General features: G+C 38.4%; 3 protein-coding genes and 1 long non-coding RNA gene across 4 annotated transcripts in view; 3 read left to right on the top strand and 1 right to left on the bottom strand.

The window, feature by feature from the left end:
* Positions 1–19607: 19607 nt before the first annotated feature.
* On the top strand, positions 19608–21214 carry LOC119079218. The gene is made up of 2 exons (XM_037187008.1): positions 19608–20370; positions 20435–21214. Exons 1-2 carry the CDS (start codon positions 19710–19712, stop codon positions 21133–21135), a joined length of 1362 nt encoding a protein of 453 aa, XP_037042903.1. The 5' UTR covers positions 19608–19709; the 3' UTR covers positions 21136–21214.
* Positions 21215–25059: 3845 nt separating this feature from the next.
* Positions 25060–26666, top strand: LOC119079220. The gene is made up of 2 exons (XM_037187009.1): positions 25060–25822; positions 25887–26666. The coding sequence occupies exons 1-2, from the start codon at positions 25162–25164 to the stop codon at positions 26585–26587; spliced, it is 1362 nt and encodes a 453-aa protein (XP_037042904.1). The 5' UTR covers positions 25060–25161; the 3' UTR covers positions 26588–26666.
* A 15503-nt stretch (positions 26667–42169) lies between these two features.
* On the top strand, positions 42170–51143 carry LOC119079240. The gene is made up of 4 exons (XR_005088139.1): positions 42170–42180; positions 42881–42890; positions 49199–49642; positions 51134–51143. It is a non-coding gene; the product is annotated as an uncharacterized LOC119079240 (long non-coding RNA).
* Positions 51144–65374: 14231 nt separating this feature from the next.
* LOC119079216 (pancreatic lipase-related protein 2-like) overlaps positions 65375–72089 on the bottom strand; it is a 6778-nt gene continuing 63 nt past the window's right edge. The window contains exons 1-4 of the mRNA XM_037187004.1: positions 71826–72089; positions 69959–70339; positions 69593–69833; positions 65375–66222 (exon numbers count right to left, since the gene is read on the bottom strand). The exon at positions 71826–72089 is cut by the window's right edge and continues 63 nt beyond it. Coding sequence (XP_037042899.1) covers positions 65517–66222; positions 69593–69833; positions 69959–70339; positions 71826–72054 — 1557 coding nt within the window. The 5' untranslated portion in view covers positions 72055–72089 and the 3' untranslated portion in view covers positions 65375–65516. The remainder of the gene's footprint in view (positions 66223–69592; positions 69834–69958; positions 70340–71825) is intronic.

The raw sequence follows: 72089 nt of genomic DNA, 5'->3' as shown, positions 1-72089 counted from the left end.
CGTACGAAGTACTGGGGGCTTATAAGATTAATATGCCGTTTGTAACACGTCGAATTGGAAGCAGACAGTAAGGGCAAAGCATTTGGTTATGTTCATAGATGACGAATCCGCAATAAAAAAAATGTCCGTCCGTCCGTCCGTCCGTCCGTCCGTGACCCCTCTAGCTTGAGCAAATCACAACCTTTTTTCAAAATTCTTTTTTTCCCCGATTGGTATCGACAAAAGTAAGGTCAAGTTCGAAAATGGGCATGGTAGGGTCGGCCCCTCCAGAGCTAGGGCCCTATAGGTGTTTTTCAGTCTTTCGACGATATCTACCGAAATACGCACGCAATAGCTGCTTGTGATATATCAAATGAAAGGTATTGACGAGTAGAACAAAGTTGCTGAACATTGTTTTTGGGTAAGATGTAACGTGGGCTTGTTGGGAGGGCTCAAAGGTCGTTACTCGGCCCTAAGTGTTTTTTGCACATAAATCGAGTAAATCTCATCCGATTTTGCTAGATTTAGTTTTTTATGGAAGGTAATTGAATACCGAAAAGAACGTGACGAAAAAATTTTTAAATTAGGGCCCTTGGACTAAGGCCGCTACTCGGCCCTAAGTGTTTTTTGCACATAAATCGAGTAAATCTCATCCGATTTTGCTAGATTTAGTTTTTTATGGAAGGTAGTTGAATACCGAAAAGAACGTGGCGAAAAAAGTTTCAAATTTGGGCCCTTGGACTAAGGCCGCCACTCGCCACTCGCGAGCTTGTTGGGAGGGCTCAAAGGTCGTTACTCGGCCCTAAGTGTTTTTTCCACATAAATCGAGTAAATCTCATCCGATTTTGACAGATTTAGTTTTTTATGGAAGATAATTGAATACCGAAAAGAACGTGTCGAAAAAAGTTTCAAATTTGGGCCCTTGGACTAAGGCCGGTACTCGGCCCTAAGTGTTTTTTGCACATAAATCGAGTAAATCTCATCCGATTTTGCTAGATTTTGTTTCATTTGAGAGATAGTTGAATGCCGAATAGAATGATGGCAAAAAAAGTTTCAAATTTGGGCCCTTGGACTAAGGCCGCTACTGGGCCCTAAGTGTTTTTTGCACATAAATCGAGTAAATCTCATCCGATTTTGCTAGATTTAGTTTTTTATGGAAGGTAGTTGAATACCGAAAAGAACGTGGCGAAAAAAGTTTCAAATTTGGGCCCTTGGACTAAGGCCGCCACTCGCCACTCGCGAGCTTGTTGGGAGGGCTCAAAGGTCGTTACTCGGCCCTAAGTGTTTTTTCCACATAAATCGAGTAAATCTCATCCGATTTTGACAGATTTAGTTTTTTATGGAAGATAATTGAATACCGAAAAGAACGTGTCGAAAAAAGTTTCAAATTTGGGCCCTTGGACTAAGGCCGGTACTCGGCCCTAAGTGTTTTTTGCACATAAATCGAGTAAATCTCATCCGATTTTGCTAGATTTTGTTTCATTTGAGAGATAATTGAATGCCGAATAGAATGATGGCAAAAAAAGTTTTAAATTTGGGCCCTTGGACTAAGGCCGCTACTTGGCCCTAAGTGTTTTTTGCACATAAATCGAGTAAATCTCATCCGATTTTGCTAGATTTAGTTTTTTATGGAAGGTAATTGAATACCGAAAAGAACGTGGCGAAAAAAGTTACAAATTTGGGTCCTTGGACTAAGGCCGCTACTCGGCCCTAAGTGTTTTTTGCACAAAAATCGAGTAAATCTCATCCGATTTTGCTAGATTTTGTTTCATTTGAGAGATAATTGAATGCCGAATAGAATGATGGCAAAAAAAGTTTCAAATTTGGGCCCTTGGACTAAGGCCGCTACTTGGCCCTAAGTGTTTTTTGCACATAAATCGAGTAAATCTCATCCGAGTTTGCTAATTTTTGTTTTATTTGAGAGGTAATTGAATACCCAATGGAAAGTTGGCAAAAAATTTTGGGTTTCTAAAATAATGTCGTAAATTGTTGGTTTTATTTGAGAGGTACTTCGTACGGGCTTTCGTAATTGCGCTATGCGCAATTTTAAAAATGAACACTTTCAGTAAATTTGACCATGCCCAACTTGACTTGCATTTTGGTAACAGACGCATTAGAGGGTTGTAGACGTATTAGGGTTCCGGGCGTATTACGGCTACGGACGTATTATGGTTACGGACGAAATAGGATTACGGATAGTACGGGGCTAAGTCGCAGCAAACGCTCCGACTGTTCTGATGCCTTGTTTTTTGAAAGAGTTCACTTCGGATTTTCGCAACAAATTTCGCTAAAATTTACGCACGGAGATTCATAGAACGTTTTATGCAATAGAGGAATCAAAAAATCAAACATTCTGATGTCGAGTTGCATAATGGCTGTTTATGACATCGATAATTATGACATGAGGCCGTAGAAACAAGAATCGTATGGATGTACAAGACATCGTGTGCGATAAAATACCAGCATATGACGCTTGTTACATAAATAACTATTATGCAACAGAGTCATGTAAAGTTAGCAATTTTCGAACATTACGATGCTCAGTTGCATAAATAACTATTGCCGTCGTTATCGATATCAGATGAATTCGCCCACGCTTAAACGAAACGATTTTTAATTAGCTTTTATCCCTTGACCATCAACGCTACTTGAACGGATATCAATTTTCCCGTTATAATGAAGTGCCGCTGATAAAATCTCAAACTTTTTCATTTTCTTCCGAAGGGTTGGATGGCATTTTTCACGGCTATTAGCAAGGTTTTGGTAATTATCTTCTCCAGGATTTATTTCTTTTCCATAAAAAATTTTACATCGCAAGAGGTGGGACAACATAGCTTTATGATTGTCGTCTATTATATTTCACTGTAGGAGTGTACATTGTATTCGAAAGAATGATGCATTATCGATGTAAATGTAACAAATTTCGCGATGGGTCTTTTTTTCCAGCTCTGAAACCATCGAATAGTATTCATCGCATAATTAGGATTCACCAGCATGTCCGACTTACAAATCGATTGATCTATGAGAATGATAAAGGGACCTCAACCACTTTTTTCGTATATTTATCCTCATTCATATAGCATTAGCCAGCGTGTACGAAGAATTTTATTTTCGTGTCCCGTAGATATATCCCAACAAATCATCTACTTAATATTTAAAGTTGTTGGAGTCAAAATAATAAATTTTATATCCGTTACGTGTCATCACCGTCCGCAAGTATCATATACGAATTTAATTTGACGGATTACGGTTGAATAAACATCAGCAATCACATCATTAAGGGGTTTTTTCTTCTCTAAATAAACGCAAGAGGAATGGGTATGTGTATATGCTAGCAAGTCCTACATATGTTGGTGCACTTTTTTGCGATCCAAATATACCAGTAGTTGTTTATGTTCAGATTGTGTGTGACATCAAGTGGAAATTGATTCTGGGAGTGTGTAACACCTCGTGTGCTTTTACAAATTTTTTGATTAAATAATTTTTTTTTGTCGTCGAATAAATTCGGATCAAACATCCAAATGTTTATTTATATGAGCAATATGATTAATCCGATAACAATAATATCTCCATGATGCATACACGCTCTGTTGTTGTGTGGTATATCTTTTGAATATATTTTGAAATTAGCCTTCGACCGTTTTTTATGCAGGTGTCCTCCCGGAGTATTTTTTGAATATTAATTTCAAATCGAAAGAAACGAATCATTCAAAAATAGATTACGTTCGGTTATGTGATTCTTCCGACGGTACAATCGCTTCCATAGAACAAACGTTTTTGAGTGAAACAATAATTTGATAATCCTCTGCAGCTCCTCCGAGAACGCGAGAACTTAAGGTTCTGAGGCTACCGAGATAACGAATTTTTTTCTGGAAACTTTCTTTATGACAATCGAAGAGCTGTCTGCAATTGAACGAAAAATCGAATTTCCGTTTTGCAACTATATGAGTGGCACATGGTGGATTCGATTGTTCAGACCATTCAAGTCAAAAATTCACTGGAACCCTCCTACGTTGTGCGTTGGCTCGGATACGAGGACGAGTATGTGAATATGTTTAGTTTTGTATTCAATTTGAATTCGTGAATTTTATGGTAAAGCACACTGCAGTGCACAAAAAGTTTACGAATCCCGCACTCCAAAACGAGGTACATACACTTACATACATTGTAAGATTATACAGTTTGAAAAAATACATTTTATTTAACTGTTCAATTAACTGGTCCTTCTTAAATTGGATTTCGACACTAGACACTTGTGGGAACAGGAACTGAAACCGAAGATTAGACCAACACTTAAGCATGGGAATGGTGAACGAAAAGGGACTTTGCAAAAAATGTTTAAGGCAACACACATCCGAATGCAATCAACAGGAAGGCTGTCGAGTATGTAATGACGACCACCACACATTACTTCACATCAATTGATATAAAATTCACCAGTCATGGACAGAATCTGAATTAATACACCGAAAATACATAGCTTTGCCGCAGAAAAATAATTGATACAAAAAAGAAGAAAATTTCAAAATCACATCACTCGAGATGAATTTGTTTAGATCAGAATTCTCAATGTCATTCAATATCGAATCAGCTGATGGTAGTCGATTCGTATCATCGATAATTTTTTTGGCGGTTTCGGCGGCACCGTATCGATCCCAGTAAACAAAATTTATAATCGAGTCATTTCAAATAATTTGTTTGAAATATGGAAATATTTCAAGGGTGGCAGTGTATAATATTGCCGGGGTTATTTGAATCGTCATTCATATTCAGTACGAACTAATGTTTAATACGAGCCATCTATCGTAAATTATATGTATTAATTGTATGTACCTTTGAACTGTAACCGAAATTAGATTCATTCTCTGTAAAACAACTAAAGAAACAACAACCAACCAACCAACCTATCTTAACCATCCAACCAACCAATTGTTAAACCGATCAAATCGTTAATAAAGAAATTAAATCAAATATTAAAATTCTAGGATTTTAAACAACTTTCATAAGTTTTAGCACGTGTATATGTACAATACTCGGTATGTCCAGCTTTGTGGTGTCTAACCACACACACTGGCTACGAGTGGTTTGGTTGAGTTTAGGAACAAATTGAAATTTATTAGTATAGTGCTCGATAGAGCACTGTATCGAGTATCACTGTCGCCATGGCCTGATGAGAAATTGTATTTTTGAACTGCATATTAATGCAAAACGTCGAAAGACGTATTTAATTTTCTCACAGATCGAAACGGTGGTCGAAAGGTCTTACCTCTTCAAGATGTTTTTCTCAGTCCACCACATTATCAACGTTAACAAACTGTTCTGAAGTGCCAGGATATAAAAGCCATAATTTGTGAAAGTCTTTCGTGCTGTTCATTGATTCATGTTTACGTCAGTGTTGATCGTATCGTGTGCAATTTCTTTTCACAGCCCCTAAGTAACGCCGAAAGGAAGAAGAAGTACATAGATTAAGGAAAACTGGAAAATTTGAAGAATTCAAGAAAAAAAGATGATGATGCGAAGAAGAGGCGTGATCGCGTCAAAGTTGGTTGGGACAGCCTTCATAAACGCGAAAGAGAAAGAACTAAAAGGCTGAATCGGGAGTACAGACGCAAAAAGACGTCAGAATATTGTCGCCGAAAGAAGGAAGAGAATTCTTGTCGAGACCACCAATCAGCTACCAACGGTAAAACACTCTGCGCGATCGGATCAACCAAATGACGGATACAGAAAGTGCTGTCAATAAAACTGCATCGAAAATAAAACGGTCAGTTCCATCGAACTCGACAAAGAAGAAACAAGCGGTCGCCACAGTTTCGAAATCATTCGATCCCAAAGTCATTCAGGAAATGATTGCGAGCGACACACAAGATAAACCAAAACGAACGAAAGCCATCAGTCAATCAGATGCCGACGTAGTGCGAGCTTTTTACGAACGGGACGACATCAGTCGGATATCGGCGAATGTCAAAGATCATCGAAAATTTGAGGACCCCACTACAGGTGAAAAAGAATATAAACAGCTCCGGTTTCTCATGTACAAATTATCCGATGTGTATGCAATGTTCGAAAAACATGTGAGAAACGGTAAGATTCGTTCAATTAATAATCGCAGCCCAATTATTTTTGTCTCACGGGGTTTGGGTGTGTCGAGTGTTAAGAAAATCAATCAATTTTCGCGCATCATCAATTGGAATCTATTCGATTTTTCAGGTGACGATGCGAAGCGTCTTCAAGTTCGATTCTTAAAGTTCTGTGAACTCCATCCGTGCCATGTGAAACTTGTCGGTGACATACCACTTGATCAATGTCGTTGTTACTACCACGAAAATTTTATTGCGTGCTGTTTTGCAATCAATCACACAATATCCGAGTTCCCCCAATACGGTGAAAAATTGGAACAAATTATTTTGTGCAAAACTCCAATGAAATACTGTTGGATGCGGAAATGCGTGATATGTCCAAACGTTCAGAAGACATTGGCAAACATTATGAAGCGTTCAGGTACAAGCAACAAGGATATGGTCAGTTGCGCGCATTGGGTCAAGAGTGATGAAACACAACGGTTTCAAAAGTCGATTTAAAGAGGACCCTAAAAGATTTGCTTGATCATTTCTGCAAAATTCTTCCTGGTTTTCTAAAACACTCTTATATAAAACGAAGTGACTAATGGCACGCGCGTGCGATTAGTGTATAATAGACTATTCACACGCGCGTGCGATTAGTGTTTAATAGACTATTCCCACGCGCGTGCGATTAGTGTATAATGGACTAATTGCACGCGCTCACAAAACAAATCGAAGTCAAATAGTGATTCCTTTTACAAAATGACCAAGATATAACTACTGATCCCTTTTACAAAATAAAACGAAGTCATCTAGTGACTCCTTTTACAAAATGACCGAGACACAGCCACTGATTCCTCCTACAAAAGAGAACGAAGTCACCTAGTGATTCCCTTTACAAAATAAACCGAAGTCAAAAGTAACACCTTTCACAATATGACTGAGACACAATTACTGATCCGTTTTACATAATAAAGCTAAGTCATCTAGTGACTCCTTTTACAAAATGACCGTGATACAACTACTGATTCCTTCTAAAAAAAAACAAAGTCACCTAGTAACTACTTTTACAAAAACATAAGCTACGTCGACCCGTATGAAACACCTATCAGTGTCAAAGCTTCAATCATATTACAATATGACACTGTAAAACTACATCTCTAAATAATTAATGAAAATCGCTTGAAAATGACTCAAAGAAGTGGGCAAAAGCACTAAAATCCAATATGGCGGCAGCTATTTTATTAGTGCTCTAAAAACAATACCTTTGCTTTACAGTCATACATACCTTTTAAGGCCCGTCATTGGGAAATGACAGGACAGTTTCCCGAAAATGTATGGAAAATTTTATCACAAAAATTCACCGAAAAGATTCAAAGAAACTCACCCATGATGCTTTCCATTGTATTCGTGCACCGTCTCTTTATGTCCCCAAGGCATATTTAAACACTAAAACACTTTTTACTCGATGCAAAAACAAAATTTTGTTTTTTGTTTTGTCGCGATAAAACACAGAAAATATTTCGACACAACTGTGACACTCCGCTATTATAAGTACTAGAATGAATGTTTGCTGTGTTCACTTCGGCGGTAAAATATTTTCATTCAAAAAAGTGTCCAACACTTCAACGATGGTAGACATTTATTAAAATTGTAACCTCTCCCACTTCTTTAGTAAGCTAACAAGACTTCGCTGAGTCTAATTATGCCACCTCTTCGAACAAAAATATCGGCTGAGGTCGAATAATTCTCCGCTGAGCTTTGACAAACCTCTAGTGAGTTCTAATAATTCTCCGCTAGGCTTCAGTAAGAGTCCGTCAGACCTTAGCACGTTGTAGTAAGGCAATGAAGCTAAGCGAACACTCAATAAGCATCAGCGGATACCTAATAATTGTTGCTATGATTTAATAAGACTCCACTTAGCTTTGGCAGATCTCCGCTGAGTGTCCGATTCGCTCCATTAAGCCTTCCTGCAACTTGCTTAGGCCTAACGGACACTTCCTGAAGCCTAGCGGAGATTTATTAGAGCTCAGCGGAGGTTTGTTAAAGCTCAGCGAAGAATTATTAGAGCTCAGCGGAGAATTATTAGAACTCAGCCGATATTTTTATTCAAAGAGGTGGCATAATTAGACCAAGGCTGTATACTTTGGGGAGGTCACGCAGATACAGATACGCGGGTTACACACCACAGTTGATGATAAAATGGCCGATTTCATACAAAAATTCACCTACTCTGATGATTCTCGTCGTCTTGATGATGTGGTGAATTTTTTTACATGTAAAATCATCAGAAGTGGTGTGTTCCCGCGTATCTAATAAAATGGCGGTCTGCGTGACCTCCTCAAAGTATACAGCCTTGTAATTAGACTTCGCGAAGTCTTCCTAGCTTACTAAAGAGAAACGAACATTTATTTACGCTCAGCGCAGTCTTACGAGAGGCTTAATTTTTAATAAATGCTCTCCCATCGTTAAGAGAATGTCAGCTGAACTCTCGTAAAGCTTTAAAAAATGGTCGATGAGTATTATTAAATGTATATACGCTACCCTTTGTCAACCGTTTTGATGATTGTTTTTAAATGTCCGACACTTTTTTGAATGAAAATATTTTACCGCCGAAGTGAACACAGCAAACATTGATTCTAGTACTTATAGTAGAGGAGTGTCACAGTTGTGTCGAAATATTTTTAGACCCGTACGAAGTACTGGGGTCTCATAGGTTTACGCATACGTTTGTAACACGTCGAATTGGACTCCCTAAGTAAGGGGAAACCTATTGTGGTTGTCCAGAGATGCCAAATCAGCGAAAAAAATGTCCGTCCGTCTGTCTGTCTGTCTGTCTGTCCGTTCTCTAACTTGAGTAAAACACATCCGATTTCTAAAATTCTTTTTTTCCTCGTTTGGTTATGTCAAAAGACAGGCTAAGTTCGAAGATGAGTGATTTTGGATCGACCCCTCCCGAGCTGTGGCCCAATAAGTGCCTCAGTGTTTTTCGAAGATATCTCCGGACATTTAAACGTTACACTTGTCAGTGATACGTCAAATAAAAGGTATTTACAATACCGATCGACAAAAAAAAGTTTATGGAAATCGGATGACCGACTCGTGAGTTAGACCCCTTGGTGTGAAACAGGCACAGGGCGGCAAGCAGTTTTTGCTTGTAGGTCGGCCACATTTGAACATATTTCGTCTGTTTTAGCGTTATTAGATAGGTATTGACCGTACCAATCTGGAAAAAAAAGTTTTTGAAATTATGTTCTCCGGAGCGTGAGCTAGGTCTCTTGCAGTGAGCTCTTATCTGGCTACTCGGCCGTACAGTGAACGTGGAGTATTTTGTCAATATCTCGAGTAAATTTTGACCGAATTTCATGTTTTTTGTTTTGTTTGAAAGGTATTAACGAATGTAAAGCGTCGGTACTATTTCCGGTCTCCTAATAAAATGGCTGCCGGCGGCCATATTGGATTTTAGTAAAAGTGAAATATCTTGGGAAAATGGTACTAAGAAAGTTTTTGTTAACAGAGAGGTAATTGGTTATGTGTGTGGGGTTTCAGGTATCACATATGTGGACATCTATATATAACTATATTCAGCTATATTGAGCTATATACAGGTATATAGAGCTATACAATAGCATATTACTCTGTGAAATGTGTATTCAGTTATGAACGTGTGATATGAATCGCTCAACTTATTTTCAAAACATTACTTTATCTGTTATCGTTGCAGGTGATTCAGTTTCAACTTCAACACGCAAAATAATGATAAATTTCCACTTTTCAATATTGTGCTACAAATCAACTAAACAATTTAAAAATTCATCAACTTTTCCCTAGGTACTAATTGCCAGAAGGAAACTTAGGTTAATGAAATATTCGAAGCCGATACTCCATTTGTGAAATTAATGTGCAATCAACGCCAGTGCAACGTTATAGACTGAAATTACATATACATTATTGAGTATGAGTAGAAATACCCTCACTTACTTATGCAGTATTGGAGAGTACTACTGCCCCATACTGCCAGTCTATTTATTTACAAAGTCTTTGTGTTTAATCAGTCACAGCATTTATTATAATCTCCATGTCGTAGGCGCACTAATTCATTCATTACCACTCAACGTTGCAGTGAACAACATTTCAGTTTTTTTTTAAACTTCAATAGAATGCAATGCGCAATATTTCAAGTCATAATAAACTTACTCGTGGCAATGGTACGCTGCCAGCAAGAGCAGTGCCATGAAGTACTGACACTTATCGGCCATCTGAATATTTTCTTCGACTTTGATCATAACATTTTTTTGCTGGACTCATCAGTTGATGCTAGTGGATGCATTCCAGCCAAAAGAAATCAAGATGGCAAATTCACACCACAAACAGTTTACAGTTTTGATCTCAACGAAGCCGATACCGAAATGGAAGTAGTGAAGTCATTAAACACCAGCAAAAATATTTTTCTGATTGTCGTCGCAGATAGCTTGAAATTTGATGGATCTACGCAGCTGGTGACTCAAGTAATGGAAAATCGTCAAGTTATTCGTAACATAAAAATTGGGGTGTTTTTTGTTAACAACGTCACTCCAATGAATATGATAAATGATTTGTTTCTGTGGTGTTCAACTGAAAGAATTGATTTCATTTTTGGTGCGATCTATTCATATATTGAATCGAATCCTACTTCAAAGCCTTCGTTAAGTGCTTTTCGATACGAATTGATTCCTTCATATCATCCATACAATTTTCGTTTAATAAATGTCACCGGCGGTGAGTCGATTCAAAACTATTTTCCACACAAAATGCGAGATTATCGGTCAATTCCGATTGTGTTTGAGGCAAAGGAAGACTTGTATCAGGACAATTTTGCAATGCCTTTTTACTCGGCTATTGATCAAGTTCTTAATGCATCGTTCATGATCATTCAGTATAGCGAAAGCTCAATGGAGCTTCCAGAATCAGAGACACTGGCAGAATCTTTCGCTGAACTAAACATAACTCATTCACCTGAAACTACCTTTACCATAAACGATGAAGCCTCGAAAAATCTTCAAATCTATCCGTATCGGATGGCAAAACTAGTATTGTTGGTTCCTCATGCGCGACCTTATTCGGGGTTTGTGGAGTACTTAAAAAATACAAAGTGGAAGCTTCTTTTGGCTTACTCATTTATTGTAATTACTGCAGCGTCTCTCCTTCTAACTGTCTCTGGCTATTTACAAACGAAGAAAATTTTATGCTTTCAATGTGTTGCTGACGTCATCAATCTATTAATGAATGACAACGATACCATTAGATATGGACGACTTCATCGCGCGGACATTTGCGTTATTGTTCCACTCACTTTCACGGGATTAATTGTGGTGAACGGCATTTTGTCGGCATTCCAAAGCTATCTAACTTTGCCAATCTACGAACGGCAAATCAAGACAATTGAAGACTTATACCAAACACCAACTCCTATTTTGGCTCAATGGTACTACTGGACACGTCAAACAACGGCAACATTAGAGTGCCTTTCTCAGCATGGTGGATGGAAAGACAAAGTACATTCAAAACTTTCTCGAGAAATGATTGACGATCTCGATAAATTTAACAATTCAATTGCATTTTCAATATTACATGATAAGGCGGTGTGGTATTTGGAGGCACAAAAGCGATTAAACTTGAAAGCATATAAGTTAATAACCGAAACGACTCTGGATACAATTTTTGTAACATTTCATATTAGAAAAGATTATCATCTCATCGGTCCAATTAACAACATAATTCACCGTTTGCAGAGTGGTGGATTAATGCAAAAGTTTTTTCAAGACAGAGACCAAATGCGGATCGAATACATATGGAAAAACAGCCTTGATCTTCAAGTTGAAATGAACGATGAATCGAAAAATGGTGAATTCACAGTGCCCACTATTGTTTGGTGTGGTTGGATTGGTAGTGGAGTTGTATTTATTTGCGAAATAATTTGGCAAAAATTCGAACTACGAGTCGTGAAATTGAAAAAGAAACTTTGTGCGAAACTTTCCGTCGCGGTCATTTGCCGCAAGCAAAAATAAAAGAGAATGCGGCAAACATTACGATCATCGCAATACTAATCTGACAAAAACCTCATAAAAGCGGAAAGAGTGACGCAAGTTACTTGCGTAGCGGCTGCTTACTAACGTGGCATCATGATTTTAAAATTTAGTATGGTTTGCATAACGAACAAACAAATCAATCTGAACAGATTACGACAAAACTTGACTGTAGAGCTGCTTAAGTGGGTTTGCTTAAGGTTCCGAAAGAACAATCTAAGTCACCTGTTGAATTTAGGAATTCATATTTCAATGTTGTTCATATACATGTCGATCTAGCCTAGTCATTGCATGTAGGTAGGCATAAGAACAGCTGTCAATAAACGTTCTTCTTGTTTGTGACCATCGTCAAGAGCACACGTCTTTTTATTCCGCTGTGCAGAATTAGCAAATCTTAGCAGGTTATGGAGCCCAGATTACGCGAATAAAAGTCGAAAAGTGAAACAAGGAAGCCGCAGAATGAAATAAAATTGTTTTCGAATGCCGATGGTGCGAAAGTTATAAGATATTCAACGATGTTTTGTTGATAAGGTTGTTGGCCAGACGAACACTGCAATTTACGAATGGAGAAGTGTCTGCAGCGGAGAGTACGGGGAATCTCGCACACGGGCCATTTTTGGAGTGTGCGAGATTCCCCCTTGTAGGTGAATTTCGCACAGTGCGAGATTCTCTCTGTGAGGCAATCTCGCACGAATTATATTGTGTGTGCGAGTTTATAGAACTCGTGTGCGACTTTATATAACTCGTGTGCGAGTTGAACAGGAAGGTTGCACAATAGTCTAGGTGTATTTGGCATCGAACAGGAAGGTTGCACAAACGTCTAGGTGTACTGTGCGTCCAACACGAAGGTTTTACAATGTTATAAGTGTTATAGGTAACACAATATATTGTGCATCCAACAGGAAAGTTGCACAATCGTCTAGGTGTATTGTGCATCCAACACGAAGGTTGCACAATCGTCTATATGTATTGTGTATCCAATAGGAATGTTGGACAATCGTCTAAACGATTGTACAACCTTCTAGTTGATTACACAATGCAGCTAGACGATTATGCAAATTCCAGTTGGATGCACAATCGATTCTCATCGTCCATAGCACTTGCTTCCGACGATTGACCTGAAAATTGTTTGAAATTCATGACTAATTGTGTAATTTTGTCCCTTTTGTGTTGTCGGATGCATTGCACAATCATCGAATTCGATTGTGCATCAATCTAAAGCATAGCACAATCGTTAGATGGAGTTGAAAGACGAGTCAAATGCATTGCAAGATCATCGAAGTCGATTGTGCACTTCGACTACGTATTCATCCAACAGGAAAGTTGCACAATCGTCTATGTGTAATGTGCATTCAACAGGAAAGTTGCACAATCGTCTAGGTGTATTGTCCATTCAACACGAAGGTTGCACAATCGTCTATATGTATTGTGCATTCAACACGAAGGCTGCACAATCGTCTAGGTGTATTGTGCATTCAACAGGAAAGTTGCACAATCGTCCAGATGCATACGCCGCAACGGATTAGTGGATGGTATCAACGAATTTCGAAACACTTAAATCTTTCGGCTGGAGAACAGTAAAACATCGTCGATCGGTGAAAATATTGTCCGCAAAATTGTGGTTACACCCAAAAAAAAGTTCTACGTTTTTATCGCCCAAAAACACGATAAGACCAATGGTTTACTCATCCGTAAATTGTACATCCAAAACGTACTTTCTACGGGTTACTCGTAGAAATTGGGCGATTTTAATGTACATCCAAAATTTATAAACTTCCAAAATTTAATTTTTTTGGGTGTATGTTTGGTCCGGAACATCCATCGTAAGAACATTGAATTGAACTGTACTGTACGTGACAATGCGATGGAGAAAACGTTTTAAGGCTGAAAGAGGTCACCATAATATTCGTGGATGGTAGCGTGCCGTGCGAGAAGGATTTGAATGACGAAAAGTTTTTATCAAATCTAAACAATCGATGGCTAACGATTCCAACAAAGAGAATGACCAAATGATAACTAACGGTTACTTGGTTTTGGCCGATAGCTTGGATATGTAAATGCCACAAACCAACACTCCTACTCATTTACATAATCCAGAACACCTTTCACTCCTCCTGCAACTTGCATTTGCGAAAGAAACGCGAGAAGAAACGAATATTTCCTTTTGCACGGTTGATCTTCCTGTCTACTGCTGACATTTGCTTTCCTTCGATTATTCCTTTCTTTGTTTCCTCAGGTTGCCTCATAACATAGATTCCATCGTTAGTTACACCCGCAACTCCAATTTCAGAGTTTTTGTACATCAATTTTCCAGTAAACTGATCAAATTCAACTCTGTAGTTCAGGCTCGTAAGAGTTGAGACGGATAATACGCTTCCAATTAATTTCGGAACATACAAAACGTTATTTACGGTCACATTTCGTCATTTTCTCCAGTCAACCAGAGAGATGCTAAGATAACGGCTGGGACGCCGTTTCGACGTCGAGGAACGTATGACACAATTGAATTAGTTGGATTTTTTTTTTCAAATTTTATAAGATCCTGAGCGAAATTTTCCGAAGCGTAAGGTGGCAGTAACTCACGCCCTGACTTAAAATTGTCTCATACGTCAGAAAAATTAAAATAGACGCGAAAAAATGTGGAATTCTAGAGAATTTTTGTGTTAGTACACTTCAATCAAAATTGAAGCTCAACGAAAGTCGTGCCGCGGTAGGTTCATGGTGTCATGGATAGTAGAGATCACTACCTACGCAACGATACCCATATCTTCCAAGTCTATCATTGTAGTTTTTTTTTAAACACTCTCCAAAAGTTGGAATTTTTTCCCCCTAAAATAGCTACTGCACCACATACACGAAACAATTTCGAAATTTTTTAAAGGTCAACATATGCGTCCTCAACACCTCTGCCAACCACCATAATTTCAGATAAATGCGTTACAAGTTGTTGGTGATATACAACAAAAACTATTTTAATCACCCTCACTCAGTACAATTTTTCATGATTTCTGGAGGATTTCGAGGATTTTTTTTTGTTGCAAACGACTCAGGAGGGTCCCCTGATTCAATTACTGTATACCCTCCAAAAATCGCCGATGGCTTGTTTTTAAGTTGTTCGAAGTTTTGGCAAATTGACTCTTAAAAACGATACATCCATGACGGCTAAAATTCGATGAATCGCTGTACTTAACATTTTCAATTCACTCAACTCATATGGAGAATGTTGAGAGCTTACCCGCCTCTCCTTCTTTCTTATTTTATACCTGAAATTCCTAACAAATTTAAAATAAAATCAAATAAGGCTTGCCATAGATAATTAAGGCTTGCCATAGATAAAGCTCGCCAGAAAAGCAAGTCTCTCAACAGAGTTAAAAACTCTTCCCTTACCCAGTCTATCATCACGTTGCGTTGTGTGAACTTTGATAGCATGGCAATCGGACAGAGACCTTTATCGATGGCAAGCCTTATTTGATTTTATTTTAAATTTGTTAGGCATTTCAGGTATAAAATAAGAAAGAAGGAGACTCGGGTAAACCCTCAACATTCTTCATATGAGAATGTTGAGTGAATTGAAAATGTTTAGTATTCGTTGAAAATTCATCAATTTTATTGATGATTTTGTTGACAATTTTGAATTGAAGGAAGTACAATGAAAAGTCCTAGTTTGGTGGGCGCCCACGTTTTATGAAAGTTCTCATTCCCTGCCCACCACCCGCAAGTTTTGAAGCCCATAACGCTTATGCCCATGGGCATGAGGCATGGGCTGCGGGCAGCCCGCTTTTGCGGGCGCCCCACTCATCTCTAAAGGGGCTCTGATAAATAATACAAAATCCAGTCAAAGCTAGTAGTAACAATCAATCCGGATTTTTTTCGTCCGGATTTTTCTCTACGGATTTTTTTTGACCGGATTTTTTTTATCCGGTTTCGATCCCCGGTGCTAACATTGCTAGGAATTTTTCTCTAAGAAATGACATCCCTAAGTTCACCCAAGCTTCATAAATTGGGTAGTTTCGGTATTCGATGCCCGTAACGAAGCGTATCAGGAAAAATATGTTAATATGTGACGTCACAAGCAATTAACATTCCTGCATACACAAGTATGCAAAAATGCATACCTGTCAACGGTGACTTGACAATTTGTCAAGCAATCAAATCGATGGGAGAAAACGTTGGCATATCCCCACTAGTCAACCATAGATGTCGCTGTACTGGACATGCAACACATTCGAAATATGGCGGGCAAAGAACATGGTGTGAACGATGATGGCCATTTAATGGATCGCACAAAATGCACATCATCATCACTGTGGCTTGTCGGACCTGTCACTATGTGACCTCCCGATGAATTCATCGTAAATATCAGCAGAACAAAATTGAGATACATTACTTAGACATAGGCGACTGTGATAGAAAATTATTAAATGTTAGATATTAGGTGATAAGTACTTCAAGTACTCAATTGCCTTGGAGTAGTTCTCCGCGGTCGGTGGGAAGCTGACAACCAAATAATGAGCCGGTGATTTTGGGACCGTGTTTGGATGAGATATTGAAATTGGTGTTCCGTAGACATTGTCGCGTGCTCATGAATTCCTTTAAACTGACTCCACCACCCCGACCAATCTTTCGAGTCCCCGTTGAATTTTCGAAGTTCCACTGTTGGCAATTTGTACTTTGAACGCATAATGACAGTGTGACCGGAAAGTTCGTCTGCGGACTCATGTTGTGAACTACAATGATGCTACCTAGCCTCTTTATTGAAAAGGCTGTCAATTAACGAATTAAAATAACAAACGTCTTTATTCCAACAAAGAGAATGAACAGAAAAACCGAATGATAACTAACGGTTACTTGGTTTTGGCCGATAGCTTGGATATGTAAATGCCACAAATCAACATTCTGCGTCTGTACGCAAAAGTTTTATCAACAAAAAATTTACCCAAAATATTGATTTGGTTGAAAATGATAATATCTTATGTAACGGGATAGGTTTGACATATAAAAAAATTGTTTTACCTGGTCGTAGAGGCTTAGGCTGTAGACCATGTCAATCCTTTCCAACGTTCACATTTTCGACACAATTTTATCGACGTTTTAAGTGTTCTGTCGGTGATAGAAAGCGGTTTTTGTATGAAGGAATTACGTGTTTGGCAATTTAATTACTATAGCGAATTAAGCAGACCAAGTGACTATTTCAAGTGAACTTTCCTGCAAATATAAATATTTGATCAAAATATTAACGAAATCGGTAAGCTTCTTTAATAAAAACTGCATTCTATCACCGAGTGACGGTAATGTATTGTCGGTAAAAATGTGAACGATGGAAATAGATTGATACGGTCTATTGGCAACGATGACGAAAGACGAAAAAAAGCTATGAGCAGTTGTCGAAGTTGTCTTTTAGAAATAACCAACTTGTAATAAGACAAAATAACCAAGCGGAAATTTTAAATTCTAATGACGAAGTGGACTAGGTTCTGTCATTAGTTTCGCCAACTGAAGTGTACTATAAGTAAGGGGCCATTCACATATTACGTACGCGAAACCTTACAATTGTAATTTCACCAAACTTGCATCCTGAGATACTTTTTAGCTGTTCTAACATGCTCTACCCCACCCAAAATACCCCCTAAATGGGGGGATAGAGCATATAAAAACTTGCTTTTAGGACTTGCAAATAGTAGTTTCCCTATTTTTACGAAATTCATGTTGTAAGGTTTCGCGTACGTAATATCTGTATGACCCCAAAAAATAATAAATCGAGGAAAATGTACAACGTTCGATAACTTTAGTAAGCAGAAGTTTCAGATTTCATAAATTACATTGAATTCAAACCGATTATTATCCTTTTTTCGGTTTGGTTTTTTTCACCTGTTTCATATTTTCGCAATAAGAAAATACATGGTCTGACGACGAAACACACGAAACGAACGAAAAGTTACGAGTGTAAAAAAAATGGCTGATATTTTTCGCCAGATTTCAGATCAGCTATTGAGACGCCTGTACTTTTGGCGCTAACTTTCAAAATTACAAATATGACGTTTCACTGATTTCAATGTTTAGACCCGTACGAAGTACTGGGGTCTTATAGGTTTACGCATCCGTTTGTAACACGTCGAATTGGACTCCCTGAGTAAGGGGAAACCTATTGTGGTTGTCCATAGATGCCAAATCAGCGGAAAAAAAATGTCCGTCCGTCTGTCTGTCCGTCTGTCTGTCCGTCTGTCCGTCTGTCTGTCTGCACGATAACTTGAGTAAAACACAGGTAAGAGATGGACGATTTTGGGTCGACCCCTCTTGAGCTGGGGCCCAATAAGTGCTTCAGGGTTTTCCGAAGATATCTCCGGACATTTAAAAGCTACAAGTGTAACGTTTAAATGTCCGAAGATATCTTCGAAAAACCGTAAAGCACTTATTGGGCCCCAGCTCGGGAGGGGTCGATCCAAAATCACTCATCTTCGAACTTGGCCACTCACAAATTACGCACTTACCTAAGGGGGGAGGGATGGTCAGAAATCAGACATTTTTATATGAAAAACGCGTGCGAAACGGGGGGGGGGTCAAAAAATAACCGTCCACCGCGTGCGTAATTTGTGAATGGCCCCTTACCAAACGGGAAAAAAAAGAATTTTCAAAATCGGACTCAAGTTATCGTGCAGACAGACGGACATTTTTTTTTCGCTGATTTGGCATCTCTGGACAATCACAATAGGTTTCCCCTTACTTAGGGAGTCCAATTCGACGTGTTACAAACGTATGCGTAAACCTATAAGACTTCGTACGGGTCTAAAAATCTAGTAAATAAGATAATGCTCACAGAAAAGTCTTATAGATTTTAAGCTATTTTGAAACGAGATTTCGTTAGTTATGGTCTCGTCATATGGTCCTTTTTTGCGATAAGTTAATTTCGTTACGGATCATCCCTCTGGCAATAGGAGGATGTCGTTTGCCAAACTGATGACAGTTGCTACTGGTATCATCGGTATATTAGGTATTAGTAAACAAAAAATTGCAGCTGTCATTTGAAAAATAAATTTTTTGATTTGTGTTTCGTGTTGTTTTGTGAAGTTTTAATCTAAAATGATTTTAAAAATAAAAAGAATGATGTTCCAGGGTATCCACAGTTGAAAAAATAATAAATTTCAAATCAGCTGTTGGCATTTGTTTACTAATACATAATATACCAACTGCTGTATCGGTATCAGAAAACGCTCTCTGTCAGCAAGAGCAGCCTCCTATAGATCTTTTAAGTTGATAAAAAGACTAGATGGTCTGAAGGGATAAATTGACAGCTGACAGCTGCAATCGGTTCGCTTTTCATTGATTGTGTTCACTTTCGTTGAATAAAAGTTAAAAGTGAACGATAGTGACCAAAAGCGAACCGATCACAGCTGTCAACTGTCAATTCATCCCTCCAGGCCATCTAGTCTTTTTTTCAACTTAAAAGGTCTATAACATCTATAACATGAAGTTTGACATCTGTCACTTGCTCTTTCGCCATATTGTTATCAGTTTATGTAAAGTAGCGTCTTTGTGATAATCGTTTTGTCAGTTTTCGTAGAGCAGCGTCTTTGTGATAATCGTTTTTTTTACCACAAAATCCACCATGGGATCATCTTACTCTTACTTGGAAGCAGAAAAATTCACTTGGAACTACCACTGCATGTTGTTCGATGAAGATATACGTATCACCAATTTGAATCTAATCGATATGTATTTTCCTGATGAATCAGACATTTACATGGGTAAACTTGATGTAAACGTTGGCGGGCTACGCTACCAAGATTTTTTTATCACCGACACCAACAGAGCTCATTTTATAGAATTGTCAGGCAAGTCGTCAAACATACCGACTGCCTATTGTACAAAACGTGTGCAATTTAATACATTGCCGTACGAGGAATACAACATTTTTAAAACGACAAAAATGACGCCAATGATAAAAGAACGAATGACCCAAATTATGGGAATGTGCAACTATTCGTTATGTCTGAGGAATAGTGAACACGTGGCAAACTACATCTTCTCCGGAACGTGGGCTAGTTTTCAAATGGAAGAAGGCGGAGTTTTGTCACCTTTTTTTAAAGATAAGATGACTAAAGAACAGCAGAAGCATATCAACATTTTCCCGTCGTCTATATCACCAAAAACAGTATCAGGTAGTAACTGTCGAAGACTTTACTCAATGATTGACAAACAATATACGCCGACTGGGTTTCACTACTTTTCCAAAGCAAATGGTGGCAGCTATAACATTTTGGTCGTAGGTAAGACGCAACACGAAAATTTTTATTATATTTCCGCATCATAAAGAAAATGGCTTTGTTTTAGGACCAACGGGCGCTGGAAAATCTAGATTGATCAACGTTCTATTCAATAGTCAAATTTGTGACTCATTGGTGAGCCATCAAAGTGTGACGAGAGACGTTTGCTTTATTGAAGGTAATGCAGAAATCGTCGATTTACAAACGTTGAAAAAGGACGAAAAGAAAATCGTCGTCGCGGATACAGTGGGACTTTGTGACACCGAATGGAGCGACGATAAAATCTTTGAATTGTTGAAGGGACGAGTGAGTCGTTACTTTAATTCGATCAATGCTGTTTTTATTGTATTTCGAGCCGATCGGCTACTAAAGGAGCACGTTAAGAACATTACCATGGTGATGGACTGGTTGCAGTACGAGCGTTATCATCTCAATTTTATGTTCGTCGGAACGTTCGCCGAAAATTTGAATGATGAAGAGAAGGAAAAGTTGAAGGTGCAAGCGCGAAGTATTTTAAAGCTGAAAGACACGAAAATACCTGAAAGTAGTTATGAGTCGCTAGTTTACGTTGGATTTCCTCCAGAAGAACATTTAAACGAAGCCGGTAAAAATCAAGTAAAAGCAAGCTGGGAACTGTTACAACCTCTGATGCGTCTCAATGAAAATGGTCATCAATTGATCAACTACAAGGCTCATGTAAAAAAAGCAAACGCTTGGGGATCTTACATAAAATTGCCCAAACTTTCGTCCTCCTGTACAATTTTGTAAGACTGTATCTTGCTGTAAAAGAACTTATTGCGTCCATTTTGTATTCTTAGAGTGGAAAAGTTTTAAATATACGAAATGTAACACAAATCTGTGAAATTTACTTATAAATCCCAACCCCTTCCCGACAACAGAACTTGGATAGCTCAGCACCGAAATCACGTTATTTGGTAACACTTAAACGCTTCAAATATGTAATTCTGCTTTCACTGTGCATTGGACATTAAAAAGATGCGTAAAGCTCGGTTTAGATACTGATCAATTCTGAATCGGCTCCGTTTTAAGCGACGTATTATTCGCTTTAAAAGTTATTTATTGCAGAATGCATCTTAGAGTGATCCTTTTTCTCTCTGCAAAATGTATGTAACGGGCAAGACAGAACAAACATATCGTGGACGTATATTCAAAAACCGACAATTCCATTTTTCAAGAGTAGTAAAATTTAAAAAAAAGTATCGAGTAAGCCTTTGTGGAATGTGTCATCATCAAGAAAATCATTGACGAGCGTCAAAGCCTGTTAATTTTCGAAGTTCATTAAAAAAAATATGTTGCCAGATAAATCTAAACGAATAAAAAAGCTCACAACTCCTTATCAACGAAACGTAAAGTAAACGCAATTAAAAGACGAGCTGGCCTACAATATGTTGGATTTTCAGTTAAGGGCGATAAAATGAAACAGGATACTATTAGAATGCCGAGGAAATGGGACGCTCATGCACGTCACCGTTCTGTGCTAAGTCTGGACTTAGACACTGCGAAAAATTCCGCCATGAGGTGGATAATATTTACATCATTCTGGCAAGATATAAAATCTTGGGAAGCAAAGCAGATGTTTGTTCAGAATTTAGTCAAGGAAGTTAACGGCTCGGGAAGAAAATCGTACAGATTCTTTCTCAGTTTAAATGGTGACAACGTTCAGGTTTGCCGACAGTTTTTTCTCTCTACACTCGGCTTGAAACAGGACATGGTGTATGGATGGATTGAGAATACGCCTAGGTTGATGATTCAGTCTACACCTCCAAAGCCACGTAAGAACAGAAAGCGTAACGTTTATCAAGTGGCGAGAAAAATGCAATTGGAGTTATTCCTACCTAGATAAAATCGAAAGTCACTACTGTAGACTGCAGTCCAAAAAAGTGTACATTACAGCAACTTTCCGGTCGAAAGTTGATCTTTACAATGAGTATAAAAAATATTGTCTGGAAAATGGTTAGGGGCTATTCACATATGACGTCACGCTATAAGGGGGGAGGGGGTGTCTTGCAAAACGTGACGAGACAAGACAGGTGGAGGGGGGAGGGTCACACGAAGCGTGACGTCACGTTTAAAAGAATTAAGAATCGACTGATATTAATTTTATTTAGTCATTTCTCTGCAGAAATTACAACAGAAAATGTTTATAGATCCGTCAGCGACGGTCGTACACTAACTTAGGCATGTAGTCCGTTGAAAAATTTGGTATGATTGTAGTTTAAAGCGATTCACATTTTATATGCAACTTCAATTATTTATAAGGGGGGGGAGTACTCGAAACGTGACGTAATTCTTAGGGTGATAGCGTGAATATGACACAGCGTGACAAGGGGAGAGGGGGGTGTCGAAAATTCGATAAAATAGCGTGACGTCATATGTGAGCAGCCCCTTACGGTCAACCAGCGTCATATTTTCTCTTCTCTGAAGTCTTCGATAAAATGAATTTGGCATTGTTCAGACCTAGGAAAGATCAATGTGACACATGTGTCGGGTTCAAAGCGAAACAAGTGTCTGAAGCTAAATATGTCTTGCATGTGGAACGACAAAAGAGAGCAAAGGACGAGAAAAAATTTGACAACACAAGGTGATCTCTCATCGTCATCGTTCGTTTCGTGTATTATTGCTCATTTCGAAAAACATTGCTTATCCGACACATTCCCGATAACGCTCTACTCCGATGGCTGCGGTTATCAAAACCGAAACCAGTTTCTTTCGAACGCTCTGTCAAATTTTGCTGTGAAATACAATAAAATCGTGGAACAAAAGTTCTAACATGCTCTACCCCACCCAAAATACCCCCTAAATGGGGGGATAGAGCATATAAAAACTTGCTTTTAGGACTTGCAAATAGTAGTTTCCCTATTTTTACGAAATTCATGTTGTAAGGTTTCGCGTACGTAATATCTGTATGACCCCAAAAAATAATAAATCGAGGAAAATGTACAACGTTCGATAACTTTAGTAAGCAGAAGTTTCAGATTTCATAAATTACATTGAATTCAAACCGATTATTATCCTTTTTTCGGTTTGGTTTTTTTCACCTGTTTCATATTTTCGCAATAAGAAAATACATGGTCTGACGACGAAACACACGAAACGAACGAAAAGTTACGAGTGTAAAAAAAATGGCTGATATTTTTCGCCAGATTTCAGATCAGCTATTGAGACGCCTGTACTTTTGGCGCTAACTTTCAAAATTACAAATATGACGTTTCACTGATTTCAATGTTTAGACCCGTACGAAGTACTGGGGTCTTATAGGTTTACGCATCCGTTTGTAACACGTCGAATTGGACTCCCTGAGTAAGGGGAAACCTATTGTGGTTGTCCATAGATGCCAAATCAGCGGAAAAAAAATGTCCGTCCGTCTGTCTGTCCGTCTGTCTGTCCGTCTGTCCGTCTGTCTGTCTGCACGATAACTTGAGTAAAACACAGGTAAGAGATGGACGATTTTGGGTCGACCCCTCTTGAGCTGGGGCCCAATAAGTGCTTCAGGGTTTTCCGAAGATATCTCCGGACATTTAAAAGCTACAAGTGTAACGTTTAAATGTCCGAAGATATCTTCGAAAAACCGTAAAGCACTTATTGGGCCCCAGCTCGGGAGGGGTCGATCCAAAATCACTCATCTTCGAACTTGGCCACTCACAAATTACGCACTTACCTAAGGGGGGAGGGATGGTCAGAAATCAGACATTTTTATATGAAAAACGCGTGCGAAACGGGGGGGGGGTCAAAAATTAACCGTCCACCGCGTGCGTAATTTGTGAATGGCCCCTTACCAAACGGGAAAAAAAAGAATTTTCAAAATCGGACTCAAGTTATCGTGCAGACAGACGGACATTTTTTTTTCGCTGATTTGGCATCTCTGGACAATCACAATAGGTTTCCCCTTACTTAGGGAGTCCAATTCGACGTGTTACAAACGTATGCGTAAACCTATAAGACTTCGTACGGGTCTAAAAATCTAGTAAATAAGATAATGCTCACAGAAAAGTCTTATAGATTTTAAGCTATTTTGAAACGAGATTTCGTTAGTTATGGTCTCGTCATATGGTCCTTTTTTGCGATAAGTTAATTTCGTTACGGATCATCCCTCTGGCAATAGGAGGATGTCGTTTGCCAAACTGATGACAGTTGCTACTGGTATCATCGGTATATTAGGTATTAGTAAACAAAAAATTGCAGCTGTCATTTGAAAAATAAATTTTTTGATTTGTGTTTCGTGTTGTTTTGTGAAGTTTTAATCTAAAATGATTTTAAAAATAAAAAGAATGATGTTCCAGGGTATCCACAGTTGAAAAAATAATAAATTTCAAATCAGCTGTTGGCATTTGTTTACTAATACATAATATACCAACTGCTGTATCGGTATCAGAAAACGCTCTCTGTCAGCAAGAGCAGCCTCCTATAGATCTTTTAAGTTGATAAAAAGACTAGATGGTCTGAAGGGATAAATTGACAGCTGACAGCTGCAATCGGTTCGCTTTTCATTGATTGTGTTCACTTTCGTTGAATAAAAGTTAAAAGTGAACGATAGTGACCAAAAGCGAACCGATCACAGCTGTCAACTGTCAATTCATCCCTCCAGGCCATCTAGTCTTTTTTTCAACTTAAAAGGTCTATAACATCTATAACATGAAGTTTGACATCTGTCACTTGCTCTTTCGCCATATTGTTATCAGTTTATGTAAAGTAGCGTCTTTGTGATAATCGTTTTGTCAGTTTTCGTAGAGCAGCGTCTTTGTGATAATCGTTTTTTTTACCACAAAATCCACCATGGGATCATCTTACTCTTACTTGGAAGCAGAAAAATTCACTTGGAACTACCACTGCATGTTGTTCGATGAAGATATACGTATCACCAATTTGAATCTAATCGATATGTATTTTCCTGATGAATCAGACATTTACATGGGTAAACTTGATGTAAACGTTGGCGGGCTACGCTACCAAGATTTTTTTATCACCGACACCAACAGAGCTCATTTTATAGAATTGTCAGGCAAGTCGTCAAACATACCGACTGCCTATTGTACAAAACGTGTGCAATTTAATACATTGCCGTACGAGGAATACAACATTTTTAAAACGACAAAAATGACGCCAATGATAAAAGAACGAATGACCCAAATTATGGGAATGTGCAACTATTCGTTATGTCTGAGGAATAGTGAACACGTGGCAAACTACATCTTCTCCGGAACGTGGGCTAGTTTTCAAATGGAAGAAGGCGGAGTTTTGTCACCTTTTTTTAAAGATAAGATGACTAAAGAACAGCAGAAGCATATCAACATTTTCCCGTCGTCTATATCACCAAAAACAGTATCAGGTAGTAACTGTCGAAGACTTTACTCAATGATTGACAAACAATATACGCCGACTGGGTTTCACTACTTTTCCAAAGCAAATGGTGGCAGCTATAACATTTTGGTCGTAGGTAAGACGCAACACGAAAATTTTTATTATATTTCCGCATCATAAAGAAAATGGCTTTGTTTTAGGACCAACGGGCGCTGGAAAATCTAGATTGATCAACGTTCTATTCAATAGTCAAATTTGTGACTCATTGGTGAGCCATCAAAGTGTGACGAGAGACGTTTGCTTTATTGAAGGTAATGCAGAAATCGTCGATTTACAAACGTTGAAAAAGGACGAAAAGAAAATCGTCGTCGCGGATACAGTGGGACTTTGTGACACCGAATGGAGCGACGATAAAATCTTTGAATTGTTGAAGGGACGAGTGAGTCGTTACTTTAATTCGATCAATGCTGTTTTTATTGTATTTCGAGCCGATCGGCTACTAAAGGAGCACGTTAAGAACATTACCATGGTGATGGACTGGTTGCAGTACGAGCGTTATCATCTCAATTTTATGTTCGTCGGAACGTTCGCCGAAAATTTGAATGATGAAGAGAAGGAAAAGTTGAAGGTGCAAGCGCGAAGTATTTTAAAGCTGAAAGACACGAAAATACCTGAAAGTAGTTATGAGTCGCTAGTTTACGTTGGATTTCCTCCAGAAGAACATTTAAACGAAGCCGGTAAAAATCAAGTAAAAGCAAGCTGGGAACTGTTACAACCTCTGATGCGTCTCAATGAAAATGGTCATCAATTGATCAACTACAAGGCTCATGTAAAAAAAGCAAACGCTTGGGGATCTTACATAAAATTGCCCAAACTTTCGTCCTCCTGTACAATTTTGTAAGACTGTATCTTGCTGTAAAAGAACTTATTGCGTCCATTTTGTATTCTTAGAGTGGAAAAGTTTTAAATATACGAAATGTAACACAAATCTGTGAAATTTACTTATAAATCCCAACCCCTTCCCGACAACAGAACTTGGATAGCTCAGCACCGAAATCACGTTATTTGGTAACACTTAAACGCTTCAAATATGTAATTCTGCTTTCACTGTGCATTGGACATTAAAAAGATGCGTAAAGCTCGGTTTAGATACTGATCAATTCTGAATCGGCTCCGTTTTAAGCGACGTATTATTCGCTTTAAAAGTTATTTATTGCAGAATGCATCTTAGAGTGATCCTTTTTCTCTCTGCAAAATGTATGTAACGGGCAAGACAGAACAAACATATCGTGGACGTATATTCAAAAACCGACAATTCCATTTTTCAAGAGTAGTAAAATTTAAAAAAAAGTATCGAGTAAGCCTTTGTGGAATGTGTCATCATCAAGAAAATCATTGACGAGCGTCAAAGCCTGTTAATTTTCGAAGTTCATTAAAAAAAATATGTTGCCAGATAAATCTAAACGAATAAAAAAGCTCACAACTCCTTATCAACGAAACGTAAAGTAAACGCAATTAAAAGACGAGCTGGCCTACAATATGTTGGATTTTCAGTTAAGGGCGATAAAATGAAACAGGATACTATTAGAATGCCGAGGAAATGGGACGCTCATGCACGTCACCGTTCTGTGCTAAGTCTGGACTTAGACACTGCGAAAAATTCCGCCATGAGGTGGATAATATTTACATCATTCTGGCAAGATATAAAATCTTGGGAAGCAAAGCAGATGTTTGTTCAGAATTTAGTCAAGGAAGTTAACGGCTCGGGAAGAAAATCGTACAGATTCTTTCTCAGTTTAAATGGTGACAACGTTCAGGTTTGCCGACAGTTTTTTCTCTCTACACTCGGCTTGAAACAGGACATGGTGTATGGATGGATTGAGAATACGCCTAGGTTGATGATTCAGTCTACACCTCCAAAGCCACGTAAGAACAGAAAGCGTAACGTTTATCAAGTGGCGAGAAAAATGCAATTGGAGTTATTCCTACAGTACCTAGATAAAATCGAAAGTCACTACTGTAGACTGCAGTCCAAAAAAGTGTACATTACAGCAACTTTCCGGTCGAAAGTTGATCTTTACAATGAGTATAAAAAATATTGTCTGGAAAATGGTTAGGGGCTATTCACATATGACGTCACGCTATAAGGGGGGAGGGGGTGTCTTGCAAAACGTGACGAGACAAGACAGGTGGAGGGGGGAGGGTCACACGAAGCGTGACGTCACGTTTAAAAGAATTAAGAATCGACTGATATTAATTTTATTTAGTCATTTCTCTGCAGAAATTACAACAGAAAATGTTTATAGATCCGTCAGCGACGGTCGTACACTAACTTAGGCATGTAGTCCGTTGAAAAATTTGGTATGATTGTAGTTTAAAGCGATTCACATTTTATATGCAACTTCAATTATTTATAAGGGGGGGGAGTACTCGAAACGTGACGTAATTCTTAGGGTGATAGCGTGAATATGACACAGCGTGACAAGGGGAGAGGGGGGTGTCGAAAATTCGATAAAATAGCGTGACGTCATATGTGAGCAGCCCCTTACGGTCAACCAGCGTCATATTTTCTCTTCTCTGAAGTCTTCGATAAAATGAATTTGGCATTGTTCAGACCTAGGAAAGATCAATGTGACACATGTGTCGGGTTCAAAGCGAAACAAGTGTCTGAAGCTAAATATGTCTTGCATGTGGAACGACAAAAGAGAGCAAAGGACGAGAAAAAATTTGACAACACAAGGTGATCTCTCATCGTCATCGTTCGTTTCGTGTATTATTGCTCATTTCGAAAAACATTGCTTATCCGACACATTCCCGATAACGCTCTACTCCGATGGCTGCGGTTATCAAAACCGAAACCAGTTTCTTTCGAACGCTCTGTCAAATTTTGCTGTGAAATACAATAAAATCGTGGAACAAAAGTGGCTAGAAAAAGGTCAAACACAAATGGAATGCGATAGTGCACACGCTAAAATAGAAAAGAAATTAAAAAACTGTTCAATTAATGTGCCGACCGATTATGTGGCTGTGACTAGAAGTGCTAGAAAAACTGTGAGAATCGATGGTATTCGCAAAGACTGTCCGTTCGACGTCGAATATCTAAGTCATCATGGCCCTACGTTAGTGAAGGGCCGTGACGCAAGTCCGTTCACACTGAAAAATTTGACAAAAATTTTTTTGCGCAGGACTGAGGAACATATATACACGAACTTTTTGACTTTTCCCCCTTTGCTCCTACTACCCCCAAAGTATTTTATTCGTAATCTGGGCGTCCATACGAGTTCAACGAGCTATCACACGCCTCATAAGGTTAAAATTTGGCCGAGATATTAAATTTCAAAACTTGGAAACTTGCAGAAATTTGTATGAAGAAATTCATTTTCATACATTTTGAAATTGATGAATTTTACCAACCTTTGTTACTTTCTCACTTTGTTACAACGAAACTTTTTAATTTACCGGTGAATTTGGCTGAAATTTTCAGGGTATGTTAAGGACGTAATTCTAAAATTCTAAGCTTATAATTTCGGAGCTATGAGCGTTTTGAGCCATTGAGCTATATGACACATAACTCAGAAAATATAAAAGATAGAAAGTTCGTTTAAAACACAAAGTTATAGAGTTTTAGATTCTAGTCGATACGTGTTTCATGGTTTTCCTAAAAAGTCGTCTATTTGGGAGCTATGAGCGTTTTAAGTGCGAGCTATGTCAGCCATAACTCGGAAAATAAGGCAGATAGAAACCTCTTGTAAAAGACAAAGTTATAGAGTTTTAGATTCTAGTCGATACGTGTTTCATTGTTTCCCTAAAAAGTCGCTTATTTGGGAGCTATGAGCGTTTTAAGCGCGTCAAATTTTCGATTTTCGTCAAATTTTCGATATTCGTAAATTTTTCGATTTTAGTCAAATTTTCGATTTTTATCAAAGTTTTGATTTTCGTCAAATTTTCAAATTCCGTCAAAATTTTCGAATTTCGTCCAATTTTTTATTTTCGTCAAATTTTCGATTTTCGTCAAATGAAAGCTGGAAGATTCAGATCAAAGAGAAAGTTATACAGTTTTGTAAGAAGATCTTCGTTGCCGATTAGACATGGTGGAATTGGAATTCGACACGCCTCTGCTATCGCTTTACCATGCTTCTTGTCATCAATGTACAATGTTTCTTCCTTACTGGACCAGTTGTTACCTGAACCCTTCCGACAATTGGACCTTGTTATGGCTGAAGCAGAAGAACAGTGGTGTAAAAGGTTTGATTCTTTACCTGAGGACAATGTTCGAACTTACCAACATTCTTGGGAGATTTTTGAAATTGAGCAGAAGGTCCTAACAATACAGAATTCGTTACATACAAAAGAAGACAAAGCCCGATTCTTGGCCAATTCATGTGCTGAAACCGGTGCCTGGCTACAAGCTCTCCCATCCCCCCAGCTTGGGACACACTTGAGTAACGACGAATTTCGTGTCGCAACATCTCTTCGACTCGGTGCAGCAATCGTTCAACCTCACAAGTGTGTATGCGGCTCAAAAGTGGACAAATTCGGTCGACATGGTCTGTCATGTGCAAAAGCTGCAGGAACAAAACCAAAGCACGAATCCGTTAATGACATAATCCAGCGATCGCTGAAATCGGGAGAAGTACCTTGCGTTCGTGAACCACCAGGTTGTTCACGACCTGATGGAAAGAAACCAGATGGTCTTACATTGGTTCCTTGGGCCAAAGGAAAGTCCTTACTTTGGGATTACACATGTGCTGACACCTTTGCAAAATTCTATGTCGATAGAACGTCACGTGATCGTGGTTATGCAGCCAAACAAGCGGAAGACAAGAAATATGACCACTACAGGCATTTAATGGATCAATTTATTTTCGTCCCAATTGCATCCGAAACAACAGGCGTCATTGGTAAAACGGGCTTACAATTATTGAAACAAATCGGAAGCAAAATCAAACAAGTCACTCACGAACGTCGAGCAACAAGTTATTTAATTCAACGAATTGCTGTTGCCATTCAACGAGGAAACGTTGCCTCGATTCTAGGAACGCTTCCTCCATCAACGAATCTTGGTGAAATTTTTTATTTATAATTTTTAAATTGTTGAATTGATTTTGAAAACAATATATTTTCCGTTTTTTTCATGCGCATTGGGTGGCGATCGAAGGGTCTTTTTTTCTCTGGTTTTACTTTTCACCACTAACGGTGAAATGGATTTTCATATGTGCTTTTATGTGTTATAACCATTCGGCTATTGAGATATATAATCGAAGTGAACCAATTTTTGAAGCGTCTACTTGATCGTTCAAACAGTGGAATGATGTTAAAGGTAGAGTTATGTTCGCATTTCAAAAGTTCATTTTTCACAGCTGGTTGCAAAAAACGTTGTATGCAACACGTTGCGAAAGTGGTAGTTTTTGTCACACGATGTGGTTATCAAACTTCTTGTAGCAATGCTAAGCCCACTAAAGCGCAGTAGGAGTACAATACCGGCAGCTCCCAACAATGTCTTGGCCGGTAAGCCGTGTGACAGCTCTACACACACAACCATACACGATTTTTTATGAATCGATTCAACCAGCTGTGTATTTGTGTACACGTCTGTCAACCGATTTTTTTTCTGGCCTGGTTGAGGCTCGAACCACCGACACTGAATCACCTTGCCCAGCCGCGAAGCTAGTTGTATAAATTACCACCATGTGATAAATGCATTTTTAAGCGTATCCTCTAGTACTTGAGACTGCAGGTCGAGTGTGACAATACACATCGTGTGCCTAAAAACCTCGCTGAAAACCCATTTATTTGTGAGTTGGTAGAACGTTTTTCTAAATTTTCACTGGCTGAAATTTTGAGGGATTCTTATGAAAAACGACCTGCCGAAATCGGATGCATTTTGAAGTGGACTTTTTGATATGTACTTAGATAGTTATTCGTCCCTAGAGGCTAAAAATATTTTTTTTTAATTCTTCGTTTTTTGCATGGCTACTGGCTAGCGAGAGGTGATCGAAAACAGAAAACATGCACTTTTCATCTGGCAATTTCTCCGGCATACATGACAGCTACATGAGCTTGTGGAGTGTCATTGGAAAGGTAATTGAATGTACTTTCGAGAAAATAGTCGATTATGGGGGGGTAAAATGCACCACTGACGAGTTACGAGCAGTTGAAAGTATGGGTAAAAGTTTATTTATTTTGGCGAACTTCTGACGGTTCCTGTGCATTCGAAAAGCCACAAAAAAACTGTGTCCCCTGTACGTGTGGTTTTAGCTTTCTAATGACACCATACATGCATGGGTATACTGGTATTATGATTGCAATCTTGACGTACAAATACAGGACTCATCTATTCACTGGTGTGTGGTTTATGCATCAGCTCGGAAAGGAAGTTTGCGTTGTTTGGGATACATAAAAAATGATATGAACCTATGTCCAAACATTTATTTTGACGAGTTGGTGATTGTGGTCCTAAGCCGAAGGCGCATTTGGACAATTGGGCACAGGTGCGTAATATTTAATACTTACGAAGTAATTCATACTGCCGTTTTCGTATCAAAAACTTACCTAAAAAAGAGAAAAAAAAACGCTATTTAATGAAGGCGTATTTTTATGACGGATGTTTAGTTATAAAATAAAATTTATCGCAAATTTCTTATGATTATTTCAAATGTCTAGAACAACGCAGACAAATATATTCAAATTTCTTTATGAAGACTTAAATGCTTAAGTTGTTATTGCTTGGATAGGTACAAAGATACAAAGAAAATTATAACAAAGAACACCTGCTTTTTTAATTGTTAAATATGGTGATGCTATAAGTAAGTCACACGACCTTTAATAAATTGTAAAAATTCGAAAAAGAGTGAAATGTCTACATTTTTTTTAGCAGTAAATATGTGAAATAGTATTTATATTCAGGCAGACCACAAACGTCACATTCCACCTTAGCCACAAGTCACCCAAGAAAATGAAATTATTTTCGTTCAAACTGCACAATATGATTGTCTATTATCTGCGACCAAATTATAAAAAATCACAACTTACAAAAGAGCTGATATCGCCCAAAACCACTTACAGTGGAGGTGTGACGCAAGTCCTGTTATCCACTTACAAAAGAACTGATATCGGTGTAGGTGACGCTTACATATTCGACACGCAAAAAGGTATACGTCACAAATGGCAGCTGATGAGGAAAGTACGCGAAAAGCTTATCAACAAAAATCTTACCAGAAAAATTTTAAGAAGAAAATTATAATAAAAAAGTTTGCGTCACAAGGGGCAGATGATTCGGCTTTCTTCCGTTTGAATTCCATTTTTTAAAGGAATGTATTTCACAATTTTAAAAATTTTCCTTCCTCAACATCTGCCCCTTGTGACGCAAACTTTTTTGTTATAATTTTCTTCCTAAAATTTTTCTGGTAAGTTTTTTGTTGATAAGCCTTTCGCAGACTTTCCTCATCAGCTGCCATTTGTGACGTATACCTTTTTGCGTGTCGAATATGTAAGCGTCACCTAAACCGATATCAGTTCTTTTGTAAGTGGATAACAGGACTTGCGTCACACCTCCAGTGTAAGTGGTTTTGGGCGATGACTTTTTCAAAAACTTTGCTGATCCACGCATATCACGTTTTAACAGTATCAGACCAGGCACAAAAGCTGACGATCCAACAGTGAACCAGTTGCGAGCAATGATTTATTTGCCGAGCGGTAAGGTCATGTACAAAATCGACTGAGTACCATAGCTATTATGATAGCATAAAACATCAGTGAACAAAATTTTCGATTTGCCAAACTGGCACTTTAATGCTAAAAATAATTTATACTAAAAACCACAAATTTCTCCGAAAAATAATTTATACTAAAAACCACAGCAATTTCAATGCGAGCCTATCGATTGCACAATTAAAAAATCAAAATTTTTGGTAAGAGAATAAAAATCTTTCGATGAAATTTGTTTTTTTCTTTGCTGGTAGAAACCGAAAATGTAAATGCGATCTCTAGAAATGTGCCGACTTTTATATCTGCAGACGAAGTATTGTTCTAATGTTCCACTCGATCTCCTCTTTGTTTAATCCAGTTTTAACTACATAAAAGTTATTGTTGATTAGTTCTCTACACTTTTTCGATGTTTTGTACGTACAGTTCTCGGAACTTCTTTCAATACCAGTGATGTTTTGTCAGAACAATTTTTTTATTGCAATTCTTTCTGTTTTTTTTTAATGATTTTTTGATGATGACACGATGACGACAATATTTCCTGTTGAACTACTACGATTTTTTTTATTTCGTCATCACTTGAAAAATCTTTATTGTCGGCTTTTGATATACTGTTAAGGTTTACACGGGTAAAATTTATAATTTATCACAAATGGCGCATTGGTTCATATCTTCACAACAACAAAAACATTCGTTTGGTTACAATACCCAACATGGTCGGTCAGAGTACCCCCCAATACCTTATCACACTTTACACATAAAATACAAATATAAATTCAATGCTGTGAAACCGCTAAGTCATAAAATTTTATCTTAAAACCATTCATAGAAGATTAGGTCTATATCTCAGTTGTGTCACAATTAGTGGAAACATATAATCAATTGTAACGTTAAGGAAAACGAATTGTTATTTTCCATCACTAACGGAAAACAATCGGCCATTTGCAAGGATATTTCGTTTTACTAGGTCTCACCTTTTGGGTGGGTCAGGTCCCTTGACTGACAATTATTGCAATGTAATTTTGATCAGCTTATTTTTCATTCTTAAACTTCCTAAGCATCTTAAATCACTATCACCGATACAATAATTTAGTTTTTGATATGCTATAAACTAACTTCAATCTGTGATGAGCTGTCAAAGAGTAAACATCTCTGCCAAATCAAGGACATTCAGTCGATGATTGGCTCTCAAAGGGTAGACATCTCCGCCAAAACAATAGTATACTTCAGTCGATGATTGGCTGTCAAACAGTAAACATCTCTGTCAAAACAATGGAAACCAAAACTTCAGTCGGTGATTGGCTGTCAAAGAGTAAACATTTCTGCCAAAACAAGGACATACTACAGTCGGTGATCAGCTGTCAAAGAGTAAACATCTCTGCCAAAACAAGGACATACTACAGTCGGTGATCAGCTGTCAAAGAGTAAACATCTCTGCCAAAACAAGGACATACTTTAGTCGGTGATCAGCTGTCAAAGACTAAACATCTCTGCCAAAACAAGGACATACTTTAGTCGATGATTGGCTGTCAAAGAGTAAATATCTCTGCCAAAACAATGATTACTTCAGTCGATGATTGGCTGTCAAAGAGCAAACATCTCTGAAAACAAGAACATACTTAAGTCGATGATTGGCTATCAAAGAGTAAACATCTCTGCCAAAACAAGGACATACTTCAGTCGATGATTGTCTGTCAAAGAGTAAACATCTCTGAAAAACAATGGCTTACTTCAGTCGATGATTAGCTGTCAAAGAGTAAATATCTCTGAAAAACAATGGTTTACTTCATTCGATGATTGTCTGTCAAAGAGAAAACATCTCTACCAAAACAATGCTATACTTCAGTCGATGATTGGCTGTCAAAGAGTAAACATCTCTGCCGAAACAAGGACATACTTTAGTCGGTGATCAGCTGTCAAAGAGTAAACCAACCAAAGCAAAGTACTGCTGTTTTTGTTATCCGGAGAGCCACTCATGTATAATAAGGATACAGAAGAGAATTGTTGCACTGTGTGGTATGTTTGGTTGTGCTGATATTGTTTGCTATGCTAGTTGATATGTGTTGTGTGCATACTTATGTTGCGCTCTAGGTTTTAATGTCGGTCGCTTGAATGACAGCAATATCTACTAATGCGGCTAAATAGCACGCTTCACATGCTATTTAACGGTCCCAAGCCCGTGATAACGCAGAGGGGTAGAGTAGGGTATTTGTAGGGTTTAGTTCGTTATGAATAATTTAGCGAAGGATAGGACATCACGTTAGGGAAATTTGTCACCCTTCGATGTGTAACAGCTAATTTTGCAAAGAAATTCGATTCTAATGTGAACTTTCCACTGGTAAGATAGGTGTCCTTACTTGATCCATTTGCATAGCACATACGTGTGTAGCGAATGTGTCTTGTTTTACCACTCATTGCCGCCGGTATTGGTAAGATAGGTGTCCTTATTTGATCCATTTGCATAGCACATACATGTGTAGCGAATGTGTCTTGTTTTACCACTCATTGCCGCCGGTATACGTTGTATATAGTTCACATTAGTTTTGAATTTCTTTCGGGTTAGCGATCATTCGATAGGTGATCAATTAACCTAACTCCTTGTTAGGCAATGAGAAACTGTTTATACGATCATTATGTATCAGTTATAAGCAAACTCTCCTTAAAATTGCCACATTAGGTGGGGTAGATAGGACGCAACGTTAGGTCAATTGTAAGCCATCAGAGAAATGATAACGGATGTCTGGGCCGGGACACCACCATCTGTTGTCATTTCTCTGTCACCCATCGATGTGTAACAGCTAATTTTGCAAAGAAATTCGATTCTAATGTGAACTTTCCACTGGTAAGATAGGTGTCCTTACTTGATCCATTTGCATAGCACATAAGTATGTAGCGAATGTCTTGTTTTACCACTCATTGCCGCCGGTATTGGTAAGATAGGTGTCCTTACTTGATCCATTTGCATAGCACATACATGTGTAGCGAATGTGTCTTGTTTTACCACTCATTGCCGCCGGTATACGTTGTATATAGTTCACATTAGTTTTGAATTTCTTTCGGGTTGGCGATCATTCGATAGGTGATCAATTAACCTAACTCCTTGTTAGGCAATGAGAAACTGTTTATACGATCATTATGTATCAGTTATAAGCAAACTCTCCTTAAAATTGCCACATTAGGTGGGGTAGATAGGACGCAACGTTAGGTCAATTGTAAGCCATCAGAGAAATGATAACGGATGTCTGGGCCGGGACACCACCATCTGTTGTCATTTCTCTGTCACCCATCGATGTGTAACAGCTAATTTTACAAAGAAATTCGAATCTAATGTGAACTTTCCACTGGTAAGATAGGTGTCCTTACTTGATCCATTTGCATAGCACATACGTGTGTAGCGAATGTGTCTTGTTTTACCACTCATTGCCGCCGGTATTGGTAAGATAGGTGTCCTTACTTGATCCATTTGCATAGCACATACATGTGTAGCGAATGTGTCTTGTTTTACCACTCATTGCCGCCGGTATACGTTGTATATAGTTCACATTAGTTTTGAATTTCTTTCGGGTTAGCGATCATTCGATAGGTGATCAATTAACCTAACTCCTTGTTAGGCAATGAGAAACTGTTTATACGATCATTGTGTATCAGTTATAAGCAAACTCTCCTTAAAGTTGCCACATTTCGGACCTAACTCCTCGCCGATTCCTACGGGAAGAAAAGAGGGCACAGGCAGGGCCTTGGGGGCAGTTCCCAAGTGCGCTCAACTGTGAACAATCTTTTTCAACATCAGTACATGAAATATTTATCTAATAAAAAAAGCGTCATAATTGTCAATATTATATAAAATCTGGGGTGAAGGTGACGCACCTCTTTGTGTTATAACTTACAAAGTAACTGATATCTCTTGTGGTGACGCATTCTGCGTGTGAATCAAATAATTTGAGAAAAAAATACTTAGTCGAATGTACTTAGAAAGGACAAATTTTTGGTTTAATTAAAAATCCATTAGACAACAATATGTATGAAATAGCGATGTAAAGCTTTAAGCTTAACCATTTCTTTTGTTCTAAAATAACATTTTTAACTAACAATACGTGAAGTAAGAGTAGGTCCGGAAGGAAAGGACAATTGAGGACATATTTTATGTATAATTAAAAATTATTTATTCTTTTTTTCTTGAAATTTTATTTTACCAAAATGTAGCTTACAAATAACTTTGAATCATTTAAATATTATGGACGGATGACTTAACTTAACTTAACGAACTTTATTATTCAAAAAAATACAAATTACAAATATAATATAATATTTCACTTGCAGCAACGGACTTACACCAACTTAATTTAGCGTTAGTGTGTTAGATGCTTATTTACATGGCGACGGACGAGCGATAAGGCGAAAGGAATTATGGACGGATGATTACTAATTAAGGATCAGGATCACTAATTATGGAAAAATTGAACAGTTGATTGAAAGAAGAGAACTAAGCGATTTAGCGCCAAGGAAAATTATTTGATGTGTGGACACAAATTTGCAGATCTTCAACTATTTTTTTGTCTAATGCACCTTTTGAGTGACTGATATTTTCTCAAAAGATTTTTGTAATTGTAACAAAAACGTAAGCAAATAAGTTAAAACTTTGTAGGATTGAGCCATCTCTGTCAAAGTATGGTCAACTTTCAAACAGTGCTGTACTTCTGGGCCGCTGCTATTTGCTCGTCGTGCATAAAGCACCTCTTGATCATGAAACATTGTTTAGCCACATCTCTTCTTGCAGTTGTTTAGACGAAATGATGCTTCCGTTGTAGTTTTGAATTTGTGGCATGAATCAATCACAACATAAATCAAAAAAAGACCTAGCTGTATTTACAGCATTCTATTTGCTTACCATGTATATGTAATTTTAGGTATCTGCTGCTTGTTAATTATCAATTATCAAATCGATTATTTTGTTGCATTTATATTTTCTGGCAAACCTTTTGACGAATTGTTCACACATAGTTCATCGTCGAACTTGACTTCCAAATGTCAAATCGATAATTTTGGGAACCTAAATTTTTCACTATTTTCTCCAGTCACTGGAGAATAACACATTAAATTATCAATTATCAACAGAGTAAAATCCTGTTTTTTTGGAATAATTTCCAGAACCTTATTCCGAGATGGCCCATCTTCGAACTTAACCTCAGGAATCCCATTCCTCGTCGATTAAAAAGAAAATCATCAAAATCCGTTAAGAATTACTCAAGTTATCGTGATGACAAAAAAAATGGTAACAAACAATTACGTTTTTGATAACATTTCATACATTGTGTGGTAACCAACATTTTAGGTTATTTTCTGGCGTAAGACCCTTGACTTTCAGTCAAGGGAATTAATTGTTCAGACAGCGTTGATTATGAAATAAAATAAAATGAAATGAAAAGTATCTTACTGATATCATATCGAAAAAACAAAACAAATTACATTCTACAATGAACGGCAATAATAATGAATGTTTTATTTACTATTTATACACTACCGCTGCGCTAGGTAAACATTTAACATTTATTATGATGTTCTGTTGTCATAAATAATAACTAGGTCCCACCTATTGGGCGGGTCAGGTCACTTGACTGACACTTTTCTAAATGTATCTTTGAAGTATTCATGAAAACTTGTCACATTTATTACATAATATATTTACCACGCAAATGACAGTAAAATTTGACAAATTTTTTTTTCTTGGTTTTCTCTCATCGAAGGTAAGGTGGAATTATTTTTGACCACTTTTTGAGCTCTCAATTTTCTTAAAAATTTTCAATTTTCAAGATTTTCAATCAACCTCAAATCATAAATAAAATATTACTCGTGTAGATTGCGACCCTCGCTTCGCTCTGACCGTAAACTTCCCACTCGTATGAGCTGTCTATTATTCTGTTTGATTGCATTTTTGGTACATCAGAGTAGATGCACAAAATTCGTCTCTTACACTTTTGCGTAAAAAAAGGAAGTTCTCCGGTACTTAATATACCTTGACATGGTGACCAGGTAAAAAATTTACTTAATTAGTTTTTGTTTCATCATTAAAAATAACTCAGTTTACCAATATTTTCGGTAAATTGGTACCACTCTATAATGGTAAAGGGATTAAAAATATTTGTAAAAGGAGAAATTTATTTGTAGACCGAGAAAAAATAATCCCTCGATTTCCCATTCACAAAACCTTCAATCACTTCGCTCTGGCCGCAAACTTCACACTCGTAAAATTTTTACAATATTCTCTTTGATTCATTTAATTCCATGTATTTAAAAAAAAACTTCAAAAATTAGTTGAGATAATTCATCTTATATTGCTGCAAAAATTTAACTTTTTTATTAAAATTTCTTGCACTTTTTAATCAAAGTGTGCTAATTTGATAACAGGCATTTTGCTGGCGTAAGATGTGCTTGTAAAGGGAGTAAAAAACTACCTACTTGATAAATGACAAACAACTTGATAGTCAACTATCAAATTTGATAGTCAACTGTCAAGTTGTCAAGTTGGCTAACAACTTGATAGTTGACTAACAATCAAGTTGTTAGTCAACTATCAAATTTGACAGTCAACTATCAAGTTGTTAGCAACAGATGTTTACACGTTAGAAGATGGGCATCGAATGATGAAATTATTCTTCCTACTAGTTCCATGCACGTCGAAAACAAACTTATATGATTTACCCACACTACCAAACAAAATCAAATTTCATCAAAGTAATCTTTTTTAATTGAGGCTATGATCAACAGTATAAAATCCCGTTTTTCTCGGATAGCTTCCAGATCCTTAGTCCTACATAGCCCATCTTCGAACTTAGCCTCGGGATTTTAATTCCACGTATTTAAAAAAAAAGAATCATCCAAATTGGTTGAGAATTACTCAAGTTATCGTGCCCTCAACGATTTTTTGTTACCCACATTTAACGTTTTTCATAGCATTTCATACATTTTCAATCACAGTGAACCTTTTTGTTACCCCCTCATTTTTCGGTATTTTCTGGTGTAAGACCCTGACTTTCAGTCAAGGGAATAAACATGTATTAGCTTCTGATTTTTATATCTCTCTTCAAACATACAATAACTTCAAATAAAATGAAGACAATGGAGAGTGCATTCGTAAAAAGCCATCCACTGCATAATGAGGTCGCTGAACGTGCAATACTTTGTATTCAATTACCTTCCATAAAAAACTAAATCTAGCAAAATCGGATGAGATTTACTCGATTTATGTGCAAAAAACACTTAGGGCCGAGTAGCGGCCTTAGTCCAAGGGCCCAAATTTGAAAAAAAAAATTGCCATCATTCCATACGGCATTCAATTATCTCTCAAATGAAACAAAAACTAGCAAAATCGGACGGACGGACAGACGGACATTTTTTTTATTGCGGATTCGTTATCCAATTCAACATGTTACAAACGGCATATTAATATTATAAGCCCCCAGTACTTCGTACGGGGCTAAAAATGTCCGTCCGTCAGTCTGTCCGTCTGCATGAGTAAATCACAACCTTTTTTGAAAATTCTTTTTTCCCAGTTTGGTACACTTATCAAAACGAAGGTAGTGACACAATTTTGTTTTTTTTAAAGAAACTTCACAATCCACAAATTTCGATATTGTCCCAGACGACATTATTGCAACAAACTCACAAAGGATAAGGTAGATATAATGGAGAGGTAACATCATATAACATAATCAGATGTGCGGTCGATACAAACACCATGCCACCTCTTTCTTTCATTAAAAACAAAATTTTGCATAGAAACTCGGGGTTGTTTTATGATACACACATGAAACATTCTTGTAGACAAAAATAGGTTGGGTTTTCCTTGACCGTGGAAACAATGAATAAGGGTTTGGGTTTTCCTTGATTTTCCGGTCGACCGGAAAATCAAGGAAAACCCAAACCCTTATTCTTGTAGACAATATAGCAAAGTAATTACTGAGACTTGAAAACATCTTATAAACCGATCGGGTCTACCCTCACCTTTTAACCTACGCATCAGCCTTGGTGCATGACATAATTTTACTGTTCTTTTGTGCATCTGTCACTTTGTCAATCAAATTGTGGTGTGATTAAATGTAATTTGAGCTTGAGTTTTTGAATTTGACCGAATTATTTGTGATTTTGATATTAATTAGTGCAGATATTTTCCAAATCATAGGTCATAAGTTAAATGAATTAAACTCAAAACGTATCCAATTTTGGTCACCGTTGTTGTTTCTATCTATATGTGAAAATACGATCAATGTATTGCGCATGTAAATAACAACAACGGTGACCAAAATTGGATCTTTATTTTCTGCATACGTTTTGAGTTTAATTCGTTTAATTATTTATTTAGAAAAATATATTGCAGGAATTAATATCAAAATCACAATTAATTAATGACGAAAATTCCGCCAAATTCACTAATTAAAGATCAAGTTATATTTTAATCACAGCACAATAGATTAACAAGATGATTACAGATCATTACAGAACAATAAAATTATTGATGTCATGCACCAAAACTGGTGCGTACATCAAAAGGTTAGGACAGATCTGTCCCGACCAGCGTAATTGAATGTTTTCAGCTCTCAGTAATTTTTTCGCTATTATTTCTACAAGAATATTTAATGTTGTAGGTATTCAAACATTTTGTTGTGTACAGCGTAATGTACACTGTAAATTGTACAGCACATAAAATTTCTCGTTAAAAAAGGTTGTCCGAGGAACTTTACCAATGCTTCCTAACACATTTTGTACCTACTCGGATTGTACACATTTATGGTAGTATTGGTGAAAAACAGAAACCAAAAAAGTGGAATCGGTTTCACAATGAACTGAACATGTTTAGGTATTTACTGGCAATTTCATAATTGTTTGAGCGGAAATATAGAAAAAGAAATATTTGAAAGATTCGTACTTAATTTAAATTGAGAAATTGAGCCGATTTCTTGTAAATTTGATATATTGTTCTTATCGAGATTAAACAAGCAGTCTATTTGCGCGTCGTAAGAAATGTAGTCTGGGACATCATCCACAAAATTATTCAAAATCATTGCTGGGAAATTTTGTGGATTGAATAAAAGATGTGAAAACAAAATTGTGCTAATACGTATCTTTCCATAACTGTAATGTGAAAAGAGAGGCTAAGTTCGAAGATGGGCGATTTTGGGTCGACCCCTTCCGAGCCCATAAGCGATTTAGTGTTTTTCGAAGATATCTCCGGAAATTTAAACGCTAAAGTTGTTAATGATGCGTAAAATGAAAGGTATTAACAATGCCGATCGACAAAAAAAAGTTAATGATAATTGGATGACCGACTCGTGAGTTAGAGCCCATGATGTGAACCAGGTACAGGGCGGGAAGAAGTTTTTGCTTGTAGGTCGGCAAAATTTGAACGGATTTCAACTGCTTTAGTTGCTTTATTAGATAGGTATTGGCCGTACCAATCAGGGAAAAAAAGTTTATGAAATTTGGTTGACCGGAGCGTGAGCTAGGTCCCTTGGAGTGAGCTTATATCCGGCTACTCGGCAGTACAGTGAACGTGGTGTATTTTGACAATATCTCGAGTAAATTTTGACCGAATTTCATGATTTCTTTTTGTTTGAATGGTATTGATGAATGCAAAGCGTTACTACTATTTCCAGTTACCTAACAAAATGGCTGCCGACGGCCATATTGGATTTTATTAAAATCGATATAACTCGGTAAAAATGAAGTGAAATTTATCCGTTTTGGCCAATTTTTGTAACTAAATAGCGTGTTGTGGAAAACTTTCTAGAATTAGGTCTTTGGACTGAGGCCGCTACTCGGCCCTAAGTGTTTTTTGCACATAAATCGAGTAAATCTCAACCGATTTTGCTAGTTTTTGTTTCATTTGAGAGGTAATTGAATACCCAACGGAAAGTTGGCAAAAAATTTTGGGTTTCTAAAATAATGTCGTAAATTGTTGGTTTTATTTGAGAGGTACTTCGTACGGGCTTTCGTAATTGCGCAATTTTAAAAATGAACAGTTTCAGTAAATGTGATCATACCCAACTTGACTTGCATTTTGGTAACAGACGCATTAGAGGCTTGTAGACGTATTAGGGTTCCAGGCGTATTACGGCTACGGACGTATTGTGGTTACGGACGAAATAGGATTACGGGTCGTACGGGGCTAAGTCGCAGCAAACGTTCCGACTGTTCTGATGCCTTATTTTTATAGTAGTGGACTTGTGTTACTAACGTACGAACATGATATTGGAATATAAAGAAACTTGAAATTAATTTTTTATGTAACGTAATTGCAGTATAATGACTTAATAAATTTTCAATAAATCGTTCTTCATATTGAACATAAATTATTCCGTTGATTGAAAGTCAGATTCATACAACAGAAACTCCATTGAAATGTCAATAAGTTCACGATGATTTTTCGAAAATGTTCTTCATAGGTAAAAACGTTCGTTTCACTTGCTGTTACAACGATATTGAGCAACTTCTTGGCTGATTCCTCTCTTAATGTCAGTGCTACTTAGTTCATATCGACAATACCGTTACGGCACAATCATGGATGGAAGCACGTATATTAGCTTTCAAGTCAAAAATATGCTTGATCTCATTTCGTAATAAGGCTCGAAACAGGTCAGGTCTTAGCTGAATTTGACCTGATATACTTGAAGCCTGTTTCGACCTGAACCCGATGTTATCAATTTCGAGCTGACCAGAATTAACCTGAAAGCTGAAGATCAGGTTTCAGGTTTTTATTATTTATGAAAGTTTCAGGTACGTCTGAGACTAAGCCTGTCAGGTTTAAATAAATAGAATGAAATGCTTATCGTCGACGTTTCATTGACATTTATTTTTCCGGAGATATACTAGTTTATCCACTTATGCGGCAATAACTTAGTAGAGGCCGACCCAAATATGCCCATCTTCGAACTTGACCTCACTATCTCAAGGCAAGAAAAATAGTTGATCGCGGATTTGTCGTCCATGACCAGACCGAAGGCAAACACTTACCGTCTGCTTCGAATTCCACATGTTGCAAACGACATATTAATCCTGATAGCATCCAGTATTTCGTCGGTGGTTGAAAATCTTTTCAAAATTGATTCATCCAAGGGTTCTGACCCTCCCAAATGGTAACGCCTAGTAAGGCAAAAGTCAAATTAAAGAAATATTAAACAAATTCAAAAGTTTTTCCCCATCATACCACAATCGGCACTCAAAGTTTCAAGTCAGAAAATGATTGTTCTAAAATCACTCCAAAAGGCAATGCAAGTTGTTGGACTACTTTTCACGTACTCGGACAAAATGACATACAGGGTATACAGGTGGATAAGTTTTTTAATTTTATCCAGCATGTTTCAACCGTCTGTAAGTGGTACATAATTAGAACAACTTTGCAACAACTATAACTTTGCAATATTCATCTATAGTGTCTCTACTTGTACGTGAATCGTCTGGACTTAATGAAAGCCACTGAAATGTGTGTTTTTGTGGTCGCTGAAGGAGTGATGATGGCCAAGGTACTATTCCTGATTTATAATCAAAAATTGGTTGTGTTTCTAATGAAAGATCTGCAAGAAATGGCTAACGAAAGTAAGATATTCGAAAGAAGTTTCACACTTCCTATTAGAGATGTGCGGGCCGTCTGTAACACGAAGCATACGGTAAGGAAGCATTTGCTTATGGATATAGACGACGTTTATAAATAGCGCAAATGAGAGTGGTTTTGACCATGCCGATCGGGGAAAGTTAATGAAAATCGTTTCACTGGATCTTGAGCTAGGGCCCGTAGAGTGAGCGTAAATCGTGCTACTCCCAATGGCCACCATGTTCCAAATTCTAGAACTGTAGGAACTTGAAGGGTTTCCGGTTTTTTTTGGTTGCCTTCTGAACTTTTGGTAACATTGAAGTAATGGGAGCAAATGTCGACCATATAGGATCAATCTACAGTCCACTATTTACTTGTCTAAACTACAAGGAGACAGAGATGCTTTCACGACCGGAGTCGTATAAGGAATGAATATATTTGTTAGTTGTTACACGTATATACCCATAGATGGGTTACTATGATTCTGTATAATTTAAAGCATTTCTGTGATCACCACAGATACTTTTCCCCCTTGGAAAAATAATTTTAATCGGAGACGCTCAACAATTCGGTACAGCTGGGATGGACGATGGCTGATGGAGTGTCGTTAACCAACAAATTACCAATGTCCATAATAACCGCCGCACATTAAAATGATTGAGAGTGAGGGGCATCATCGAAAGTTATTTGTGATGCCAACGGTTGAGTACTACCCAAATTGCTGCCATTTTCGTTGACCGCGTTCGGTACAGTGAGTACAGCCGGTGCTTGAACATTCGCTGGAGTGAAATTGTTGATCGAAGGAGCGATTGTTGCCTGGTTGTTGCACATCGTTGATATTTTGTTACTGATCACTTGGGAGGATGGGCCTGACATTGCCGATTTTGTGAACTGTGATTTTGAGCCATCATTCGTCGCATTGCCAGTAGTTGGCGTGGGGGTATTTTTAAATTTGTCCAATGGACGCATGGCACGATTCTTTGATTTGGTGGAAGTCGCGGAAGAGCATCGATCCGTTCCGGGGCAGTCATTGATGGAAGTTGCTGAGCCAAATTCCCGGTGGCGGAGACAAATCCGTTTCGGTGGTGAACGATTGTAGACTTTGTTCACCAATTCGCGCTGCGGTGGCACGACTCTCTTTGCAGAGTGGCGGACAGCCGTTGATGATTTTTTAGCGGCCAATTCGTGATGCTCGAGACGATTTGTTGCTTGACAGCACAAATGCAGGGTTTTGCGTATTGCAACGATTTCCGACAACGTTGTCTCAGACGACGTCTTGACTTCTGCGTTCAACTGTCTTTGTTCAAGACGGTTGAGGGCTTGTAAATTTTTCTGTAAACTATTACGCATTTCTACGTAATCGTTTAGAGATGGGGCTGATGCCGTTGCTAATATCTTTTTCGGCGGCATAGCTAATGCGTATCAAAGTTAAAAACTTGAATGAATGATTTATATTTTTCTTAGCACTTGACTGGGTCTACGCAAGTGGCATCCCCAGCTAGTTGACGACCGTGACTCCACGGAACTATGGTTACACCATCCACTCTCTTTAGATTGTCGTCCAGAGAAATGTCGACTGGTTCCAGCATTGATCGGATTTCAGCGGTATGAAGCGCACGTTTGATCAGATCGTTCAATGCAGAGTGTCGAGAAAATGTACCAGCGCTTTTCCTGCATTTCAGACCGTGACGTCCAAATTCGTCAGACCATATCGACAGGTGTTAGCTTTGTAGATTTTAGATCCAAGGCGAAGCGCAACAGCAATTCTTAAAGATTCCGAATCGAGGAGTGTGCCAGGGTTAGGAGAAGGAACAGCCCGAAGCCAATCTCCGGATTCTTTTTCTGATACTGCAATTAGACGGGCCTTGTCGACTAAGTCGTTCCTATTCACTGAATTGAACTCCTTCGTGGCAATAAGGATGTCCCAGTTTTTCTGATGTGTCGGGTCCGATGGAATTTCGTTGACAACAGCCAAATTTTTCCAAATATTTTCAGCCAATTCGAGTTGTAGATTGTTAATATTAGACGACGGGTCGACTAATTCCTTTGTTGAATTGTTTAATTCAAAAATGTCGTTGGGTCAATGAATTTGGGAATTGAATTATATGATAGATGGTGGTTGGTGCTTGTGAGAGATTCTTTTGAATTACGACTGACCGAAATCTGCGCTTTTTCTCGGGGACTTTTCCATATACGCCTAGTTAGACCTTGGTGAGTAGGCCCCTAAACCAGTCTCAGATATTTTTGATCTTCCATACCTGGCTGGTTGTAAATGGCCAAAAGTCGAAAATGGGGTTTCGTAGTCCGAATTTTATTTCCATGGGCGTCTATGGGTTCGTTGGAAAGCTGAGGTCAAGTACTCCTGGGGCAAATGTTACCTTCAAAAAAGTTGATGATAAATGGGTAATAAGTGTAATTTTAGGTTGACTGTAGTTCTTGTAACTAGATGGTAATGTCTGATTATTGTTACTAAATAGTCAAGACATTACCATCTAGTACGCGTACGATTAAAGTTGATAGCAGTCGTTTAATGCGTCGACCATATAGGATCAATGTGATCAATCTACAGTCAATTATTTACTTGTCTAAACTACAAGGAAAAGACAGAGATGCTTTCACGACCGGAGTCGGATAATGAATGAATTTAGTTGTTGCACCCCTAGATGAGTTACTATGATTCTCTATAATTTGAAGCATTACTGTGATCACCATAAGGTGCTAACGGGTTAGTTCTCAAAATTCTAGCTCCTCACACGATCTACTACCTTCCCAGTCCTAGAATTCATTATTATTATTTGTAGAATTCAAGGAATTTGAGGGATTTGTGAGGGTCTTTTGGTTACTATCTGGAATATTACTGAGATGTCCACCATCTTTTCACTTGGAGATGAATTCCAAGGAATTTGAAGGATTTGTGAAGTTTTTTTGGGAACCCATTCGGGTCGGTCCGATGAGTTTCGGGCGGCCTGCACATCTCTACTTCTTATAACAAAATTAAGTGAGTGCACTTGCAGAGATCAGATTAAATCGGACCAAGTTGCTTTACCAATTTAACCGTGAAGCAGAAATGATTAGCAAGGCGTTCATTACAATGCTAGCTGTAGCTAGCGTTATTTTCGTTGGCGGTCCTGCTATGGCAATATTTTACAGGAAATTTCAGGGCACTTACGTTGCTCATATGTATGGCCATCCATATAAGGGATTGTAAATAGAGTAAATGAAAATAATTTCATAAAAAAGCATTAACCATTTAAATTTCCAGTTTTCCATACGATTTTGAAAAAACTCCCGGCTATGAAATCACATATGCGTTGAATTGTGTTTATAACGCCTATTTGGCTACATATTTTGCTGCTTGTGATTTATTTTTCGTAAATTGTGGATTGCATCTGATTGGTGCCACTCAAGACCTTCAAGAACTTTATAAAGAAATTGATACGGCAACGTGCGATGCATTGTACTACCAGCCACTTGAGCGACGGTAAGTTTGTTAGGATTAATAAACTCAGTCAAAATGAATAATGGAATTGTGGCGCAAGTTATCGAGGCTGGGAAGAATTTGTGTCCTCATTCTAGAGATGTGTGCCCCGGCCGAAGCTAGCCGGCCCGACCGGGTTCGGGCTTTGAAAATTTAGTCGAGCATTACATTCTATACGGCTCGTGAAACCGGAGAAATTTTTGTAAGGAAATTGCACATTTTCGGCTTTGATCACCTCCGACTAGCCACACAAGCTTCGACGAATTTTTTTTGAAAGTAGTTTTGGCTTCTCATATAAAAAATTTCAATGGAAAATACGTCCGATTTCGGTCTGCTGTTTTTCAGAAGAATCCCTCATGATGACTTTATTCCTTAGGGGCACCAGCAAGAAAAACGATAATGTGGAATTGACCCTTTCGTCATCACTAGTTGCTAGATTGAAGGACGCTATCAAAATGCATTACAGAATAATTGAGTAAGTAAATGCAAATTACATTATGCAATTAAGTTAATTTCTTTATTTTATGTTTCATTTTGACGAGAGTGAAAGTTGTAAACCAATTGAATGGATCTATTATTTCTTGCTGCTTGCCCTTTTCGACAAAAGAGCTTCGACAACTGCCAGATAGAGTACTCTTTAGGGGCTTTAGGGGCGCACTCTTTTTGTGGGGAGAGGGTCTGATAAAAGCGTGCTGCCATCGAGGCTGCCATACATTTCGATATATGAAAAACAGCGTGCGGAGTAGAGATGTGCGGGCCGCCCGAAATTCACCTACCCGACCCGGCCCAGCCCGGCCCGACCGGGCTTGGGTCCGGGTTTCAAAAATTAGTCGGGTTCGGGCGGGCTCGGGTTTCGAAAACAAAGATTCGGGCTGGCCCGACTTTGTTCGTCTTTTAAAAAAATGTGAAAACTTAAACAAAAATTTAAAGAAAAATTGCAATACAGTCCGAGCGTAAGTTTACTTTCAAGCGTTCGACAGATTTGTGAGACTACATTATTATAACGATAGGTAACCGAACGATTTCCACTTGTTAGGGGCGCCAATTTTAGGTTTTTTCGCTCAGTAAAAAATTCGGGCCGGGCCGGGCCTTACTACAAAATTCTCGGGTCGGGCCGGGCTCGGGCATCAAAAATTAGCCTGGGCCGGGCTGGGTCGGGTTTTGAAAATAGGTCGGCCCGCACATCTCTAGTGCGGAGGGGGAGGGGGTCTAAAAATCGTAGGTTTTGTTGGATTTCTAATTGAATGATCAAGTAAGCCGATGTTCTTCATTAGTATGCCTTGAAGAAATCTATTTTAAGTTAGTCAGATCGTTTATATTAGTCGAAGGTTTTTGATGTTCTCAATAAAATTCCCTTGTTCATTTGTAATTTATTCGGTCATAACAGTTTCCGGATCATCGAAAACCAACAGATTTTAGCGTGCTCACTATTTGAAGGACATTTTTTGTTATAACGTAAACAAGTAGCTTCCGGTAAGTGGACAAGTAGGAACCGGCGAAAAAAACAAAAATTCTATCTGTCTTTATTCCAGAGATACTCACGAAACGCCCATGATTCTACGCTCGAGTTGCCCAGTAGTCGCTCACTGGGAGTGCTCTACCTCGCGACCCATCTCAGCTATCTGAATAAATTTTTCTTTGTTCAATTCGTATCGGCGTCAACACGTTTAATTTGTTACCACAGGGCTTCCCTTGCCGAAGTCTTAGAGTAGAAGTAACTGGTGTTCGTGATATTAATGGTTTTAGATTATCTCTAGACTTAAGGTAGATCGGATAGTCTACCTCGAATCAGACTTGAGTCGAACCATTTCAGGTTTGGTTCGGGCTGAATTTAAAATCCGAAATTTGAGGTTCAGGTGAAGTTCGGGTTGAACCTGAAATTTTAGTTCAGGTTCGGGTTGAATTCCTGTTTGGGTCATACTGAATTGAAACAGGTGAGCCCGAACGTGATTCGAGTTTTCAATTTTTAATGATGACCAAAACGTCACATTCGGAACAAAACGTTGACGCAAATGGGACAAAAGAAGTGGGAAAAATTGTTTTAGTTTTGGTGAAAGAATGTGACGTTTTTGGTCCGCTTGAATATCAAAATTTTTCTAAATAAATCTACTCAAAAACCAACTTCTAGATTAACAGACATTTTGGCGACAATTGAACAAGGACTTATATTTGGGCAATTTTTCGGTGTTATTTTTTCGCTATCAGCAATTGCTTTTCAAGTCGTCGCGGTTGGTATTTCTTTTCCATCACACCTCCGAAAGTTTTTAATGCTTCACATTATTTCAGTCCGAAGGTGAACAGCAATTCTTTTTCATTCCGCCAACTTTGGTTATATTAGCCCAACTCTTACTATATTGTTACTACGGACAACGGATTGCTGACGAGGTACATTACAACAAACTTGATTTGCTGTCAATATATTACATTATTTTTCGTTTAGTCAACCAAATTATCGGCATCGATTTATCAGCTGCGCTGGTACAATTATCCATTGAAATATCAAAAGTATTTCCAGCTCATAATGTTGAGGACGCAAAGCTCGTCATATTTTTCCGGTTTCGGTTTTGTCAAATGCTCTCTTGAGAGTTTCGCAGATGTACGAATGACTATAATACTAAAGCTGGAATCGCAGTCCCTCCGTTTAAAAAATAGTTCATCCGAATTAAAATGATTTTTGTGAGAGAGAACTGTCAGTTGAATTTAATTTTTTCCTTTGTTTAATTGTCAGCTGTCACGCAACAACGGAGGCAAAGCGGAGTGATATTTTTCAAACAGAGTGACTGCAATTCAAGTCTAATTCTTCATGGCATGTAACTTTTATTTTTATAAAAAACACAGGTACTCAAATTCGTTGGCTCTGTTGTTGCTCTGTTTCGAAATTTACAAAACTAAAAGCAGGTGAAGCAAACGGGCAGAAGTAGAGAAACTATTAACATTATTCTATGTTGTAAAATTATATCACCTAATAAAGAAACAATCAATCACGTCCTTTATGGTATATTGGCTAATCCCTTGGCTGAAAGTTACGGATGAAAATCAATCGAAAATTATTTGTTTTTTCCTCGGAGATGGATGAGCAGAGATGTTGTCTGATTTGTTGGTAAGCTATTTGTCTTTGTAGTGACTCACAGAGGTAGACACCGCAGCGTGACAGAATGTCAATGACCATAATCACAACTATACTCTCTTGTCTATATGCTCTCTTTATATATTCTGGTCTACCGACTATATGCTCTCTTCACATATTATAGTCGGTAGACAGGAATATATGAAGAGAGCATATAGACGAGAGAGTAGTTGTGATTATGGTCATTGACATTCTGTCACGCTGCGGTGTCTACCTCTGTGAGTCACTACATCTTCATTCACTTTGGGTTCGCCTGGCTTCACTTTCCAACATTTTTTTAAATTTTGAACTCTTTGCTCCCTAAGAGGGATGTCCGAATACCACCACTCAGTATAAAAATATTGGCCAGATATGAGTCAGGCTTTTCCAAGAGAAATTTCGGGACGTAGCGTGTTTGAGGCGGGTTTCAAAGTCGTCGAGTTACACCAGTGCCGGCCGACACTAATGAAACTAATGATTTTCGAGCAATGTCGAGGGATTCTTTTGAAAATCCACCTATCAAAATCGGACCCATTTCGTCCGGGATGGATATATACATGGTTTGAAAGGTCTTTGCCAGTAGACCTCAAAACAGGTCTAAAACAGTATCGAGCCACACCTGGTTGCTGGTGGTAGGTGTCCGAAGGTCGAATAAAGGTGTTTTTTAACCTAATTTTTTGGCCGCTATAAATGATAGTTCCGGATGAGACTGGCCTCGTTGGAAAGCTGAGTTCAAGTACTTTCGAGTCATGCCTAGATTCAAGAATTTTGCAAGAAATATTTTCAAAATCTGTGTGAACTTTAGATAGGTCTGGGCTGGCACTGATGACGATTAATGTGAACCTAACATGCTAGTCGTAACATACATTGTCTAAGCTTTCCATTGATACCTCATTTGCAGTGCGAAAATTATGCGAAAAGCAAAATTTTAATTTTATGAGTAGCGGGTGTACTAATATAAAATTCTGTTTAGTTAAAGTAAAATTATTATGAAATGTGTGCATCTTAGAAATTGCGCATAGCGCAATTAAGAAACCCCGTACGACGTTCCTTTCAAATGAAACAAAAATTTCAAATCGCCCTAAAATTTTAATTTATTGAGTATAAATACACATAGGGCCTAGTATCGGCCTCAGTCCGAGGACCCAAATCTAGAAATTTTTCCACTACATTCTATTCGGCCTTTGATTACCTTCCAAATGAAACAAAAATTACGAAAAACTGATCAAATTTACTCGACTTATATGTGTATTTTACATAGGGCCGAGTAGCCTTTCACATCTAAGGACCAGTCACGGTCCAGTCACCCGATTTTAAAAAACTTTTTTTTTCCTGGATTGGTATTGACAATACCTATCATTTGCCATGTCATTTACATTTCCATCGTTTATTTTGCCACAAATATCACCAAAAGACCTTAAATCACTTAGGTGGCCCTAACCCCCTAACTCACGAAGGGCCGATCCGAATATGCCCATCTTCGAACTTAGGGGCCGTCCATAAAGGACGTCCGCACTATAGGGGTGAGGGGGGGTTCGCCAAAGTGTGACCGCCATACATTTGTGTAGTGTAAAAGTGCGGACAAGGGGGAGGGGGGTCTAAAATTCCAGAAAAATTGCGGACGTCCTTCATGGACGGCCCCTTAGCCTCACTATTTCGACTATCTTTCAGGGATTTTTTTTTAATCGGATTTGATTTACTCAAGATATCGACGTGACGGACAGACGGACAGACAAAATTTTTATTGCGGATTCGTCATCTATGAACACAGGCAAACACTTTGCCCTTACCGTCTGCTTCGAATTCCATCAATTACACACGGCATCGTAATCCTATAAGCCCCTTTGTACTTCGTACGGGGCTAAAAATCATTCGCACCTACTTCACACGCGTTGTCATTTGATTCCTTTTATGATCTTCGTTGAAGCACGGCTGCTTGGAAAGGAGTTGATCGAATTCGCCGTTGGATTTTGTACCAAATTATTTCGCAAATAAAAATCACTGAACTCACAATCCACAAACACCAAACCACAGCCGGTACAGAAAAGCTACCCACCCGAGAATGTTGACTTATCCTAAGTCGATGATTGAGATTTCCTTCGAACATTTTTTTCATCGTATTTGTATTGTCTTCTTCCATCCATTTATCGATCAATCCTGCACCATTCAACCGATGCACTATGCCGTTGATATGCTCAGTGAATGGATATACCGAACTAATTTCAAACGATATCAGGTGTCTTGTGAAAAACGTGTCGCTTAACACATGGTAAGCTTTCAATGCCAATCGTTTCTGCACCTGTAAAACTGAAGCTGCATCAGAGTCGTGCAGAAAAAATGCTATGGAATCGTTGAACGACATGATTTCATTTAATAGCTGTTCCACACCTACTCCGTGAATTTTGTCACTCCATCCTTGATGGTTTGACAGATCGTCCAACAAATCAGCAAACTTATCTTTCCATAGAACCTCATTAGCCAAAATCGGAACTGCGGATGTGTACAAATCGTTAAGTGAGTTAATTTGTGGCTGGTAAATTGGAGACGTAATGTAACTTTGGAATAGCGACACAATGCCATTCACTACAATCAATCCCGTGAAGGTCAACGGTACAATGACGAAGCCGTCTACGCGACTAAGACTTCCATATCTGATTGCAGAGTTATCGTTCATCAGGAGATTTACGACGTCAGCAACGCATTGGAAAATCGAAAACATCTTTTCCTGCAAATAACCGGAAACGATCAGTAGAAGCGATGACATCGTAATCACAATAAAAGCGAAAACCAAGAGCCGTGCCCACGTTCCATTTTGTAAGTATGCCACGAAATCGGAATAGGGTTTGGCATGTGGAACAACTAATAGCAACGCGGACTGTCGATGTGGGTACGCTGCTTTTGTATCATTCATTAAAGGTATCTCGCAAAACGAAACATCTTTGTCCATCCGTTCGGCTCCCAGGGATTCGATATGGTCAATGTATGTAAATGACGTCGTTGCATTAAAAGCACGAAGAACCACGTGCCAGAAGTTGACCTCTTTCAAAAATAATTGAAAGTCGCGCATCACTTGAATTCGAAGTTGATGTTTTCGATAGTTGGGTACGTTCCCGGGAAAATAGTCTCGAAGCGTCTCTACTTGTGTCACATTGATCAGGCGAAATGCATCAAAAGGATCGGATTTGTAGACGTTGAAAGAAAGCTTAACACCACCGTCAGGGTTCCAATAAAACGCACAAAATATGTCGACAATACCAGCACTCCAACTCCAACGGAACCATTGCTCTACGATGTCCAGAGATGTGATGTTGCGTGCGAGAAACACACTAACCTTCAAACTTATGTTACGTAGACGAAAGGCTTTAATCTGAGCCAGTAGTTGTAGGTCATTCGCAAATTTTAAACGGTCGACGACAACAATCACCAATGAATTTTTACCGATTGTTGTCTTTAATGTTGAGCGTTCCGTAATGTTAACATTGTCAGCTGAGGCGTCATCAAATACGTAAACTTTTTGAGGTGTACAATTCACTAACTTAGTGACGTAACACGACGACGCCATTGGAAACCAGCTGGTGAGGTCGGTTGCAGAGTCCATAAAGAAAATGTGGTGATCGAAGCGATGAAAATCGCTCAGTTGATTGATTAGCTGTACACCGTCGGGATACTGATAAAACGAATGGATCATCGACAGAGAGACAACTGCTACTGTGATGAAATTCATTGTGCTGGTATGGTGGAACCCTCGTCAAACATGTAATGAGAGTATCGAATGAACCACTGAGAATAAATACCGTTTCGTAACAATCGCGAATACCGAGCTACGCAACGTTCGCCTTGAAACAGTGAAATACATGCAAAACGTTCGATTTGTATGGAGTGAGAGGAAATAATAAATATAAAAGCAACATTCGCTCAAAAAAAAAACTTTGGAAAAATCGAATGTCATTTACGAACACCACGAAACGATACACAAATTGGTCTGATTTTGTAATAAATTAACCAAAACCTAAGGGAGCCATTCACATTGTATGATATTAACGCAATAATAAAACATAGACTACGCGCCCCCGTGCGACATAGCTGCAAAAGCCTCTTCTTTCTTCTGTTCGACTTTTATTCGCCTCCTATTTTCTTCGACGTCTCTCTTCTTCGTCTAATCGTTTCCACATCTCCTGTCGTCTGTCTCCCTTTAACTAAGAATATTTTTCTTTTTGACAAAGCGTTGTATTGCTTTGAATGACCAAAATTGTTGAACAATTTCTATGATTCAACGAAGGGCGCTTTGTCAATGTTGAATTACTGACCAAGCAAAACAACAATTTTATAAATGTTTTTCTTTTACTTCGCTCCACAAGTCTAAATTCCGTTTCTTTAAAATTGTCACTAATGTTGGTAGACGGTAGACGTCTTCAACATCTGCATGTATCCTCTCTTCTCCCTTCCTCACATCCGTTTACCTTCTCAGAATTTTAGAATTTCTTTTATTTTAACAATAAAAATCTCTAAATATTCTTGAGCTCTCGCTCTGGGAAGACGGTATACCATGGAATTTTAGGATCCAACCCACTATTAACTCGACATTCCCGAAAGTCTACAAAAGAATTCTAAAAAACTTGAAAAATTTCTGAAAATTCAAGAATTCTCACTTCGGGAGCGCAGCTGGAGAAAATCATTGTCCGACATTTTTATTCATACGGCCTCAGGAATGCAGTTCCCACAAAAGATAGCTGAGATATCGAAATTGTCTGTTATGGCTAATCCAATTGCGGCCTGTAGCTCCTCAAATGATAATCTAGAGAAAAAATTTGTTTCCCTGAAAAACTCATTACGTTTTTCGTCAGACAAAACCTCTAGAGCACATATGGGAAGTTGTCAAGGTCGGTTGAATTTGAGCCTTCAAACATCAAAATCTAGAAATTTTGCGAACAAACTTTTTCCAGAAAAGTGATTTCTTCACGTTTCAGACAGTTCTAGGTTCTAGGCATAGACGAACTACGCTCATCATGGAAATATAGATCAATTCTCAGTGTCACAAAGTCGAACGTTAATCTATACGACTTTGTACTTGTGGACTGAGGATTTAGGGTTTATGTCTCATTGAATCGATTGACAAAAATTGTGATTCGAAATCACGAGAAAATGGGAAGCAGCTGTCGAATTTGTGGAATGAATTCAATTTATTATGCGCTAATCACATTTGTTTTATGATTATCACGATACGGACGATTAATTTATTTGTTTTTCGGTTCACGATTTTTATTTGTAATTTCAAGTCATTCAATAATCGAAATCACGTAAATGTTTGACACTTCGTCCGATTATTTCGATTGTATCAGACAGAATTCTTAAAGTATAGTTTCAACTTAAAAAGAGCACTCCGTTTAGCCTCCGTCTACATGACAGTTGTAAAATGGAACAAAGGAACTGTCACGTTCACGGAGTAAAAAATTGAAATAAATTCAATTTCCACTCCGTTTGCGTGACAGTTCTTTTGTTCTATTTTACAACTGTCATGCAGACGGAGGCTAAACGGAGTGCTCTTTTTAAGTGGAAACTATACTTTAAGCCCAATTCAGAGTCGTCCGTTTAGTTCATCCGTGTACTTGACAGATGTGTTCAAACAATAGAATGTAGGCGGAGTTTACGTAAACGGATGAACATTTGTTGTAAACGGATGAATTTTTCTTCTAAACGGATGAATTTTTTAGACTGAAAGCACCTTTAAGACCATTTCATTTATATTTAAGCATGGAGTTGCGGGAATCGTTAATAATTTTCACAGTGGTTCGTCATTAACGATAGGTATAATCCCACTTTTGAAAACATAGCTAACGCCGACCCGTACGAAACACCTATTCGTATCAGAAGCCTTTAATGTGAAAGTATTTATTTCTCTTACTTCATTTTCTCCTCTACTGAAAAGCTATTAGCCCTTCAAAATCACTTACATTATCTACTCTTTGCCTTGTTATCATGCTATTGTGCTATTATTAGTCTAATCTAAAAGCCATGGAACATCGTGTGTCCAAACATATGTCCGGAGCATCTGAAAGCGGGTTTTGGTAGAGTTCGAGTCCTAGATGAAGAATAGTTCGGGTGCCAGGCTGAAAGATGGGTCAATTTTGATAAATGGCCGCTCCCATCTCAAAATCCGTGTTTTTTCATACATTTTCAGTTCTGTTGAAAGAATCGGGAAAGATAGAAAAAACTTTCTTCTAGAAAGTTATAGAGAATTGAATTCTGAACAAAACTGCCCAAAGAAGCTATTGTTTCTCATGAACTTCATTTACTTTTTCGAGTTTTTTTTTATATTCTTTAATTTAGGCATCTTTTCTGTCAAAAGAATACCTTTTATCCTTAACTTAATTATTGAAAGTGTCGAAATTGAAGAAAAGTAGTAGAGAGGAACGGTCAAAACGAGCTGAATCGCTATACTTGAAGTATTTTTAGCCCCGTACGAAGTACTGGGGGCTTATAAGATTAATATGCCGTTTGTAACACGTCGAATTGGAAGCAGACAGTAAGGGCAAAGCTTTTGGTTATGTTCATATATGACGAATCCGCAATAAAAAAAATGTCCGTCCGTCCGTCCGTCCATCCGTCCGTCCGTCCGTGACCCCTCTAGCTTGAGCAAATCACAACCTTTTTTCAAAATTCTTTTTTTCCCCGATTGGTATCGACAAAAGTAAGGTCAAGTTCGAAAATGGGCATGGTAGGGTCGGCCCTTCCAGAGCTAGGGCCCTATAGGTGTTTTTCAGTCTTTCGACGATATCTACCGAAATACGCACGTAATAGCTGCTTGTGATATATCAAATAAAAGGTATTGACGAGTAGAACAAAGTTGCTGAACATTGTTTTTGTGTAGGATGCAACGCGAGCTTGTTGGGAGGGCTCAAAGGTCGTTACTCGGCCCTAAGTGTTTTTTCCACATAAATCGAGTAAATCTCATCCGATTTTGCTAGATTTAGTTTTTTATGGAAGGTAATTGAATACCGAAAAGAACGTCGCGAAAAAAGTTTCAAATTTGGGCCCTTGGACTAAGGCCGCTACTCGGCCCTAAGTGTTTTTAGCCCCGTACGAAGTACTGGGGGCTTATAAGATTAATATGCCGTTTGTAACACGTCGAATTGGAAGCAGACAGTAAGGGCAAAGCTTTTGGTTATGTTCATAGATGACGAATCCGCAATAAAAACAAGGCATCAGAACAGTCGGAGCGTTTGCTGCGACTTAGCCCCGTACAACCCGTAATTCTATTTCGTTCGCAACCATTATACGTCCGTAGCCCTAATAAGCCCGGAACCCTAATACGTCTACAACCCTCTAATGCGTCTGTTACCAAAATGCAAGTCAAGTTGCGCATTGTCAAATTTACTGAAACTGTTCATTTTTAAAATTGCGCATAGCGCAATTACGAAAGCCCGTACGAAGTACCTTTCAAATAAAACCAACAATTTAGGACATTATTTTAGAAACCCAAAATTTTTTGCCAACTTTCCATTGGGTATTCAATTACCTCTCAAATGAAACAAAAACTATCAAAATCGGTTGAGATTTACTCGATTTATGTGCAAAAAGCACTTAGGGCCGAGTAGCGGCCTTAGTGCAAGGGCCCAAATTTGAAACTTTTTTTGCCATCATTCTATTCGTCATTCAATTATCTCTCAAATGGAACAAAATCTAGCAAAATCGGATGAGATTTACTCAATTTATGTGCAAAAAACACTTAGGGCCGAGTAGCGGCCTTAGTCCAAGGACCCAAATTTGAAACTTTTTTTGCCACGTTCTTTTCGGTATTCAATTAGACTCCATAAAAAACTAAATCTAGCAAAATCGGATGAGATTTACTCGATTTATGTGCAAAAAACACTTAGGGCCGAGTAGCGGCCTTAGTCCAAGGGCCCTAATTTGAAACTTTTTTCGTCACGTTCTTTTCGGTATTCAATTACCTTCCATAAAAAACTAAAACTAGCAAAATCGGATGAGATTTACTCGATTTATGTGCAAAAAACACTTAGGGCCGAGTAGCGGCCTTAGTCCAAGGGCCCAAATTTGAAACTTTTTTTGCCACGTTCTTTTCGGTATTCAATTACCTTCCATAAAAAACTAAATCTAGCAAAATCGGATGAGATTTACTCGATTTATGTGCAAAAAACACTTAGTCCAAGGGCCCTAATTTGAAACTTTTTTCGTCACGTTCTTTTCGGTATTCAATTACCTTCCATAAAAAACTAAAACTAGCAAAATCGGATGAGATTTACTCGATTTATGTGCAAAAAACACTTAGGGCCGAGTAGCGGCCTTAGTCCAAGGGCCCAAATTTGAAACTTTTTTTGCCACGTTCTTTTCGGTATTCAATTACCTTCCATAAAAAACTAAAACTAGCAAAATCGGATGAGATTTACTCGATTTATGTGCAAAAAACACTTAGGGCCGAGTAACGACCTTTGAGCCCTCCCAACAAGCCCACGTTGCATCTTACCCAAAAACAATGTTCAGCAACTTTGTTCTACTCGTCAATACCTTTCATTTGATATATCACAAGCAGCTATTGCGTGCGCATTTCGGTAGATATCGTCGAAAGACTGAAAAACACCTATAGGGCCCTAGCTCTGGAAGGGCCGACCCTACCATGCCCATTTTCGAACTTGACCTTACTTTTGTCGATACCAATCGGGGAAAAAAAGAATTTTGAAAAAAGGTTGTGATTTACTCTAGCTAGAGGGGTCACGGACGGACGAACGGACGGACGGACGGACATTTTTTTTATTGCTGATTCGTCATCTATGAACATAACCAAATGCTTTGCCCTTACTGTCTGCTTCCAATTCGACGTGTTACAAACGGCATATTAATCTTATAAGCCCCCAGTACTTCGTACGGGGCTAAAAATGTCCGTCCGTCCGTCCGACCGTCCGTGACCCCTCTAGCTTGAGCAAATCACAACCTTTTTTCAAAATTCTTTTTTTCCCCGATTGGTATCGACAAAAGTAAGGTCAAGTTCGAAAATGGGCATGGTAGGGTCGGCCCTTCCAGAGCTAGGGCCCTATAGGTGTTTTTCAGTCTTTCGACGATATCTACCGAAATACGCACGTAATAGCTGCTTGTGATATATCAAATGAAAGGTATTGACGAGTAGAACAAAGTTGCTGAACATTGTTTTTGTGTAGGATGCAACGCGAGCTTGTTGGGAGGGCTCAAAGGTCGTTACTCGGCCCTAAGTGTTTTTTCCACATAAATCGAGTAAATCTCATCCGATTTTGCCAGATTTAGTTTTTTATGGAAGGTAATTGAATACCGAAAAGAACGTGGCGAAAAAAGTTTCAAATTTGGGCCCTTGGACTAAGGCCGCTACTCGGCCCTAAGTGTTTTTTGCACATAAATCGAGTAAATCTCATCCGATTTTGCTAGTTTTTGTTTCATTTGAGAGATAATTGAATGCCGAATAGAATGATGGCAAAAAAAGTTTCAAATTTGGGCCCTTGGACTAAGGCCGCTACTCGGCCCTAAGTGCTTTTTGCACATAAATCGAGTAAATCTCAACCGATTTTGCTAGTTTTTGTTTTATTTGAGAGGTAATTGAATACCCAATGGAAAGTTGGCAAAAAAATTTGGGTTTATAAAATAATGTCGTAAATTGTTGGTTTTATTTGAGAGGTACTTCGTACGGGCTTTCGTAATTGCGCTATGCGCAATTTTAAAAATGAACACTTTCAGTAAATTTGACCATGCCCCACTTGACTTGCATTTTGGTAACAGACGCATTAGAGGGTTGTAGACGTATTAGGGTTCCGGGCGTGTTACGGCTACGGACGTATTATGGTTACGGACGAAATAGGATTACGGATCGTACGGGGCTAAGTCGCAGCAAACGCTCCGACTGTTCTGATGCCTTGTTTGCACATAAATCGAGTAAATCTCATCCGATTTTGCTAGATTTTGTTTTATTTGAGAGATAATTGAATACCGAATAGAATGATGGCAAAAAATGTTTCAAATTTGGGCCCTTGTACTAAGGCCGCTACTCGGCCCTAAGTGTTTTTTGCACATAAATCGAGTAAATCTCATCCGATTTTGCTAGATTTTGTTTCATTTGAGAGATAGTTGAATGCCGAATAGAATGATGGCAAAAAAAGTTTCAAATTTGGGCCCATGGACTAAGGCCGCTACTCGGCCCTAAGTGTTTTTTGCACATAAATCGAGTAAATCTCATCCGATTTTGCTAGATTTAGTTTTTTATGGAAGGTAATTGAATACCGAAAAGAACGTGGCGAAAAAAGTTTCAAATTTGGGCCCTTGGACTAAGGCCGCTACTCGGCCCTAAGTGTTGTTTGCACATAAATCGAGTAAATCTCATCCGATTTTGCTAGTTTTTGTTTCATTTGAGAGATAATTGAATGCCGAATAGAATGATGGCAAAAAAAGTTTCAAATTTGCGCCCTTGGACTAAGGCCGCTACTCGGCCCTAAGTGTTTTTTGCACATAAATCGAGTAAATCTCATCCGATTTTGCTAGTTTTTGTTTCATTTGAGAGGTAATTGAATACCCAATGGAAAGTTGGCAAAAAAATTTGGGTTTATAAAATAATGTCGTAAATTGTTGGTTTTATTTGAGAGGTACTTCGTACGGGCTATCGTAATTGCGCTATGCGCAATTTAAAAAATGAACACTTTCAGTAAATTTGACCATGCCCAACTTGACTTGCATTTTGGTAACAGACGCATTAGAGGGTTGTAGACGTATTAGGGTTCCGGGCGTATTACGGCTACGGACGTATTATGGTTACGGACGAAATAGGATTACGGATCGTACGGGGCTAAGTCGCAGCAAACGCTCCGACTGTTCTGATGCCTTGTTTTATGAATGTATTTGTGGAAAGACGGTTACGAAGGATGGCTTACACGGTTTATCTTGCAATAGAAGCGGAGGATGGATTTCTGGACATGATGAAGTTAATAAAACATTTTCTCATGCATTTTCCTCTGCAGGTTTTCCGAATCAGGTACAACCTCCGGGCATTTCTAGAGACGACGGTAAAAGGCCGGACGGTATGACTCTAATTCCATGGAGTCACGGTAAACCGATTTTGTGGGATGTAACCATTAGAGACACACTAGCTCCATCTTACATAAGTCAATCATCCAAAAAATCTGGATCCATCACGGTGGGGTTGAACAAAACTTAAATAGAGTCGCGACACCACCTCTGATTTTTTTTCATGTTCTTATTGAGGGACTCGAGTACTATAAGGAACCACATTCAGTTTGCGGATCAATCCAGCCGTTTTGGAGAACCGGCAATCATGGCCGTACGGGACCGACGAGTCAATTTGAATACAGATTGTTATTGCAACGGATAGAGGGACTAATTCTAAGCTAATTCGTGTTGAAATGGCCTCCCTCGACAACTTGACCACGTAGCTACAGCCACCTTAAGTCGAAAATTTGACATCTTTGAATGGTGATATGTCCAAGACGAAGAAAGTTTAAAACTCTTTGAATGGCGATATTGGTAGAGGATTCCATGCTCTATTAAACGCCGAGAAAGGATTTAAAAAAAATTGGTCTGAATTGTACAATATTTGAAAAAAATTATTTTCACCATACTCGGCGAAACTAGGACCCATCTGCAATACACAGGCGGTTCAAGCTGATTTCCACATACTTTTGGGCAAAATTTTCTCTAACGGCTAGCGAAATCAGCTTTAATCGACTCCAAATATACGTAATTAATGTAAGAATTGCTTCAAATAACTTAAAACACTTGTTTATGAAGAATACATAACAATTCCACTCATTCTAAAGGTTGCTAGGAATCTCGCGCCGCGTCATTCACAATAATTCACATTTTGACACATTTTGTATAAGGAAGATGTCACTTTGTAAGTTATTGTGAATGACGCGGCGCGAGATTCCCTAACACCATTCTAAAGGAACGGGCACTTGAAGATAGATAGTAAATTGAAAATTTCGTCGTTGAGTGACCTTGCTGCAAACAAAATGTCGTAACAGATACATGTTGTGAGTCTGGTATGGCAAGTGTGGTATCGTTGTAAAGCTTAGACTGCAGGCTGATCAGGCATTATTGTTTTGTTGCAGACAGGGTCAACCTGTGTATTACATTACAGATGAGTCGTTCGCCGAGGATGGTGAAAATAATTTTTTTTAAATATTGTACAATTCAGACAAATTTTGTAAAATCCATTCTCGGCGTTTAATAGAGAATGGAATACTCTACCAATATCGCCATTCAAAGAGTTTCAAACTTTCTTCGTCTTAGACATATCACTATTCAAAGATGTCGAATTTTCGACTTTAGCTGGCTATAACTACGTGGTCAAGTTGTCGAGGGAAGCCATTTCAACACGAATTAGCTTAGAATTAGTCCCTCTATCCGTTGCGATAACAATCTGTATTCAAATTGACTCGTCGGTCCCGTACGGCCATGATTGCCGGTTCTCCAAAACGGCTGGATGGATCCGCAAACTGAATGTGGTTCCTTATAGCACTCGAGTATATATATATATATATATATATATATAGCACTCAATAAGAACATGAAAAAAAAATCAGAGGTGGTGTCGCGTCTCTATTTAAGTTTGGTCAACCCCACACCGTGCCTCCCGTTAATATATTCTTCCATCTTTTGTGCTTAAAGAAAACATATGAAACTGGCCACAGATTACGTTCCGTTACCTATTATAGAGTTTTAGTTACATTTTTGACATTTTTAGCGCTTTCGTCACGGAAGCTTTCATTATCATAGCCATCAAACGTGATTGTGATGATACTGTTTAACATGATTAAACAGTGATTAATCAGAGTGGTTTACCCCTCGTGTTTGACACTTCGGCCGATTATTTCGATTGTATCAGACATAGAATTCTTTAAGAGCATTTCGCGACACCGTAGCACCACGCGTCACCGTAGCACCACGCGTCACCGTTGCACCACGCGTCGCCGTTGTAACACGCGTCACCTCGGTGCACTACGCGTCATCTCGGTACACCATGGCCTCCAATGAATTAGCGGATCAGGCCGCTGAAATATGTTCAACCAAGCTTTCGTCTTTCATTCAAATTAAAATTGTACAGTCAGAGGCTTTCATAGATATGCTACAATTTGCTTCAGTCGGTTTTCAGCTGGTCAACTCAGACAAAAACGTTGCCTCATACGTGTCTCCACGGATTTTTTCATCAAATTTGCTTCAGCTGATCCACTGCTATACCCTGAACCAAGACCTGAATTAGTAGTCGGGGAGTAGTACAAACATTCAAACAAATAAAATTAGTAACCGTAGCATAGATTTCCAATGATATTTTAGTACATTTTTTTATTTACATCAACGTACACCGTTTACATTTCTTCAATTTTTTTTATTTTTCAAATTTTACCGAAGATTTTAATTCACCGTGCCTTGCCTATAATACTTTCCAAATTATGTCGTCGAGTTCTAGCAGTAGCGCAACTCACAGTTTAAGGTCGAACAAAGTTTATCTAATTGGAAAAACCATTTCTGAAATTTTTGGATCGAAATTGCCGTCGAAGAAACAAATTTTGCAATATTTTTTGGAAGCAATGAAAACCGAAAAGCAATTGTTACCAACATGAAAGGCGACTGTAAAAGCAGTCAAGTCAAACCGTTCTATATGCGGGCTGGTTTGGGGACACTTTCGGATGAGTATGCAGCTCAGAAAATAAGAAACTATTATGAAGCGTATAAAACTCTGGAAAGAAGCAGTAGAAACAAAAACGAAATGAATACAGATTTGTTTAAGGGAAGAGAGAAAACATTCGTGAATGAATTAGATGATCTGTTTGATATTCGACACTGGTAAATCTGTGTTTATTGTGAAAATAAAATTCTCGTTTCTGGATATGATTTCAGCAACTGTCATAAAAAGCAAAATAACAATGACCTGATACATTCTTTACCGTAACACAAACCATTGTTGATTATTATTTATGTTCCAACTTTTCCTTAACAATTTGGTTTAATGTGTTGTCGACAGAATTTCGATTCAAATATTGTCCGACTGCGTTTTTAACAACGACCAGTTCTTGTTGAAGCTCTGCCATTTGACTAACAACACCAGTTTCTTCAATAGCGTGCATTCCCGCCATCCTAACATCGGCAGCATGATGTGGTTGAAGTCCATTCTCGATTGCCCGTTTCAACTCGTCGGAATGTCGTTGTAATGGAACACCATCATGTGGAATGTCCATAGCAATCATTTGAATTTCGTCGACGTCTGTCGCAGATTTCTGATAATCTGCCAAATAGTAAATCATCTCCCAGAATGGATCGGTGAACATGTCGGTGGCATCAAATGCGATAACAAACCGGAATGGTCCTGTCAATTCACTTAAACGCTGGGCAATGCGTCGCGGTTCCGTTTCACCGCAAACATGGTATTTTGGATCGGGTGTCCAGGCAGCATTGGCCGGATTTACAACGACAACCTCGTCGTTACGTTTTTCAATGATAAGGTGTCCATCATCACTTAGAAGCGAAACGAGCACCACGGCATTGTTGAGGTTAGCTCCAAACACGACGGTTGTGAAGTCACCCGCTTGATTTGTGCGAATTTTCTTTCTTGTTGATGTAGCATTGTCTCCATTGTCTCTTAGGGTTGTAGTAGGTACATACACAATACCAAAATTTCTGTATGAGACGAAAAAAAGGATATTTGAGATATCACATGAAAAGTTGATAAGCAGATGGCGCTGACAGTCAGCAGATAAATATAGAATGCGTGTGTCAACCAAAAATAAAAATTTGCGAAATCTTCTACCAATCAAAATATTGCTTCGATTATCAACTTTTCAACTTGTTTTTCAATTCGCTTTACTTTAGGCGAATAGGTATATGACCATAGCAGAGTAGGTATTTGAAGAAAAGTTTATATAATTTCCAGAACAAGCAGCCATTCAATATTATGCACCATTATGAAGCGAAATGAATAATTAAACAATCGATAAAACGTCATGTAGCTGGTGTAGCGATGAGAAAATTAGGTAAAAATGGATTCTTTTTAAGAGTGACATCCTAGGAAACGAATGGCCAAATGACAACCTTGGAAACGAATGGCCACATGACAACTTTGGAAACGAATGGCCACATGACAACCTTGGAAACGAATGGTCACAAAGGAAACATATATATGTGATTAAGTGGACAGGAATGTATCCGAGAGTACCACCGAAACGTGTGGTCGGCCATTTCCAACGATTTGAGCGATATTTTTCTGACAGCACTACTCGGATCATCGATTCGTGGAACATTTCTAAGTCAAAACTGTAAGGAATCAACCTCTTCTTGTGCGAATACCTTGCACAAATATGCTACCCGGGTGCAAATATACCCTTTTTCAAATCTTATTTTCGTTACATTTGATTTGGGGTATGTACATGTGAATTCGTCCTGGCTGTGACCTTGAAATCATAGTTTGATATTTCACATTTCAGATGCATTCAATCGCTATAACGTCCGCAGTCAATTCAAACTATCATGAAATAAAAAAATCGCCTACTTGTTCTACCGAAACATGAAATGACGCTTAGTGGCACATGAGTTTAGTGTGTAGTGTTGTGAGTTTAGAATTTACAAGAGGCGTTTCAGTAATTTTATTCACTGCAACGAAAAGATGTGCGACTCACCACAGAAACTCTGCGCTGGCCATAAGCGCATATCTGATGACTTAGGCCTCTTAAAATTAATTCTGTTTAGAGCCGTACGAAGCACTGGGATCTTATAGGTTTACGCATACGTTTGTAACACATCGAATTGGACTTCCTGTGTAAGGGGAAACCTATTGTGGTTGTCCATAGATGCGCCAAATCAGATAGAAACAAGAATAGACCGGCTGAAGCCTGGTGAGGTCTTTTTCATTTTTTTTCAATTTCTGTTTACTACTAGCTTGGTACTCATTCAAGTACCACTTTGGTATTCAACTACCAAATTTTGGAATTATGAATAGGCAAGCAAGCCGATTAATTTCATCAGTCGGTGTGCAGCTCTCAAACAGTAAACATATCTACAACATCCGTATTAGTAAACTACCATGTTGGTAGTCAACTACCACTTTGGTAGTCAACTACCACTTTGGTAGTCAGTCAACTACCACTTTGGTAGTCAGTCAACTACCACTTTGGTAGTCAGTCAACTACCACTTTGGTAGTCAGTCAACTACCACTTTGGTAGTCAGTCAACTACCACTTTGGTAGTCAGTCAACTACCACTTTGGTAGTCAGTCAACTACCACTTTGGTAGTCAGTCAACTACCACTTTGGTAGTCAGTCAACTACCACTTTGGTAGTCAGTCAACTACCACTTTGGTAGTCAGTCAACTACCACTTTGGTAGTCAGTCAACTACCACTTTGGTAGTCAGTCAACTACCACTTTGGTAGTCAACTACCAAATACTCGATTTATAAATAGACCAGCAGGCCGAATAATTTCGTCAGTCGGTGTGCGTCTCTCGAGTAAGAAACATCTTTGCTGCTATATAGTTTGGGGGTCTAACTACCAACAACTACCAAATTGCAATGTCTGCTATGAGCGATTGGTTACCAGATAACAAATAATAATTGATTTGCCTGGTGTTGGTTTGCTCATAGTAGCATTGCAATTTACCACCGAGGTAGTCAACTACCAAATATTTGAGTTATAAAAAGGCAAGCAGGCCGAATAATTTCGTCAGTCGGTGTGCGTCTCTCGAGTAAGAAACATCTTTGCTGCTAAATATTTTGGGGGTCCAACTACCAACAACTACCAAACTTTCAAATTGCAATGTCTGCTATGAGCGATTGGTTACCAGATAACAAATAATAATTGATTTGCCTGGTGTTGGTTTGTTCATAGTAGCATTGCAATTTTAACTTTTATCAATCACATTTTATTTGTGACACAGACGGACGGACGGACGGACGGACGGACAGACGGACGGACGGACGGACGGACGGACAGACGGACAGACGGACGGACGGACGGACGGACGGACGGACGGACAGATGAAGTGCCCACAATAGGTCTTTTTTTCCTATGGAAAAAAGACCTAAAAATGTCCGTCTGTCTGTCTCCACGATAACTTCAGTAAAACGCATCCTATTTCTATAATTCTTTTTTCTCGTTTGGTAATGTCAAAAGAAAGGCTCAGTTCGAAGATGGGTGCAGTTTTTGCTTGTAGTTCGCCCAAATTTGAACCGATTTCGACTGTTTTTGCTTTATTAGATAGGTATTGACCATACCAATGATTGATAACCAATCAGCTGGGTTCGTTGGAGTGAGCTCATATCCGGCTACTCAAAAATTGTGGTTTTTCACATACTTGACATCACAGAGCGGAAAGTACTAAAAATTAAATTATAGTTTCTTCGGCAATTCGTCAGAGTATTGAATTCTGCACCAAAGTCTCCATACAAGTTAATTGGCAGAAAATACAGGGTGGTCAGTACGATGCCCCGAAATTGTAAAAAATCGATTTTTTTTCATTTTTCCGCAGATTCTAGCATTTATACCTCAGATATCAATGAAAAAATATTGTTTCTTCGACTGTTCGTTAGATAATTAAATTTCGGACAGAAGTTCCTTCAAAAATCACCCTGTACAGGGTAGTCAATAAAAACATTTAAAGATGAAGAAATCAAGTTTTTTGAAGAAATGCTAAAATCTGCGGGAAAATGAGAAAAAATCGATCTTTTACAATTTACTGACCACCCGGTATTTTCTGCGAATTAACTTGTATGGAGACTTTTGTGCAGAATTCAATACTCTGACGAATTGCCGAAGAAACTATAATTTAATTTTTAGTACTTTCCGCTCTGTGATGTCAAGTATGTGAAAAACCACAATTTTTGAGGTTAGGATGCCCATAACCCGAGAATGACCAAAAATCAAGCCAATCACCCAAACTATATTTCAACAATGACCCATTTACCATCGATTCCAGCAATAACATGCTGTCGACCTACTCGTTCCCGCGCCTTGTTCCATAGCACCTGTATTAGTTAGCTTATGTTCTGTTTACACTTACGCTGATCCTCTTTGTATGATTTCGACACTATATTTGCGCGGATTACCGTTGTTCATGCAAAATTTCTCATTTTCCATTTGTTTGATGTCGTTACACAGCCATCCATCGAGGCGAAATCGATCCAAAGCAAGTCGATACAATTCATGCGCATATGAATGAGAACATGTGGGAAGAATGCAATGTGGCTGCGACTTTCCGCCATTCATGTACAAGTCAAGAGATTCAATTGGGTTGTACATACCTAGATGTGACAATACAAATCATAAAGTCGTCGTCGCATTATTGTCGCTTATTTGCTATTGTGTTCATTCAATCAAATTGAATTGAACAAATTTGTTCAATTCCATATCGAAAAAAGTGTTATACCGAGAGTTCCGCCATTGGTGTAGAAGGTTTCCACAAATGAAGCGTCAGTGTAGCAAAGTCGACGAGAGCATTCATAACTTCCAATAGTTGGACCAGCTGGATCAAGTGCACTAATATGTCGCAATATCTGTGGATTTGGTCCACTCGAAGCCATATATTTCCCAACAAAACCCGCAACATGTGCCCCCAAACTATGACCAATGATGTGGATACTATACGGGTTCGTTATGAGTCTATTTCTAATTGCATCCATGATAAACCGTCCGACAGCACTGCCAGCTGTTGGGATATTTCTTACAGCTTGATTGTAGTTAAAATCTGTCGATCCCTTTGACCAATCAATTCCAATCAGATTCATTTTGGGCGATAGATGCTGCCAGGCTACAAAGAATATATACTAGGTATTAACTAAGTGTTCGTTTTCGTAAATGTGGAACATTTGCTTGCTTGGAAGGCTTTGTGATATGTATGAACTATGGAAACCGACACGCCCATTACGTTTCATAGACAAATTTTCAACTTGTCTATTACGACCTGAGAAATGATAAGAGATGGCGTTGCTGCCACCTCGACTGAGAAGCAACATCATTTGTCATTATATCTACGGGCACAACAAGCCATTGAATAAAAAATTAATTTGGATCTTCGACAATATGTTACGGCTCAGTGCTGGAGAAACACTACTATTTTATTGGGTTACGTTCCGTATTTGACATCTAGGTTTCACGACCTTTTACGGATTTTTACATGTCGCATCACAGATTTTATTATTGAATTTGATTAATGCAACTATTTTACACCGAATTGCGGAATAATAGGTTACACTGGATGCCGGGGAAGTAGTTCATAACATGATGTAATAATTGTGTGCTAAAAGCAAACTCAATCGCAACAAGCAACTGTATTTTCGACAAGTATAAAGACTTGCCGGAAAACAGTTACCGAAGCAATTTGCTCAAAAAAACAGAGGGCTTGTACCTCAAGATAAAGATAAACGTTCGCCAAGTGCGAGATATTACCTTTTGAACTTCATCAAAATTTCCGGCCTTTGACTGAAACATTATTTTTGTTATTTTCGAACATAGGTACAGGACATGTAAGATAACTGTGCTTGTCCCGAATCTATTGGACAATACCGACAATACCTATCCAATGAACCCCTACATATGTGTGTCAGTAGCCTTTAGCTTCAGTAAATCACGTACAAAAAACACTTTTTTCGACTTTTGGTGAAAGTTGAAGAACATTAAGATGAGTCCAGAGTTCGTGAAAAATGCATGCAAAATCGACCTCTGCAAAATGCTAGCAAAATATGACACAAAATGTATGAGCCAGCTGTCAAATATTTTGCAAGCACAGAGTAAACATCAGGTTTACACCGAGCTTGCAAAATATTTGACAGATAGCTCATTTGTTGGTTTTATTTGAGAGGTACTTCGTACGGGTTTTCGTAATTGCGCTAAATTTGATCATACCCAACTTGACTTGCATTTTCGTAACAGACGCATTAGAGGCTTGTAGACGTATTAGGGTTCCAGGCGTATTACGGCTACGGACGTATTATGGTTACGGCCGAAATAGGATTATGGGTCGTACGGGGCTAAGTCGCAGCAAACGCTCCGACTGTTCTGATGCCTTGTTTTATTGCGGATTCGTCATCTATGAACATAAGCAAATGCGTTGCCCTTACTGTCTGCTTCCAATTCGACGTGTTACAAACGGCATATTAATGTTATAAGCCCCCAGCACTTCGTGCGGGGCTAATAAATTCAAAAATTCACTAAATTCGCCGAGACATCAAACATTAGGCACTGCTGTAGCAAAGCAAACTAAATGTTTCCACTGCGTATATAATGCGATGACCTACCTCGTTGAAATTTATCTAGCAATGTATATCCAGACAGATATCCATGAATGACGAAAACAGTAGGTAAATCTGCATCGAATCCCGTTTGAGGTAGCACCATAAAATCTAAATATGAAACATTTCGCGGATTGTTCTCAAATATGCAGAAAACAACTTTGCTTTCGTCAAAAGCAGAAGCGTGATCAGCGTAACAATAGAATAGAAGTACGAATAGTAATAACGATTTCATATTGTTTGTTCACTTTATATTGCTTGAAATAGAAA

This window comes from Bradysia coprophila, unplaced genomic scaffold (genome assembly GCF_014529535.1).
Source record: "Bradysia coprophila strain Holo2 unplaced genomic scaffold, BU_Bcop_v1 contig_313, whole genome shotgun sequence".
NCBI classification, from domain to species: domain Eukaryota; kingdom Metazoa; phylum Arthropoda; class Insecta; order Diptera; family Sciaridae; genus Bradysia; species Bradysia coprophila.
Note: the sequence above shows the minus strand (reverse complement) of the source record. Positions and strands in the feature narration are given on the sequence as shown.

Bases quoted from the DNA above. Each gene is read 5' to 3' on its own strand.
- LOC119079218 (XM_037187008.1), top strand. From the start codon at position 19,710: ATGGGATCATCTTACTCTTACTTGGAAGCAGAAAAATTCACTTGGAAC. The intron at 20,371-20,434 runs GTAAGACGCAAC...GCTTTGTTTTAG, and splicing joins CTATAACATTTTGGTCGTAG to GACCAACGGGCGCTGGAAAA.
- LOC119079220 (XM_037187009.1), top strand. From the start codon at position 25,162: ATGGGATCATCTTACTCTTACTTGGAAGCAGAAAAATTCACTTGGAAC. The intron at 25,823-25,886 runs GTAAGACGCAAC...GCTTTGTTTTAG, and splicing joins CTATAACATTTTGGTCGTAG to GACCAACGGGCGCTGGAAAA.